The sequence below is a fragment of the Doryrhamphus excisus genome, linkage group LG2 (genome assembly GCF_037039965.1).
Source record: "Doryrhamphus excisus strain RoL-2023G ecotype Guam linkage group LG2, RoL_Dexc_Guam_v1.1, whole genome shotgun sequence".
NCBI classification, from domain to species: domain Eukaryota; kingdom Metazoa; phylum Chordata; class Actinopteri; order Syngnathiformes; family Syngnathidae; genus Doryrhamphus; species Doryrhamphus excisus.
Genome location: NC_136358.1, coordinates 5,209,869 through 5,261,280, shown reverse-complemented (window position 1 = coordinate 5,261,280; position 51,412 = coordinate 5,209,869). Strand labels below are relative to the sequence as shown.

The window sequence follows — 51,412 nt, the reverse complement described above, 5'->3', positions numbered from 1 at the left end:
AACTCTATGAGATTGAAAATCAAGAATATGTAAATATGTCCCTCCTTGTTTATCAAAAAGTTTTCAAAACACAGCACAAAAAAAGACAAAAACAAAGTACTAAAAATTCACTTTGTCGCAGAACAACATCTTTCCCTCTCCGTCACACAGGCTGGTGCTGTTCCATAAACTAACCCCCACTCTGCTTTGTACGATTACTGGAATGACCTATACTATGACGGTTGTATGACGGTTCAACTCCAGCTGACATTTGCCCATGTCTCTTCTCGAAGCATCTAAGCATCAGTGGAACGTCTGTTTGATAGGTTTCCCCATCCAGTGGGAAATAAACACTCCCAAGTTCTTTCCTATGAGTGCGACACTGCCAGTGAGTCATGCATGAACATGCGGATGTTCTCAGACGCTGATTCTCTGCCCACATGATGATGAAGCACTCAAAGTGGCTGAAGAGGACTTGCCCTGTAGTTCACCACTCTTCCGCTTCTTATTGGTACATTCCTCCCCCAGTGTCGCTAACATATGCTCACTGTGGCTGGGCAGGAAATGTCTTTTTTTTTTTTTAATGATAAACCCTAATCAGCCCACCTGGAGGCTGTGTGAGGCCCAGATGGTCGTATGCAGGATGGAATATTCTGTAGCAATGGAATCTGGGTGCTTATTGTAGTTGTTCTTCATCTTAGCTAATTATATTGGACAACTTTATGCTTACGACTTGGTGGGAACACTTTGGATCTTTTGCCTGCTTGGATGAGAAGAAACCCATCGAAAGAAATAGACGTAGGAGATGACAAGCCAGCAGGCACTATCTCGGGTCCGACGTCAGTGACCTCCCAAATGGAGAAAGACACAATCCCAACAACACTAATATCAGTGCATCAAAGGGTCAGAAAACAGAAGAAAGCCCACCAGGAGATGTGGTGATGATGATGATGATGATGATGAGAGCAGACAATGAGGAAAAGTCACATGATTCACAAGGCGTCTGAGGCTGTGCAACAAATCTCACACTTAAATATGTACACTGTATACTTAGTAACGCTTTCTCAAACAATATCTTGAAGCACTTGAAGAGTCTGAGGCGGAGTGTCGAATTTGGGAGAAAACTTTTGATTTTTCTTGCAAACATTAACTTGCACTCTTTGCTACGTAAAGACATGAAAAACATGAAAGCCCTCGTCTCTCAACCACAACAGGAAACGGAAAACCCCCGTCCCTTGCGCCCACAACTCCGGGTGGCAACCCCTCTGACTATCGATCGTTCTGGGGTAACCTACCACTACAATCTTCTTTTCGTAACCACTCAACTTCATCGGTCTCATTCATTCATTCATTTTCTACCGCTTTTCCTCACGAGGGTTGCGGGGTGCTGGAGCCTATCCCAGCTGTCTTTGGGTCGCCAGCCAATCACAGGGCACATATAAACAAACAACCATTCACACTCACATTCATACCTATGGATAATTTGGAGTCACCAATTAACCTAGCATGTTTTTGGAATGTGGGAGGAAACCGGAGTACCCGGAGAAAACCCACGCATGCACAAGGAGAACATGCAAACTCCACACAGAGATAGCCGAGGGTGGAATTAAACCCTGGTCTCCTAGCTGTGAGGTCTGCGCGCTAACCACTCGACCGCCATGCCGTCCCTTTTTCTCAACAAAATACTACCTAAAAAATTTCATTCATTCATTCATTTTCTACCGCGTTTCCTCACGAGGGTCGCGGGGGTGCTGGAGCCTATCCCAGCTGTCTTCGGGCGAGAGGTGGGGTACACACTAGACTGGTCGCCAGCCAATCACAGGGCACATATAGACAAACAACCATTCACACTCACATTCATACCTATGGACAATTTGGAGTCGCCAATTAACCTAGCATGTTTTTGGAATGTGGGAGGAAACCGGAGTACCCGGAGAAAACCCACGCATGCACAAGGAGAACATGCAAACTCCACACAGAGATAGCCGAGGGTGGAATTAAACCCTGGTCTCCTAGCTGTGAGGTCTGCGCGCTAACCACTCGACCGCCATGCCGTCCCTTTTTCTCAACAAAATACTACCTAAAAAATTTCATTCATTCATTCATTTTCTACCGCGTTTCCTCACGAGGGTCGCGGGGGTGCTGGAGCCTATCCCAGCTGTCTTCGGGCGAGAGGTGGGGTACACACTAGACTGGTCGCCAGCCAATCACAGGGCACATATAGACAAACAACCATTCACACTCACATTCATACCTATGGACAATTTGGAGTCACCAATTAACCTAGCATGTTTTTGGAATGTGGGAGGAAACCGGAGTACCCGGAAAAAACCCACGCATGCACGGGGAGAACATGCACACTCCACACAGAGATAGCCGAGGGTGGAATTGAACCCTGGTCTCCTAGCTGTGAGGTCTGCGCGCTAACCACTCGACCGCCGTGCCACCCACTCCTTCCTCCAAAATGGCAACCGTTGAGGCTGGTTAGGCACCATTGCTGCACACTAACTCCATATTTGTGCTGTGTTAAGTACAACCTGCATTTTGCCATACTTGTCACCGCCCAAGTGTGTGATTTGGAACAAAGCCCTTGTGTGAGGTATGCAAGTGAGCAATCCTGCCATCTGAATACCGCATTAGTAGATTAATCAGTTTTGCAAAATATTAGAAACAGCTCTAAGCATGACACGCGGTGCACTGCAACACCCCTGAATTGAAGTACAATAAAAAAAAAAACATATTTTCTTCTTTTATCGGAGACGAGGGTGCGGCAGGAGTGTTGCTAGCAGTGATATGAGGTGTTGCTAGACACTGTCCACAGTCACACTATAGCAATACAGTCATATCCATACATGGCTTCAACCATAAACAAAAAGTGAAGCAGAGCAGATGCAACATAAGACATGCTGTCATAAAATATGTCCTTATAAACGTGAAGCTCTTCGTTGCCAATTTTCCTAAGAGACACATGAGGACGGAAATGGAGAAAAAGCAGCCGGGGTTGTATTTCACTTGTAATGGCTACTCCATATGGACATGGGATATTGTTAAAACTAGCAAAATGTACTTTTCTGGTTTCATGAAAGATGTCTTACAATTATGGATACAGTAGTGGCAGAATCCCATTTGAACAGATTAACCAGCTTTTTGGTGCATCACAATGCTGAATGCTGAAGTCTAATTATAGATATGATATGAGCTGGTGATCCTCACCGCCGCCATCTGGAAACTCACGTTTTTTTTATTCGATGTATTTATTTATTTCCATGATATCTTTTATGCTATGGACTCCTTATCGCTGCTTTTCATCTGTGCACTGGCCTCAGTGATCCCAGAGCATCAGACTGGCTCTTATTCCTCCCACATTCCCTTTATCACCAGCTGTCTCTCCAAGGTCGGCATTCAGACACATTCTAAGGAGCCGACAATCACAAAAGGGCATCCCATAATGTACGAATGCATGTCTGTGTTAGATCAACACTATTCGTAATAGAAACAAAAAATGCAAAGACTCGTGAAAATGATGGAAAAGTGACAGCTCACCCACCCCCGACATTTGTGTAATCAAGACAAGTGACAAGTTTAATTCATACGATTGCTACTCTTGCATGTAAGTAAAGACATGGTAAATATGCCTAATGTGAAAGCAGAGCATTGGGGGGGGGGCAGTACAAATGGCTTAGTGTGAGTATACCCTTAGGACTTCATGGACTATTTATGGTCATATTTGAGTTGCCGTGATTATTTATGTTGTATAAGCTGTCATTAATTCCTAAAAGCAAACTGACCATTGCTATTCTCTCGCTCTTAAATTGTGTAGTAAGAATATTGCAGATTCCACAGCATATATTTTATGGAAAAATAAAGAGAAAAACAAATAAAATATTATGGTTCATTTTCAGACTCCTATAGAGCAGCGACACGCGATAACATGCACAGAAAGCTTTCTAGATCTACCAGAATCTGCACCTATTCTAGCTGTATTTCCTTGCATTTCCAAAACGGTCTGTTTTAATGTATTAGACCTACAGCTTTCTAGATCTTATAGATTCTGCACCTCTTCCTGCTTCCACTTTGAAGCATTCTTTAATTCATTCCACCCACAGCCCACCTCTAGGCATGCCCACTGAGTTTACTGAGTGCTGGCCATCTGCAGCCTGTATAAGGAAGTCTGGATTGCATTGACATCACAAAACTCTGTTTTAGAAAAAAAAAAAACATCCCTAACTTCTTTTAGGGTTCACTTCCAAATGTGCAAACCTCATTATTTGACACTTTGGCATCATTTAACAGGAGAATCCAAAATTCTAACAACATTTATGGGTCAAAAAAGTGGAAAAAGCATATCAGATCCCCTTTAAAAACTTCACCATTCATTGATTGACTGTTCAGCCAATAAAGGCTTACACTACTGCATATTGACCGCTACAAACCAGGTGGGGCCCAATGACCAAATTCATTCATTTATTTTCTACCGCTTATCCTCACAAGGGTCGCGGGGATGCTGGAGCCTATCCCAGCTGTCTTCGGCCGAGAGGTGGGGTACAGCCCAGACAACCATTGACACTCACATTCATACCTATGGACAATTTGGAGTCGCCAATTAACCTAGCATGTTTTTGGAATGTGGGAGGAAACCGGAGTACCCGGATAAAAACCCACGCACACATTGGGAGAACATGCAAATTCCATGCCTGAGGAGGGAATCGAACCCAGGTCTCCTAACTGTGTGGCCTGCGCCCAATCACAGAATTAAGAATAAGTACTTTATTTCAATCTTTGTAGAATGCTATATTTGAAAGTCATATAAAATAAAAGCATTCAAAATGTGATTTCTCTTGTCAAGAGAGCATAACAGGACAAAAATCATTATGTACTTGAGTAGCCCTGCCGTGAATTATGATATTTCCATCGCCGAGGCTACACTCTCACAAAGAAACAAGCCACACCACAAATAAGAGTTTCCAATCCACAAGAGCGGGTGTTAAGTGTGTTTATAACAAGTCTCCAGGGAGAGAAACTATAAGGCGAGACTACGGGGCCACAATGTGACTTATGATGAACCATAAAACCTGACATTAAAGATGAAGAAAAGGCAGCATAAACATAAGTTTTGTTGTTCTTTTCCCAGCAACTTTCAACATAAAGTCCAATGGTTCTAAAAGCAGGTGTAAGCAATAACTGCATCTTTTCAGTCTCCGCAGCTTCCCTTATAAGTAATTTCAGGCCAGCAACGTCAATGAAAATGGATGTTTTGATATCTATCGCCGGGGCATTAGTATCGTTAGTATCTTTAATCTGTTCCAGAAGGTCCGGCTCAAACCAAAATGTACTCTAACCAAAGCAAATTGTACTATAGAAAAAATAAAATAAATCCAATGAATCAATTTAATACACCCAGAAATTTTAACACAGACAATAATTATTGTGGGCGGCACGGCGGTCTAGTGGTCTAGTGGTTAGTGCGCAGACCTCACAGCTAGGAAACCAGGGTTCAATTCCACCCTCGGCCATCTCTGTGTGGAGTTTGCATGTTCTCCCTGTGCATGCGTGGGTTTTCTCCGGGTACTCCGGTTTCCTCCCACATTCCAAAAACATGCTAGGTTAATTGGCGACTCCAAATTGTCCATAGGTATGAATGTGAGTGTGAATGGTTGTTTGTCTATATGTGCCCTGTGATTGGCTGGCGACCAGTCCAGGGCGTATCCCATCACCATTTGTAACTATGTCTTTTTACCGTATTTTATTGAAAGAAAGTGTACTTACATGCAACAAATTGTATGCCAGGGCGGCACGGTGGTTGAGTGGTTAGCGCGCAGACCTCACAGCTAGGAAACCAGGGTTCAATTCCACCCTCGGCCATCTCTGTGTGGAGTTTGCACGTTCTCCCCGTGCATGCGTGGGTTTTCTCCGGGTACTCCGGTTTCCTCCCACATTCCAAAAACATGCTAGGTTAATTAGCGACTCCAAATTGTCCATAGGTATGAATGTGAGTGTGAATGGTTGTTTGTCTATATGTGCCCTGTGATTGGCCGGCGACCAGTCCGGGGTGTACCCCGCCTCTCGCCTGAAGACAGCTGGGATAGGCTCCATCGCCAAGCCAGACTCTTTGCTGTGGTGAGGGGATTGTTTTAATGACGTATACTGTCAGTCAGTCCACACACAGACAAGGTCAAAGGTCAAGAAATGAGATTCAACACTGTATTATTTTTTTCTCTTTATGTGCCTCGTTGGCTGGTATTTGGCCTTTAGTCGTAAAGCGGACACCCTATTAAAGGTACAGCCACCATTTTTAGGAAACAAAGTACGCCAAGCTTTGTTAAGCCAAATTTATTACCAACAGTCTTGGGATCATTCCTAAGCTACGCTGCTTCCTAATGACTATCCACAGTGATAAAAAGTCATAAAAATTAATGTTTGAGAAGAACTTCCAGAGTCATAAAATCCGGACCACTTAGTATGTGTCCTCAAGAAAGATTGTCCTAAAGAGTATGAATGTGGAATGTTTGCTGATGAGTGGGAGCAAGCGGGTTAACCGAGTGGACTAACGCTGAGTGCAGTACAGCGGACACGGTGTGATAAGTAAATAGTGAGCCTCGCAGACTTGTTTTTTGTACTGGCTACTTTGGGACGTCAAGGCAAGCGGCTGCGGCAGACTTCCATTAGCAGAGCAATCAACCAGATTAAGGCCTGATAAAAAAAAGAGGTTTTTATTTACTGTTGGAGCAGGATAGGCTGCAATTATATGAGTGCTATGGTAAATAGCTTTAAATCAAGTGGAAAGGGAAAGTGAAGGTCACGGTCAGAGGGATGTAAATCCCAGTAAGAGGGAGGGCCACATCATTAGGTACACCACTATCTGTAACTCTTGAGTGTGCCTAATGTATGTGACTCATGTATGGCAGTATATCAGGAGGACCATCAAAGCGTTAACTAATTAATGACATCATGACATTTTTTTAGCGAAAGATTAAAGCATGTGCATCATGGGAAGCCATGCCTCTGTTATGACAACAAACAGCATCACAGAGTCTGACACTCATTCATTCATTTTCTACGAGAGGGCGAGAGGCGGGGTACACCCCGGACTGGTCACCAGCCAATCACAAGGCACATATATACAAACAACCATTCACACTCACATTCATACCTATGTATAATTAGGAGTCGACAATTAACCTAGCATGTTTTTGGAATGTGGGAGTAAACCGGAGTACCCGGAGAGAACCCACGCATGCACGGGGAGAACACGCAAACTCATACACACAGAGATGGCCAAGGGTGGAATTGAACCCTGGTCTCCTAGCTGGAGTCTGACACTCTTATTAGTTTATTCTGACCTGAAAACATGAACAGCAGTGCAATACTGTATGTATCGGCAGCTAACCAACAATTATCTCATGCATTCAGCCTTGGAATGACACGTCCTTATTGTCGCTAGACAACCGCGAGAGGCATGACAACAGGGTGTTTATTATGTGGGTTTGTATGGTATGAATAAAGAGAAAGACAAAGAAAACAATAAGTGGATTTTCTTATGACTTACTTTCTAACTCTTCATTCATTCATTTTCTACAGCTTTTCCTCACGAGGGTCGCGGGGGTGCTGGGGCCTATCCCAGCTGTCTTTGGGCGAGAGGCGGGGTACACCCTGGACTGGTCGCCAGCCAATCACAGGACACATATAGACAAACAACCATTCACACTAACATTCATACCTATGGATAATTTGGAGTCGCCAATTAACCTAGCATGTTTTTGGAATGTGGGAGGAAACCGGAGTACCCGGAAAAAACCCACGCATGCACAAGGAGAACATGCAAACTCCACACAGATGGCCGAGGGTGGAATTGAACCCTAGCTGTGAGGTCTGCGCGTTAACCACTCAACCACCGTGTCGCCCTGGTGTACAATTTGCTGCATGTAAGTACACGTTCTTTCAATAAAATACGGTAAAAAGACATAGTTACAAATGGTGATGGGGTACACCCTGGACTGGTCGCCAGCCAATCACAGGGCACATATAGACAAACAACCATTCACACTCACATTCATACCTATGGACAATTTGGAGTCGCCAATTAACCTAGCATGTTTTTGGAATGTGGGAGGAAACCGGAGTACCCGGATAAAAACCCACGCATGCACGGGGAGAACATGCAAACTCCACACAGATGGCCGAGGGTGGAATTGAACCCTGGTCTCCTAGCTGTGATGTCTGTGCGCTAACCACTTTCCACTGTGCCGCCCTGTCGTACAATTTGCTGCATGTAAGTATACTTTCTTTCAATAAAATACGGTAAAAAGACATATTACAAATGGTGATGGGATACGCCCCGGACTGATCGCCAGCCAATCACAGGGCACATATAGACAAACAACCATTCACACTAACATTCATACCTATGGACAATTTGGAGATGAATTTATTATAATGAGACGGCACTAGTGCTTGTCAACAATACAAAAGCTAAGATGTGGATGTTCTTAAATCAGGCATCCTTTGATCCTACTGTGGGCGGCCTTCGATGGAGAACATATTGTTAAGCATGTTCCACATAAACGAAAGCATCCCCATCCTTTTAAACAAACACACACATACATTTCTGTCTCTGATCAGTCCCGTTATGGCAGCAAACACATTACATCAGATGTAACGTACCGCAGCTTACAGGACAAACGACATGGATGCTTGTCTCTGTCAGTTGCTGTTGGCACATCATAATGAGAAAGCCAGTGAATAAATAAAGCCACTGATAATGATTAAACACATTTACCATGAGATTATTGATGGCGACAAGCTAGAAAGTTCTCACTCATTCATATCTGTCGCATCACATGCAGCACTGAAATATTTTCCTAGTCGTTACGCTTTACACCCCCCCCCCCCTCATGGGAGCCACAAGAGGCCACGGAAGCAGCTTGGTCACATCCGATTAACAAACCACATGGTGTTGTCAGCCTAGATGATGCTCGAAATATTCAATTGACAGTCATCTTTAGATTAGAACCAATAAATGACAGTGATGATAAAGGGGACAAACTTACGTATCTAATTACGAGATCTCTCGTGATTAAAACATGACGAGATTTCTCTTTGGGGGGGAAAGCTCTCTCACCAGAACAGCACAGCCGGATCAACAACAAAGAATTTGAACTATGAATAATATGAATGTGGCAATGTGCTAGCCATTATTGGAACCACTCATTAAGTGCTTTTCACACACTTTAAACCAGGGGTCTCAAACTCAATTTACTTGGGGGCCACTGGAGCTCGGGTCTGGGTGAGACTGGGCCGCATCAGGTTTTCCAAAAAAAAAAAAAAAGCATTTATAAAAAAAACATAAAGAAATAAAAAAACTGTGCTTTGGTTCCAATTTTCTACAAAAAAAGCTCTGATAAAACATTCCACTGTTCTCAAATATCTTACTTTTTATTTTTCTACACAAAATAAGATGAAAAATAAATAAACAAATCAAGAATAAAGAAAATCAATCAGTAATAAATAAATATAATAATAATAATAAAACGGCAAATAATAAAAACTTAAGAAACCACATATAGTTGGTGGGTAGACAAATTATTTTTTTCAGATTAAAATGAACAAAGCATTATTAGAGCCCTGTAGACATGACAAAACACGACTATAGTCACATTTATACTCTTTTTATTTACAACATATTGCAACTGCAGGGTCTTGAGACACATGCTAACTCGCAAACTAGAGAGCTAGCGACCTAAACGGTAGCCTTCAAGTTATTTCCTTTAAACTTAAATAGCCAAAAACTTACCACTTCCACACAGATAGGGAGGATAACTACTAACAGTTATTTAACCTTTAACATGAACATTAATCAAATGTAATAATTTTTTCTGGGTACATGATACCATACAGCATCCATATCAAACTTGCGCGGGCCGCACTAACATTAAACTTTCATATCAAGGCGGGGGCCTCAAACTAGTGTCCTGCGGGCCACATTTGGCCCGCGGGCCGCATGTTTGAGACCCCTGGTCTAAGCCATTTGCTTCCTCGTATTTTGACTGCATGTTGCTCGCACTCCTACGGCTCCCCAGCTGGCGGCCATGGCGCCTTCCAAACAAATAATGCTTCCCAGAAAGCGTCTGGAGGGAAACTGCCGTTGTGGTTTGGTAGCTAGCGCACCCCCCCTTCCCTCATCCACCTCTTTGGCCGGTTTGATGTTGCTTTGTAAGACCCAGTCTCCCTGGGGGGTTAGCATGGTAAACCTCTCCCAGAGTTCTCCCACAGCCAAAGCTGGCTTGTTTCCAGTCCTCCCCCAGCCCACGTAGACGCCCAACGTTACCTCGCATCCCCTCACTTCCTCCTCCTGCTTTGTTTCTTTTTCTTCTGCTCACATGAATAATGGCGGTCGTGTTCCGCGGGTGACTTTAGCTTCCACTTCCACAATTTAAAAAACCCACTTCACAGGTAGTGACTGCACCACACCATGAATCACATCAATACACTGAAAACAGGGGCAGCCGAAGGATAGCCCGGGGGGCATTTTCAGCGCTGCAGCTCGTTTTTTTTCATTCTAAAAATAACAAATGTCTTTATAATAATAATAATAATAATAATAATAACGTGTCACTTGTCAGGAAACACCCGACTCACAAGACTCTTTAAGTTGCGGGATTGGCATTTGTCACACGTAGAGTTTTTTCTCACAGGCAATTTGTACTATTAGTCAAAACTTGAAATGCTGGCTTCTAACATTATACACATTTTTAAAGACAAATATTTGCTTTTTTGTTATAGTTAGTGGTTAGTTAGATATGTTATGTAAAGGTCAAATAACTGTTAATAGTTATCCTCCCTATACGTGTGGAAGTGGTAAGTTTTTGGCTATTTAAGTTTAAAGGAAATAACTTGAAGGCTACTGTTTAGGTCGCTAGCTCTCTAGTTTGCGAGTTAGCATGTGTCTCAAGACCCTGCAGTTGCGCAATATGTTGTAAATAAAAAGAGTATAAATGTGACTATAGTCGTGTTTTGTCATGTCTACAGGGCTCTAATAATGCTTTGTTCATTTTAATCTGAAAAAAATAATTTGTCTACCCACCAACTATATGTGGTTTCTTAAGTTTTTATTATTTGCCGTTTTATTATTATTATTATTATTATATTTATTTATTACTGAGTGATTGATTTTCTTTATTCTTGATTTGTTTATTTAATTTTCATCTTATTTTGTGTAGAAAAATAAAAAATAATATATTTGAGAACAGTGGAATGTTTTATCAGAGCTTTTATTGTAGAAAATCAGAACCAAAGCACTGAAAAAGTTTGTATATTTTTCTGTTTTTAATAAATGTGTTTTTTTTTTTTTGAAAACCTGATGCAGCGCAGCCTTGCCCAGACCCTAGCTCCAGTGGCCCCCAGGTAAATTGAGTTTGAGACCCCTGTGTTAGACCCTTTCCCTTCAAAGCTGTCAATATAATGATTTTGCATCCTCATAAGGCACTTTAGTGGGGAATAGCCTCATGAAATTTAAAATAAATCCACAGATAAGTCATGGACATGCCTCATGGTCCACAAAGGTTGGCTAGGTTTAGTGTGGAATAAAGCGGCTTCAAATCTGATGAGCTCTGAGCTCACCTACAATCCCTCCTGCTACCACTAAAACACTGATAACTCATTCACTTCCTGTCCAAATACATTTGTCGACAGTTGCTTCAAATACCACTGCTTGCCCCCCAAAACATTCTCACGCTCTAAATGGGCCTTTCCCCAAAATGCAACAGGAAGTGGGGGTGGTCAAGGAGGAGTGGGGTCAAGCAAAGCGGGTGGGGTGAGGGGGGGGGGGTGCAGAATGTTTGCTCGATTACTAAGAACGATAGCAGTGATAGTTCCATATATGTCTGCATGTCTATGTTCTCAGCAAGGTTGTATTTATAGCAGCAGACCACAGACCCCCCATCCCCCCCCCCCCCCCCACCACCACCGGTTCCAGCCGATTTGGGGCCACAAGTCCCTAAAATACCATTAAAAAAAAAATGTCACCCAAGCCGAAGTTTACTCCTGATCCCCTGAGAGGTTTTATGCAGTAGCGTAATAAAGCCCATAAAAACAAACAAGCCTGTCCTCTTGTAAAAGTGTGAAGCCTAAAATGTAGTCATTTATGTTTTATACCTCTAATTTGGTGTACCATGAACACATCCCAACAAATGACTGACGATGCTACTTTTGGAAATTTATCTTGCTGGAATAAGAACTCTGGAAAATAAGCATTTGATCCCCTGCTGATTGTGTATGTTTACCCTTATTACACTATCAAAAGTTTAATAGAAAGTATGAATGTAAAAAAAAAAGCACAAATTCTGACTCCGATAGACTGTTATGTGTCCATGAACCACAGAAATTAGTCCAAAAGTACAAAAACCTCTCCACCATCATAAGCAAGACCAAAGATAAAAAATACCAAATATGTATAATTTCTTATTTCCAAACAATTTTAGGTATGTTTTATCCTAGAGGTAAAAATTATAAAATATCAATGTAATAAAAACCTAAACTTGTCTAAAAATAAGAAATTAAACAGATTGTAGAACTGCACAAAACTGGAACTAAAAAGACTACTATTGGTGCAATAAATGGAATAAACATAGATTAACAGTCAATGGTCCTAATTCTGGACGGTGATGTCAAGGGAGTTGGAACCACAGTCACCAAGAAAAGGACTATTAACACACTTTTTTGTAATGAATTGAGATCCTGCAGTGCCTGCAAGGTCATGACCTGGCCTTACCTACGTTTACCTACGAACACGCTTAAATGACTCAGGCTTCGGCTTCGGAGAATATGATGTGGTCACATGAGACCAGAATAGAATTCTTTGGCATCAAGTTGACTGTGTTCGGAGGCAGAGAAATGACGGATATGAACTCAACCCAAGTGTCAAACATTCTGCTTTGGGGATGTTTCTCTGCCCAAAATCCCTCCCGGGACTACAAGAAACATTTGAACATTACTGAACGTAACAGTCTGACTCTTGGTGTCATCTCTAAAAGAACAGTAAAATCATCACACAGCAACTTAACACTCAAAAACTAGGTAATATAACTTGATAGAATAGAATTTCACACTGTCCACCAAAGGAGCCCAGAACCCAGAGGGAGGCTGACATCATTGCAGCGCCATGGCAGCAGCAATTCAAATGCATTATGGGATTAAGTTAAAATATACTGACAATACGCACTTTTGAGATAGAAATATGTGCATTTTTCGACTTGACGGAGGATTGTAATTGAGATAATGATGAGTTGTCATGGTTCAATGCAAATGGGTTGGTCTTGGTGCAAAAGTGGAACAAATACTCTTTGTATTGTATTGTATACTCTCTGTGTCTGCATAATTTGAGGATTGGTTTTAGGTGTATATAAAGCCAGAAAAAGGCCAGGATTGATAGTCAAGTGAACGGCATCATTGAACAAAATCTCCGGGCACTGGGTATGACAAAGGCAGCGATATAGCCAACCCGCAGTCAGAAACCTGCATGAACCGACATCACGACAGGCTGACAAGCGAGCGTGTGCTGGGGGAGTAAACCCCCACTGATGTACTACACCACTGATGGAGATCTCGCACAAGTTTGTGTCAAAAATGCTGATCTATCACTTTAAATGTATTCATTTATGTGTTCTATCATTTATTTATTTGGGCCTGAGGTCTAATGAATGACTATTTGAAACGATACAAGATCGTTATCATTACAGACCGTGAAATGTGCCACGTTATTGTGCACTGACATCGAACAGCTGTCATCCGCTCGCTGGCTTGCTCAACCAGGCAGGAGCAGACAGGCAGAGACAAGCTGCAAATAAAAGGTGCTTGTTTTCTGAATGTCCTTCACTGGTGAGGCAGGACGAGTGATAGACACATAAATGATGATGATTGACTAAAGGTAGAGTACAATTGCTGCCACCCCCCAACCACCTTGTGGATGGATGCACCTGCATGCTCGGCGCACCTCCAAGCAGCGCTGTTTGTTTGTGTTGAGAGGCTGAAAATGGCAGAGAGAGGAGAGCAAAGCAAATCAACTTGGCTCAGCAAACTTCACTGCTCTGTCCGCAGCAGCTGATGGCGGTGTCTGCAAGCGACACCGCCATCACAGACACCGCCATCAGCTGCTGCAGAGGAAATTACAATACTCCATCTTCAATAAAACTACAATAATGGTAATGGTTGTATTTCATTTGAACATGCATCAGATTACAATTGAATGCATCCCATAATCAGTTTACAGTTCCACATGTCCAAAAGGAGTAGGAAGAAGCAAAGCTTATTAAATCCTACCCCTCCATTTGGTACTTTTACAATCAGTAACTGGTACATTTGTTCACTTCCTGCTTTCCATAATAGCAAAAAAAAACAAAAAAGTTTTTTTTTTTTTTTTTAAATAATCGTTGTGCATTGTTTGAGTTCCTTACTCAATCCATTCCATAGTTTGATTCAAATGCTATGTTACAATTAAATTTGCATATTAGTGCTGGAAACTATGATTACAATTGCTTATTACTGTATATGTATTTTCTAGTGTACTATCCTAAATATAACATAGTCCTAGAATATAAGTGTTTCGGTGCAATACTTTGTTTTTTACCATCAGTATAGTTACTCAAGACTCTACTCACTGTGCAATATTAAGGGCTCTAAATGCAATATACTAAGTTCTATGTGAAGTATTTCCATAATATCTCATATTAACTCACTAGCAAGATCTCAGTGTATAGACTGGTCATATATCTCATCTCGTTTCATATTATCTACATACTGTATTGTATATAACTCGGGGAAAAACTGTTGATTTTGTTAATACTTGGGTTGTTTATATTGTTTATTTTTCTATATTGTGTATTTTTGTACTGCTTAACTGATTTCTGTACTCTTGTTAATATATGTGCAATGCAAATTTCCCCACTGAGGGACGAATAAAGGCATATCTTAATCTTAATTTTTAAATTTAGTTCTTCCCTGAGATCATATTTCTCCTCTCTTGTACTGTGAAATGTGCTCAACAATTCAACTACAATACATGACAGTGCCACCGAGTACTGTGTACCGTATGGCCATCAGCTTGCATACAACTTGGTCTGCGTGGGGGGTTGGGGGGGGGGTGTTTAATCAACACTGCTTTCTGCTTTTTGTTTGCAGACCACAAATTGGAACTTTTACAATTAAATCTGCATATTAATGCTGGAAACTATGATTACAAATGCTTATTATTGTATTTGTATTTTTCTAGTGTACTACCCTAAATTTTTTGTGTTGTTGATCAAATCAAATGCATTGACTGTATTAAAGACGAGCGTGCGCCACGGCCTCGTAGCCACGGTCTCGTTTGCAGCTCACACGGGACTCCATGCAAAGCCTAAAAATACAATGATAATTCATGATAATGGGATGCCTGAAATGGAGGGAAGAGAGTACAAACAAAAACAAGAGCAATGCCGAGCTCCCAAGAGGTGAGAAGCTGCTGTGGTCGGAGTCTCTGTGCTACATGTCTGATGGTGGTGGTGATGATGATGATGATGAAGGAGAGGGTATTCGTAAAAAAAAAAAAACAGTACAGGAAAGACAAAGTAGTCCTCCTAAAGCCACTTTATCAAACTGGTCCTAAGCAGCCATGTTTGTTTCTATATATATCTACCAATACTCCAGCTGAGTGGGAATGAGCTGCACTTGCAACCCCCTCCAGAAGAACATTCCATGACGACAAGCAGAATGACATTGTGAGACTTTTAAACTATACAAGACACATTTCATATGGACTGGATCAAGCCACGGCCATCTTTGTGTGTGTGTGTGTGTGTGTGTAGTGCTGTTGCTATGCAAAAAGCTACTCAAAACACTTGACAATATTGCCTCATTAATACACAAGCACACACAACGTGCTCAATAGTCCAATGTTTAACTCAACACAAGACATGCCATGAACATACATACATACATGTCAAGATGGCAATCTGAACTTTGACCTTGTACACATGCACACGGACCGGCCACAACATTAGGAAAATGTACAATCACCTGTTGTTACAGTTGTACGTCATACTGAGGTAGAGGTGTTCCTAATATTTTGGAAATTATTTTTTTTTTGTCCCCTTAAAAAAAATATGTTGATGGTTATGTGCACTTTGAATTATTCATATGCACCATATATAATAATTCCATCAGTAGTCCTGGGTTTTTTTTTTTAACATGTACTACTGTAGATGTACAGATGTACCTAATAAAGTGGCCATTCATACAGTTATTGAATGTGTGCCATTGCTGATGAGCAGCAATGTGTTTCATTAGTCACTCCCGTGGATTCTATCCCAGGGTGTCGTGCTCTGTTGATGCGTGACAACAGTGATGAAATTGCCAGACCCAAACAAATCCCATAATCCTTTGCAATCTGACCTTAGGCTCACACCGGATCCGCCGGTCGCTCCGGAAGCATTCCGTACGGCAAAGCAGAAAGAAGAACACCGGAGCACTTTAATTTAATAATAATAAACATGAAGGCTGCACGGCGGATGAGTGGTTAGCACGCAGACCTCACAGCTAGGAGACCAGGGTTCAATTCCACCCTCGGCCATCTCTCTGTGTGGAGTTTGCATGTTCTCCCCGTGCATGCGTGGGTTTTCTCCGGGTACTCCGGTTTCCTCCCACATTCCAAAAACATGCTAGGTTAATTGGTGACTCCAAATTGTCCATAGGTATGAATGTGAGTGTGAATGGTTGTTTGTATATATGTGCCCTGTGATTGGCTGGCTGTATTTGATTGATAAAATAATACTTGATCATGATTTAGTACTTGGTGGAGAAACGCTTGTTGTCAAGACTAATTGTTCTTAAAATTTAAATCAGGAGTGTACATGTATTTGTTAAATATTAATATTTGTTTTTGTTGATTGTGTAAGGTTACCCCATTATTATTATTATTATTATTATTATTGCATTATTTAAAAAAACAACCTTAAACTGTATTATGGAAAGCAGGAAGTGAACAAATGCAACAGTTACTGATTGTAAAAGTACCAGATGGAGGGGTAGGATTTAATAAGCTTTGCTTCTTCCTACTCCTTTTGGATATGTGGAACTGTGAACTGATTATGTGATGCATTCAATTGTAATCTGATGCATGTTCAAATGAAATACAACCATTACCATTGTCAAATAGTATTGTTCCAATATTTCTAGAGGTCGTTGTACGTGACAGGGTGGTGATACTGTGGTATATTTTGACTGTGAAGCTGCTTATGCTTCAAGTACACTGTGTACTGTGTACAAAGTCACTATTATTATTCACGACATTTGTTGCACTCTTTCTTTTTTTTTTTGCAACCAGTGCCCTTTTTTGTGCCTTGAGCGCCTGCCCCCTGAAATATCTGTGCACATGTCTGATAAAGATCATATTATAACATCTCCAGACGGCCATTCACATTCAGTCAGAATCACAAAGTTTACTGTTTATTTTAGTTCTTGTATTCAGTCTTTAAGAGAGAGCAGGTGAATATTGTGGACGTCACCCTCAAAGAGCGGCAACATTTAAAGCACGAAAGCGTACCATTATGTCTCTTCAGCCTATCCACCCTTGTCAGACACCTCGACGTGACATTTGAGTCCACTTTTAAGCGTGACAAGTGGGTTAATTCAGCCATAAAAGCTATTCTTTACAGCGTATTGCCACAATAAAGCCAATCCTGTATTTCAAAGCGTTCTCTCTCCTCGTGGGACTACTCCAGCGCCCTTCACACTGAGATTAGTCTGTCATCCGTCAAAGAGGAATGCGGAGGAGGAAGACCGTGAGCTCCAGTCTGCCCCCCCCCCCCACTCACTGTCAGTACAGTTCACAATTGAAAGTTTGTTGATAAAAGTCCTCCTCGCTGCACCTCTGCAACCCCCAGAGGGGGGCCTCTCATGTGTCCCCTCCATTTCAACCTGGGCGCACATTGTGGAAAAACCTTTCCACCATCCTCATCTTACATATCCAAGCTCAAAATATACTTTCGTTCACGCCAAGGTTTGTTATTAATGCAAACAACTTGAAGCCACAGCACAGAGGAGGAGAAAATTCAGCTCATGGTGGCGCTATTGCAAAGTCACTTACAGAAACGGCTAATTTGACGAAGGTCATAAAAAATAAACAAAAATAAAAGCTTTGACCTGATAGCAATACTAGATGGAATGTTGGAGGCCAGTACTAGCCAACTTGAACTGGCTCCCAGTTGGTCTAAGATGCAACTTTAAGGTTCTGTTACATTCATTCATTTTCTACCGCTTTTCCTCACGAGGGTCGATGCTGGAGTCTATCCCAGCTGTCTTTGGGCGAGAGGCAGGGTACACCCTGGACTGGTCTACCTAAAAAAATATGCCATTTATTGCTGTTATATTGCATTTTTTTGGTAATATTTTTAGATATACTATGCGTACAAATTATATACGTATAAATTATATATAGACATGCTAATACGTACTATTAACATATTACAGTAACATTGTCATTCACGGGGGGGTGCTGGAGCCTATCCCAGCTGTCTTCAGGCGTGAGGCGGGGTACACCCTGGAATGGTCGCCAGCCAATCACAGGGCACATATAGACAAACAACCATTCACACTCACATTCATACCTTTGGATAATTTGGAGTCGCCAATTAACCTAGCATGTTTTTGGAATGTGGGAGGAAACCGGAGTACCCGGAGAAAACCCACATATGCACGGGGAGAACATGCAAACATCCACACAGAGATGGCCGAGGGTGGAATTGAACCCTGGTCTCCTAGCTGTGAGGTCTGCGCGCTAACCACTAGACCGCCATGTTACATGTCTTCAAAATATTACACCTTGATAAAAGTGAATAAACAACCCATATAATCATCATATGGCAGTCATGTGATTACTGAGGGTAGCTTGGTGTAAACAAACTTCCCAAATTAGAGTTCCCCTTCGTTCACGCCACGACGGTCTTTTGACAATCCCGAGAGGCACAAAGAAGTATGTGGGCTCTGGAACTTTTTCTATTTGGGCTCCAACACTGCTACCTCAGAGCTGCTACCTCAGTAGAAATGTTCAAGTCCTGACTTGAAACATATTTTTACACTTTAGCATTTATTTAATATTATTCCTGGCCGAGTATTCCTTGACTGTCTTTGGCTGATGATCATGCTAAGTCTCTACTGATGGCCATACATCTATGAACTGGACTATTATGCTATTTGAATTTAATTTGTAGGCTGCACGGTGGAAAAGTGGTTAGCGCGTCATCTCTCTGTGTGGAGTTTGCATGTTCTCCCCGTGCGTGGCTGGGTTTTCCCCGGGTATTCCGGTTTCCTCCCATATTCCAAAAACATGCTAGGTTAATTAGTGACTCCAAATTGTCCATAGGTATGAATGTGAGTGTGAATGGTTGTTTGTCTATATGTGCCCTGTGATTGGCTGGCTGTATTTGATTGATAAAAATAATACTTGATCATGATTTAGTACTTAGTGGAGAAACGCTTGTTGTCAAGACATTTGTAATTGCTCTTAAAATTTAAATCAGGAGTGTACATGTATTTGTTAAATATTAATATTTGTTCTTGTTGATTGTGTAAGGTTACTGCATTAAAAACGTATGAACAGTCCACAACCTTTATTGTTGATTTATGTGTTGTTTTTTTGTGGGCCATTCTAAGCCCTCCCAGCCGCTATCAGTCCGTAAACATGAATCACGTTGTATCTTTCCTATGAGAAGACACATTCAAGGTTTAACTGATTCCTAATCTCACATCTGCAGAGTTCCAACCGGGATGAGGCGCAGGCAGCTCTATCACACAGACACTTGGTGTTAAGATTGTTTTTGTCCCGAGTAAGAAAGATGGCAGCCAGTGTAGGCAAACCAAGTTACCCCGAGCCGAGGCTGCCCAGTTTATTTGCTGAAGCAGCAGACGGGTTTGATGCCATGCCAGAGAGGCATATAAATATATAAATGTGTGCAGGATGGGGGGCGCTGGAGATAACATGGGGGGAGGACAGCTGGGGTGTTTCATTACAGAGGAAGCCCAGCGGAACATAAAACAACACTTTCTAGTCGCTTTGATTTTAAGCTATTGTACACACACTGCAGGACAACCTGTCTTTCATAAAAGTATTCGTTACTCATGTTATGTGTTGCAAAGACAACACTGGTGTAAACTTACAAAAATTACATTTTTCAATGTGACATTACAACTAGTCACATTGAAAAATTATTACTCACAAGTTGTTTGGCTAGACAACTATAAAGATATCAAAAAATGGCAAAAAAAGGCAACAAATGGTGTATAAAATTGCATGATTTATTCACAAAACAGATTATCGTGTAAAAGATTGTCGTACGAAAAGTTTACAGCCGTGACTCGTGAGCATAAAATCCATGCACAAATCTCTACGCGGTCACCAAAATAGATAGTGATTAGAAAAAATAGTTGCTGATAGGAAAAGAGGAGCCGACTCGTTGCCTGAAATGTGGCGTATTACAACAACAGAGCTGTGCAAAAATAGACTGCAGTCTCTGTCAGCACTGCTTGACGCTTATTTAGCTGGAGGGTGGGGGTGGGGGGCGGGGTAGTCGGCTGAGTGTGTTTTGTTTGACGACAGCGTTCTTCTTCTACAGTGGTAAAATAGTGTTTGCAACAAAAAAAAAAAAAGTGGGGAAATTACAACTCAGTGGCAGGTGAGGACCAAGAGGAAAAAGTGTAGGAATCGATAACGGTCAGCGTAAATAACATTGGGCTGGCTTGGTTGGAAGGGCAGAGGGGGGGGGCATGATGGGGCATTAGCAGTGACAGGTGCCTCTTAAGGCAGCTTTGAGTAATTGAATTGGCTAAAGGAACTGTCTCTTCAGACTGTAAGATAAATCTTCCTTGTTGTTGTGGGAGTGGCTGAGCCTTGCTGTTGTTAAAACATATCGATTAGTACAGTGGTGTAACTCTTAATATATAAACACACACACACAGTGGACGAAATGTGTATTTGAACTGCTAATTTTGAAAGTCAAAAAGGATTCCTTAGAGGTAAATAGCCGCTGATCTCAGAATGGCATCGATTCAGGGAGGAGAATTTGCAACTCAGCTCAGTGAAAGAGCAAACGACTGAACATTGAAACATTCACCTGTGACGGTGTGACCCAAAAGCCAAATATGCCTAACTTTTAATTAGTGTAGGTATACATATATATATATATATACATAAATATATATAACTAGTGTAGTTGAGCACTCCTGTGGGGAGCAATAAATCAGTGATACCACAAGCACTTGGGCTAGTTCATCAACGGTCTCCCCATTTTACTGCCCTAATACGCTTATTGCAGTAATACACCTGCTGCCGCATCGTCCATTATTTTAATGAATTTATTTGAAAAAGAACATACTGTGTGGATCAAAACTGCCTTGATTTCAGTTCACGTTTAGGCATATTATTTGGGTTGAGGTTGCAGTGCACTACTGCTGAGTAAAAAATGGCAACTCCCAACAGTAGCAGTAACACGGCTCTCTGGCGACCTCTAGTGTGTAGAAACATTAACCCCCCCAAGGACACGTCACTCATTTGTTTAAAAATAAATCGATATTGCTGAAGCGGTTAACATTTTCTTCACAGTTCCAGTTTAGCTTATAGAGTGTTTTTTGCATTTTTAAAGTTCTTGCTGCTGCCTATTTTATTGTGCAAGTAAACGATTTAGCGGCCTGTATATAAAGATGTACTATGTCTAATCGGTAAAGTATAACAGCATCAAAGAATTGATTGAAAAGGATCAAAACGACTCACTAATGATTTGAATTGTACTGGAATGGTCCAAGTTGACAACTGTAGCAAACACTGCACCAAAATCAGGATGAAATAACTGCTCCGGGAATAAATATGTCCTTCTGCAACATGAGCCTCCAAGCACTACACTCATCAGTAGACCACCCGACACCCTGACGACCATGATCAAGCACCACGGGCCCAAAACTGACCCGAGCTCTCAAAACGTCAACCACTGCGAGCGCTCGTCAGCAGAAAATGAAAGACGCAAAAGAAAGGAGAGGGAGTAAAGGGTGGTGGGGGGGCCGGGGATCAGGGGACGCACAGGGTGCTAGAAGAAACAGCCAGGGCGCACACCGGTGTGGGTATGCCGTAGTAGGAGGGGTCGGTGAGAGGGAAGAGGAGAAGGAGGAAGAGGATGACCCCCAGCAGGTAACAGAAGAGGACAGTGAGGCGGTGCGGGTGATCCAGGGCCGAACTGATGGCCGGGAAACCCATGTAGTTACAGAAGGAGTGGCAGAGCACTGGGCCCACCAGGTGACCTGAAAAACAAAGGAGGAAAGACGCACAACTGGATGAATGTTTACGGCAACAAGCTGAGCTCAAACTATGGTTTAACGCGCATACGGGACTGCTAAAATGCATTTGCATTTACAAGTAAGTGGACATTAGATACAAAAAAATGCCTATTTTAGATACTGTAAACTCTATTATTTGCCTCTCAGTTATTACCCACATTCAGTTTTACACATTTTTGGACTCCTAAACACAATAACCCACACAAGAAAGCTTTCTAGATCTTCCACATTCTGCACCTCTTTCTGCTCCCAAACCCAAAACGACTGTTTAATTTACTCCACCCCCGGCCCCTCCGGTAGTCCGACTCCTCAATGATTGGTCACACTCACAAGCACTCCCAAGGACTTCCGAAAAGTTCTTCCAGGCCTCACTTCCAAATGCGCAAACCTCATTATCTGATGCTAACGCATCGTTTGACATGAGTATACAACATTTATAGGTCAGAAAAATGCAAAAAGGCATAGTAGGTCCCCTTTACGAAACAATTACTGGCTGTATTGTACTTAGAAATCATGCCAATGTTGCAATACAACATCAGGTCTTGTCAAAATATCTTCCTGCTATATTATGTTGAGTGACTTGCTGGGTGGCAAATGTCCTATTGCAGTGAATGAAATGAATTAAGTAAATGAAAGAATGACCGTTCATGTGGGGGGAAATGCTTCCCCAGCAGACCACTCCATCATGGCGCCATTTCCTCCAAAACACGAACCAACACCCTCCCAAACTAAACATGTTGAAGCAGCCACTTGAAACACCAGATGAAAAAAATCCTCAAAGTGGATCCTCGAAAAAGCCCGAGTGGAAGCTGACTGTGTCGGCTAAGTTTAGCAAAGCATGCTGGTGCCGCTTTGTGTGTTCCAATTCAGGCTGTATAAGTGTGTTTATACCAATATACCAATTACGGTTTGTTGAGGATTTTGTAGCAGTGCGTGTAGAAGCTGACATCCTATTCAAGAGGTGAATGAAGCTAGATGCATTTCAAATTTTCCAGTGATGTATTACATCAATAAAGATGCATTTTATTCACTGACACAAAAACAACATGCTCGATTTTGGGAGGAAAAAACAGAATCGGCGACCAAATTCTAATTAATTGTGCAGCCCTGATGTATTTTTTTAAGGTACAGTTACTAGATTCTGAAAGCCAATAGTTTTAGCCACTAAGAGTAATTCGCTTCATGTATAGTTTAGTTTCTTCAGTACATACACTACTTTGTTGCATTTGCAGGACAATCACAAAACCCAACATGAGCCTGTATGGAAGCCTCCTTACCTGTTCTCACAAAAATGAAGGCTGCGTAGGCGCCAAACATGGCCGCGTAGGAGAACTGGAACGCTGTGACAGGGATTAAAAAAAATAAATAAATAAATACAGTTCCCCATTAGCATCATCCCTTGCCTCCATTGCGACTATGAAGACGACTACATACCAGCCGAGAGGAAGATCCCTGACAATGACCCCCGTCTGAAGCGCAGCGACTCAATCACGTGGTGGAAGTGAGCTACGAGATGACATGTTCCAAATTTGATGATCGTTCAAAGTCCATGCGTGTTCGTCTGAACTCACCCATGCCAAAAAAGAGTGGGCAGGTGAAGATGGCGGTGGCGGGGCCGGCGCAGGGCACCAACATGGGGAGCATACAGGCTCTGAATACCAGCTCTTCCGTCAATGGCGCCACCACCTGGTTCCTCAACCAGCGCATGTCGTTGAAACACAACGTCCAGAACCACGGGTCTGCAAGCGGAATTGTACAAACATGAAGTCGTCAACGTTAATTGGATAATTGGCTCGAGACCAAACTGCAATAATGACCTTCTAAAAACATAGTTTTACCATTACTGCATTCCTCAAAAGTATTTATTTCTGGTTACTTTCCCATTCATAAATGTAATTGGTTAAGGGAAATTACAAATTATGTTGTGTTTAATATTGATATTCGGAATTCAGCTGTTTGTGAACACAACTCATGTAAGCGTGATTAATGGAGGAGAACCATGTAAGTGAAATGGTACATCCTGCCCTAGTCGTGTCTTTTAAAATCTGTTGTGAAAACAAAGGTTGGCGACAAGCACAGACAATATCAGGAAAAATCGAAGATGGATTATTTTTTTGTTGAGCACAGGCGCATCCCGATGTGTCTACGATGGAGAGAAACTTGCTGTGCAAGAGGAACAAAGCATCAGATGTCAGTAATCAAGTCAACCTGCTGAGGAGTATGAAAAATAACATTGAGATGAGAGTAGGGAACAGATCACCAATCTTAAAACATGTCTGCTTCAGCAACAAGATTTTTTTTTAAGAAAGCCAGCAAAGCGAGGAGACGCGGCAGTCAAAGCACGCCACATAATGAGTGAGATGATTCCCAAGGCCGGAAAGCCATTCAAAGGTGACTTCATGAAAAGGTGCATGTTATAGGCTTGTTGCACATTGTGCTTCCAATGCATGCCGCCATCTGTGTGATGACATTATGGATGCCGGTTTTACATGGCAGAGTGGGGCTGGAACTACAACTGATGGAGGACCATCAATGACCGGGAGGAGAAAGAAAAGAGGGCGTGGAGGCCATTTAATCTGCATTGCATTATGCATCAGCAGGCCTTGTGCAGCCAATGCCCTCTATTTTCATGTCTGTTATTGTAAAATGCATTCATTGATCCAGCAGCTTAAAGCACCAGCAGTGCCACACATATTTTAGGAAACAAAACCATATGCTCTACTTCACTGAGGTACGTTGGTTCAGCAGGAGAGAGGTCTTGAAGGCATGGGATAGCCGGTCTTATACTAAGTGATCCCAAATGGCTCATGGATTTAGCTTTTCTTGTTGACATCACACAGGAGCTGGAGGTATTGAACATGGTGTTACAAGGCTAAGGGCAGCTTCCCAGTGATGCTTATGACAATGTCAGAGCTGTCCCCACAAAACATGTGCTTTGGAAACAAAATGGGTGCATAATACAACATTCAGTGTTTAGAAATACAGACACCATTATAATACTAAAGAAGGAATTTAGATTTGAAAGAAGGAGTTTGCGGCCACCTTCTCCTTTGTTGTGCAAGATGCTCCTCTTGTGCTTCAAATTTAGGTTCAAGGACCTGCAGTGCAATTCTGAACTTCAGGGATGTGAATGGAAAAGTTGACAAGCTTGGACAATTTCTGAGAGAATTGCCCGCACCTTCCCTGAGCTTCCCAGGATGTTTAGATGAACCACGTGCCTTTTCGGGGAGCACATGACTGTGTGGAAAAACTCTTCTCCGCCATGACCTTTAATAAGTCAAAGCACAGGTCCCAAACTTACTGATGAGCATCTTCAAGCCATGCTGAGGGTCTCAACTGCTTCCTCCTTTAAGCTAAATGTGGCTCCATTGGGCAAAGAGGAAGCACTGCCAGGTCTCTGACAGCAAGGAGTACTCAAAAGAAGCTTTTTTGAAAAATGTTCATGTTAAGAAGCATTCTTGTTGAAGACTAGAATATCTCCAGCAGCCCCTAAGTAAGTTGAGTTTGAGATCCCGACTGTAAACATGGGTTTGAAACAGACAGGAAGAAGGCCAAATAATGTCCCACTGACACATGGAATAATAGGCCATAGTCAAATTCGAAACAACAATCATTTATAAATTGTTATTTTGAAAAAATAGAATGAGGGATAGATATTCGAACCACGATGTGGCGAGGTCCAACTGTATTTGAATAGCTAAAACACACATGAACCAACTCACCAAATGCTAACCGGATACCTTCCATAAAGGTCCAGGGACAATCCATTCTCAACTGTGTCAGGGGGCCCAGAAACAGGATCTACAGCACGACACATACACACACACATTACAGAGTTGTGGAACAAGCGTCATTTATTGTGCATGCATCATTGTTTACCATGGTGAGCACCAGAGGCAGGACAATGGCAGGGATGAGGCCTTCAAAGCGAATCCCCATGACCGCCAGCAGTGGAGACAACATCTGACACACAAAAAAAACACAATTTGTTCAATCCAGAGCCATGCTGACCTCCATTCATCTGTGACATGAACTCACCCGGACACCTGACAATTCCTTCCATATCCACACAAAGAGAGGCGACACACCGGATATGATTAACACGCTGGTGAAGCGTCGTTTGATTACAGCGGGGTGATCCCTAACAGCCAAGCAGAAGAAAATACAAAAGACTTGTGGTATGAAGTGAATGGAGGTATGTTTAGGTCACAGGGTGGTGGTAGAACTCCTGCTGGCCAACCGAACTCTAAAGTAGAGGTGGGCGATGCTACGGAATATAATAATGATACCAGGTAAATACAGCGCCAATATTGGCAATACAGACAAGTTTTACTTCATATGGACACTTTTAACCCATATGATACAATGTAACGACAGCAACAAAATACAATATTTCATTTGTAAAATTATTTCAGATGAATAAAGTCAAGAATAAAGTCAGTAAATATGTAAATATACACTGCTGATCAAAATTTTAAGACATTTTGACATTTACATTTTTACTGTTGGTTTTTAAGAAGGTTCTAAATGCTTAAAAATGCAAAAAGAAGAAATAAGATAAAGACAAAAAGTATTTTAAGTCATTTATTGCAAGCAAGCACTAAAGTGAAATGATCAAAAGTTTAATACTACAGCCTTTAAAAGCCAAAATCAACAGCCTATTTCAGCTCAACAGTTTGCAATAAATTGCTTACTCATTTTTTGTCTCACTCTCATTTCTTCTTTTTCAAGCTCTACTTATTACCCCCTTATAACATGTAAATTCTTGCAATTGGCCAGGAAAGGACACAATGCATACATTACATTTGAACTCAAACATCTTTGTGAAACCTATGGAGCCCATCACTCCATCTACCAGAGACCCATACTTTCGTGGTATCATTACTAAAGATAGCTTACTCGATCAGCAAACCTCCACGCTCAGGCTAATTAATTGTTATGAATAAAGGTAATTAGTGAAAGAGTTGAAAATCAAAGTCAGGCCTACCTTGGCAGGTCACTCCTCCACACGTACAAACTCCCAACGTAGGAACAAGCGAGTAGCAGACAGAACAGGATCGACAGCCCGCACACTGGAGGCACAGCATCGCCATTGCTAAGCTCCCCTGCCAGAAGGCTCGGCACTAATTCCTCCTCGTCTGCCATAGCGTTGGTGTCAAATGGCTAAAGCAGAAGACTAAGCACAACATGGAGGGGAACTGGGCCATCTAACGTAGTCAAAAAAACAGCAGAGAGGACTGTTATAGTCCCCATTGACGTAAGCTAACGTTGCTAGGACAGAGCAGTGTGACCACTTCACATGGTTATTGTGACCGAGGTTATTGTTCAAATTTGCAAAACATATGCACGCACTTCGACAGTCGTCTTCTTTGTAAGCGTATAAACGTATTCTTATGTTTGTTGTAACAAACAATACACGTTACCAAACAAGTGGACAGTCGCACACTAGCTAAACCAAACGAAGCATAGTCTGGATTGACCCGAAGTAGTCCACTTTCTGACACCTCAAAATGTTCTTCTCTCTTCCTGTAGACTCTTGTGGTTTCATTATTATAGTCTACACATTTGAATAAACAAAACTTTTAACGTATTTTGTTGCGTGTGCGATTTGGTTATCAACATACTGCACTCTTCTAAGCCGTCATGCACTAGCTAATTAGCCATATTAGTCGGCGCACGTTGATTACGTCATAAAAGTGTCTTCTTCTTTTAGTTTAAATGGCGGGTTGCAACCATGATAAAAGTCTTCTTCGTAGTCTTGTAATTAACAGAAATGGCGCCTCCTGTTGACCATGTTTACGCAATTGCATCAACAGAAAGCGATTATATTCAGTGAAATGATCCAACACACGCATATATACATACAGGATATATCTTATTATATTCTTACAACTATCGGTAAATCAAGTAAATGCAGGAACAGCATTGTCGATACCGATGCTTTTTGCTTGAAAATACTCATTGAATGATTGTGTCTATAATATGTGCTCTTATTCAAATGATTTTTTCCCTCAAAGCCCTCAGTCCTAAATCTCTGAAAAGTGAGGGCGAGGCTTAAGTATTTTTTTCTGGAAACAACATAACATATACATATAACAATATGAACAACATAACAACCAAATACAGATATTTTTTCACAAAATGAGAACTGAAAAGTCGTACATTCATGAGAAAAAGAGTCGTAACATCGTAATATTCCAACCAAAGCCTTTTAGGCCATAATTAAATTTGTAGCCGTCTCAGGAAATGCCTGTTACGACGTAGTATTAAAATAATTTGAGATTTCGAGAATAATGTCTTAAATTTCCGAATTTATCCCCGTAATATTACATGTTTTTCTCGAAAATTTACAACGTCATTCTCGTAGATTTATGACTTATTGCGAGAAAAAAATTGGAACTTTGTTACAGGCACTGCCTTGAGACAGCTATTGTATTTCAGATTTTTTTTGGTGTGTTTATTGGTAATTTTAACATGTCAACTTGGGGCTGTCAGACTTTGAACTTTTTACCCAAATTACCATTCATACAATATTTTTGTTTGGTGGTGTTTTTCTCTTTAAATGTGTTAAAGGAGTGCTTGAATAGCTTTTGGAAGCACAGATTTCCGAGGATTCACGAAGGCAGCAGCACTTACCTTGGTTGAGGAGGCGAGAGAGAGAGAGAGAGGAAGGGAGAAGGCGAGCATCACTACACTGCCTCCTCCATCCTCACTCTGGACCTTCGATTTTAACCTTCCCGAGGCGGGACTGACGTGGACTGTCAGGATCCTCCCACCCACCAAAAATACACGCACGGATCCACAGTGACACACGCGCACCAAAGGAGGAATTACACAGCGGTTTCCGAGCTCCGTTGGCAAAACATCAGCGGGTAGGCGCTTGTTTATGTGCTCATCAGCTGTGTGCCTCCATGAAAGCAAATGGCAGCTGATGTCTAATCTGTTTGAAACCATCTTTTGTCATTGGAGTGGGGCGAACGTGGGGTGTGTGGGGGGGATTAATATCCCATTTTTGCTTTGTTAAAATATGGTTGTCATCCTCTGTCTCCATGATTGTCGCTGAGGAGGGTGTGTGTGTGATGATGATGATGATGTTTTTCTGGTAATGGAATCCCCACGGGTACGAATCCAGCTGTATGAAAGCCAACATAAATTAGATTCTAAACGTTCATTTATGGCGTATTGGTGTTCTTACTACATCATCACGCATATAGCCCTGCAAACCCCACTGCAATGTGCCTAGACTGAGCAGTAATAATAGAGACTCCTTAAAGGGTGGGAGGAAGGGAGGAAGAGGACATGTTCAATTCAATCTGGTATAATCGAATGAAAATATCTCAGTTATGGTTTTGTCATGATCCGGAAATATTTGTACACTTTGCTGAGTAATGACTCATGCTGGCCTGCTGACGAACATATACTGGATGTTGTCAGCCATACTGCACCGTATTACTGTATATGCACTGTACAGTTGCGGGAATAAGTATTTGATCCCCTGCTGATTCCTTTCACCCCCCTTTGCAAAGATGTCAACAGTCTACAATTATGTTACAGAAACATGAAATAATGAGTATAATATTATACATAGTATCTGACTGAGGAATTAGTCAATAGTGATTGGACACAGGGCGGCACGGCGGTCGAGTGGTTAGCGCAGCTAGGAGACCCGAGTTCAATTCCACCCTCGGCCATCTCTGTGTGGAGTTTGCATGTTCTCCCCGTGCATGCGTGGGTTTTCTCCGGGTACTCCGGTTTCCTCCCACATTCCAAAAACATGTTAGGTTAATTGGCGACTCCAAATTGTCCATAGGTATGAATGTGAGTGTGAATGGTTGTTTGTCTATATGTGCCCTGTGATTGGCTGGCGACCAGTCCAGGGTATACCCCGCCTCTCGCCTGAAAACAGCTGGGATAGGCTCCAGCACCCACCGTGACCCTCGTGAGGAAAAAGCGGTAGAAAATGAATGAACGAATGAATGATTGGACACAGGGCGGCACGGCGGTCGAGTGGTTAGCGCGCAGACCTCACAGCTAGGAAGGTATGCATGTGAGTGTGAATGGTTGTTTGTCTATATGTGCCCTGTGATTGGCTGGCGACCAGTCCAGGGCGTACCCCGCCTCTCGCCCGAAGACAGCTGGGATAGGCTCCAGCACCCACCGTGACCCTCATGAGGAAAAGCGGTAGAAAATGAATGAATGAATTTTAGTCAGAGAAACAGCTCCAAAGCAGAATGTCTCAGCCTCCATGTTTAACAGCAGGGATGGAGATGTTGGGTTCCGACCAAGTTGAGTCAATTTAACACCAAAGAGCCCAATACTAGTCACATCTAGACCACATCACATTCTCCCAAAGTTATGTTTATCTTAGTGACAGATAAACATTCCCTCACCTCTCTGATAATCTTGAATTTCTTGCGGAAATTCTGTGATTTATTGCACCAACAGTGGTCTCCTTCTCACCATCTTGTCGTCCAATTCCAGTCTCGTGCAGGTTGACAATCTTGTCCCTGAGATTCTTTGGCAACTCTTTGGTTTTGCCCATACTGGTGAGAAGGTTTGAATTGAAGAGACAGACGCTGTCTTCTGTATGGCGTGCTCTTCTCCAGCAGGTATCTGCGAGTTGTGTGTCGGACGGATGGCACATCTCCACTTCTCTCCCACTCAAGCTTGACAGTTGCCCGGAAACATGGCATGCACCTCGTGGCAGCGTAGCTAGCAAATAGCGTGGACAAGAATGTGAGATGCATTCACAGAAATTGGGTCATTACTTCATTCATTCATTTTCTACCGCTTTTCTTCACGAGGGTCGCAGGGGGCGCTGGAGCCTATCCCAGCTGTCTTCGGGCGAGAGGCGGGGTACACCCTGGACTGGTCGGCAGCCAATCACAGGACACATATAGACAAACAACCATTCACACTCACATTCATACCTATAGACAATTTGGAGTCGCCAATTAACCTAGCATGTTTTTTTTTTTGGAATGTGGGAGGAAACCGGAGTACCCGGAGAAAACCAACACAAACTCCACACAGAGATGGCCGAGGGTGGAAGTGAACCCTGGTCTCCTAGCTGTGAGGTCTGCGCGCTAACCACTAGACCGCCGTGCCACCCGGGTCATTACTTATTATTTTTATTTTCCCAGCAACCAACTGAAAACGACTACTTTTGGGTCCTGACCCACCAGTTGAGAACCACCGCGACCCAACAAAGCTGTTTTATATGAAATTAACACCCAAAGCCTGTATGTTCTTGTTACGATTGAGGCAATACTCAAAAGTATTTAGACTTCAATCAACTAATACAACCTGTCAATCTAGGGGTTGTTGCCCTGACACTTTCCTTCTAACAATCAAGAGTAGCAATCAAGAGGTGATTGCATGGGTCTGCAGGTCTACAGTCGCCACCTTTGGGGCCATTGGATCAGGTGCTGGGATAACACATGAACTGTTGTTGTAGATAAATCTTTGCCTGCTTTTTTATCCCGTGACAGAGCAAAGCTAAGGAACGCTGACTCATGTGTGGCGATCACAGTGATCTACGAGGTCCCAAAATTTATTTCAAGGTGTCAAACTCAATCACACAGGGGCCTAAAACTTTAGGCTGTGGGCCGAACTGGCCGAATCTTTATTATTAATTATGCTGAAATTTTCAGGACATGCCCCAATAATCCAGGGTAAAAGAAATATGTAAAATGTGAACATACATTTTTTCTTCACTTTTTTTTGTGTCCGTTCATTCCCGCCTGAAATTTCTACTTTCCAATGTTTTTTCGCCTTGGTTGTTTTGTTTCAATAAAGATCAACCACCTCTTCGTCATTCTCTCAATGTCCAGGCAAAAGCTACAGTATTTTATATCAACATAAAAACACCTGAGATGTGAAACCCAGGGCATACTTTTACTCCATTAAAGATGCTAAAACCAATCCAGGGCGGCACGGCGGTCTAGTGGTTAGCGCGCAGACCTCACAGCTAGGAGACCAGGGTTCAATTCCAAACTCGGCCATCTCTGTGTGGAGTTTGCATGTTCTCCCCGTGCATGCGTGGGTTTTCTCCGGGTACTCCGGTTTCCCACATTCCAAAAACATGCTAGGTTAATTGGCGACTCCAAATTGTCCATAGGTATGAATGTGAGTGTGAATGGTTGTTTGTCTATATGTGCCCTGTGATTGGCTGGCGACCAGTCCAGGGTGTACCCCGACTCTCGCCTGAAGGCAGCTGGGATAGGCTCCAGCACCCCCGAAAATGAATGAATGAATGAATGAAAACCAATCAAATATATGGTAAGCTAAGAAAATTTGACAATTTGAAGTGTCATATTTAATAATGTATCACAATAATGATTTCATTTTCCAAATATGCAGAAGGCCCCTAGGCTACACACAGGAAAACGTCTATGAGTTTAAACTTTGCAATGTAGCGGGAGCCCGCAGATATTAGCCCCCTAATATTATTGGTAGATCAACAAGGGCCACATTTTATGTTTTTAGAACAGACTAAATTAGCATCTGCTTCTTCCTATTTCTTTTTTTTTTTTTTTTTTACTGGAGCCTGAGGGTGCTTTGATTCACCAAAGTCCATAGGGGTTACATTACAGTATGTTTGTCTGTACCATCAAGCAACACCTAAGTGAAGTCAAAGCACAGTCGGAGAGGGAAGGGGGGGGGGGGGGGGTAGGGTAAGACAAGTGTTCATAATAGCGTTGTGAAGGATTTGCACAGCATAATGTGTTACATAATGTCAAGCGCACACGCACACACGTGCTTTCAAACGTGAAGCGAGATGTTTGTGATGTGACTCACTGACTTAATGACAACAAATATAAAAAGTAGAGTTTAAAAACAGGTGGAGAAATTTTTGTCACAGAGTTGCTTTGTCACGCTCTCAGTTTCTTTCTCGTCCTTTGCGTGTCTCCATCTTTCTCCCACACAATCACCCTTCCCCGCTTGTGGGCGGCCAGAGAGCAGGAGCACTTGTTCGCCAGGAAAGGAGAACTTCCGGCGTCCAAGAGAATCAGGGTGTGGGTCGGAAGCCAAACTATTTCTTATGATGGGAGCATCGATTTTGATAGCATTCTGATAATATTGATCAGACTGATTCTGATGATAGCATAATTCTGTAAAAACGACTCATTGCATGATGACCTTTGACCCAAAAGAGCCCACCGCCATTTGTGCCTCAAGGAAAATGATGCGACACAGTCGTCCCACGCTGCGATTGTTCGAACATTGCTCCCTCAATCTATCACGGTTTTAAAAAAATTATTAAAAAATTATTAAAAAATTATATAAAAAAAAAAATTATTAATAAATGACCGCTGTACTCCGGTTTCCTCCCACATTCCAAAAACATGCTAGGTTAATTAGCGACTCCAAATTGTCCATAGGTATGAATGTGAGTGTGAATGGTTGTTTGTCTATATGTGCCCTGTGATTGGCTGGCGACCAGTCCAGGGTGTACCCCGCCTCTCGCCCGAAGACAGCTGGGATAGGCTCCAGCACCCCCCGCGACCCTCGTGAGGAAAAAGCGGTAGAAAATGAATGAATGAATAAATAACTAAATAATTAAAAAAATAAAAATAACAAAATAATAACAAAATAATAAAACCTGACACCATCTGTTTATATGAAAAAAGACCATCAATCAATCAGACCAGTCCAGGGTGTACCCCGCCTCTCGCCCAAAGACAGCTGGGATAGGCTCCAGCACCCCCGCGACCCTCGTGAGGAAAAGCGGTACAAAATGAATGAATGAATACAAAAATAAAAATAACAAAATAATAAAACCTGACACCATCTGTTTATATGAAAAAAGACCATCAATCAATCAGACCAGTCCAGGGTGTACCCCGCCTCTCGCCCAAAGACAGCTGGGATAGGCTCCAGCACCCCCGTGACCCTCGCAGGGAAAAAGCGGTAGAAAAATAAATGAATCAATCAATCAATCAAAGGCCGTTTGCTATAGCAGAGGGAATCTGACCCTGGACTCCCATGGCGTAATTTGAACGTATGAAGGAATATGATCGGCAGCCTCTCTGGCTCACATATGCTTTAAAAGCTACATAATGTTATATAATAATAATAATAATAATAATAATAATAATAATAAGTAATTTCCTGGAATATGAGCTAAAAATAACTGAATGTAAACATGATACAATTACATGCATCAATTTCATGTTGTGTTATTTGCAATGCAGCCCTTTGCAGCCAGTGTTGTGCCTTTATCCGTTTGGCTCCATTATACTGTCCTCTTCCTTTGTCTTCTTTCTTTTGTTACCCCTCCCCTTCTCTGCCTCCACCCACAGGATGTGACTGTGGCTTGATTAGAAAAAGCGTGGCAATCCATCACCCTGCCAGTGTGTGGTGCTTTTACGCATGCGCGTACACACATGTAACCCCCCCGCAACCCTCTTCACTACAGTCACCCTGTTCCTCACTCCTCTCCTCTACTTCATGACCTCCTACAGCGACATGCTAGCTTCTGTGATTTGTTTTTGTTCTACCGGGGAGACGTGCCCTCCATCCACCATCGTCAACCCCCCCCCCATCCATCCATCCACCCCTTGCTAGGCTCGCAGAGAAGCCTAAATGACACCATGTCAGCTGTCCTTCTTTTGCTTCCGCTCATCCCCGCCTCCCGAGAGTCCACTTTGGCAGAGAGTCTGCTGCCGCTCAATATCCAGGCAGGCTAATGAAATGTCCACCGACTGCTTGATGCAAGCTCAGGTCATCTGTCATGTGACGATGAGCTGCTCTTTTCCTCTTCATCATCATCATCACTTCTGTGACTGATGTCTGTTTTAGGATGTGTAGCAAAGCCTGTTTTATGTTACTATACATGTTGATACATTGAATGGAGGCAACAGGACTCCAAAAGTTTACATTTTTAGGTGTGTGTGTCCCTGCTGGGTGTTTCCCATGGGGGTGGTCGCCACCGGTTGTTTGGCTCATGAACGAGCCCTCGTTAGTGGCCACGGTTCCCAGAGAACCGTGAAGAGACCAGTTGCCTCTATTAAAAGTTATGCGGATTACTATGACCGGGATAATTAACAATCTACACAGATATACAATAAATTGACAACCATCGTCACAACGAATCCTTCAATTCAGCGAGCGTCAGAGATATTAAACTTGGCTAGATTGTGCACAGTTGGAACCTCTAATGTCAAATTAGTCACAATAGGGGTGGTAGCAAGAATGTAAAAAAAAAAACAGACCAGTCAATGACCGCTACAAATAAATGTAGGACTTTTTTCCACGTCAAAGAAAAAGGCTAAAAGACTCAGATAAACAAAGATGGTAGGAGTGCAATAACAGTACCTTCATTTCCATAGTGTCCTCCACCCTTCTTGGTCTTGCTTGTCTGTCCAGTGTTAGCTTCAGCTTATCTCCTTTTCCTCTACGCCTTCCTCCCCTTTTGTTTACATTGTCGATGCCACTTATCGGCACTTCCGCCCAAGTTGGGTGGTGTGTTTAGACTCCGGTCCTCCTCAGCTGATCTCAGGGACTGGTCCATGATCAGTGATTAAAAAAACAAAACAAAAAATTAGTCCTGTGAAATTCAATATCCAAATACTCTTGCCTGGTGTAATATGTGAGCAAAATAATACCTACAAAACTGCAAATCTGGAAAAAATGCTTCACAACGCTGTTTTCGTGCCGCCATCTTGCAGAAGTACAGGTCTTCTGTTAAAAACACACACAAATTAGGTTGAATTAGCATCAAAATAGACTATTTATTACCAAAACAAAGACATTCTATGTAATTCTATGACCCATATCGTCATAATGGTGGAAGGACAAACCTCCTTTCACATGTATGTGTATGGCGCCTCTCAAACATGGAATGAGGGAAATGATTGTTTATGTTTTTCATGCTCATCAATAGGTGCTGTGGACACATTACTGTTCTTCTTCTTTTTACAGTAAAGTCTTGTTATATCAATATCGGTTAAAACGAATTACTGCTTATTACGATACTATTTTCATTTCCCGGCAAATTTCTAGTCTTTTATGATATACGTAATTAGTTCCGTTAGTACGATACCCGGTTATTATGATAATCCGGTTACTACGATGCCCTTTTCATCTCCCGCCAGCCAATTTGGTCTGCTTATATCGATACAAAAGCAGCTTAAATCAATCTTTGCTTAAGATTGATAAGCAAAGATTGATTTAAGCTGCATTATTGATTTAAGCTGCATTATTGCCCACTTTTAATGCAGTTCGGCGCAGGATCGGATATATCGACAGTCCGATTATATCGACATTTTTTCCGACTCCTGACAATATCGATATAACAAGACTTTACTGTATTTGGGCTTTTTTCCTTCTGGGGCAGCCATAGCAATCCAATCCTGTCTTTTGCATCTGTCTCTTTCCCACCAACTTCACTACATCCATAAACCTCCTCTTTGGTCTTCTTCTACGCCTCCTACCAGGCAGCGCTAAACGCAGCATCCCAACCATCTCAGTCTTTCCTCTCTGACTTTATGCCCAAAGTCGCTAACATATAATTTCCCTCTGATGTACCCGTTCCTGATCCTATCTATCCTGGTCACTCCCAATGAGAGCCTCAGCATCCTCATCTCTGCTACCTCCAGTTCTGCTTCCCGTCTTTTCCTTAGATTAGATTTTATTGTTATTGCTCATGTGACTGGTACAGGGCAACAAAATGCAGTTAGCATCCAACCAGAAGTGCAAATTTATAAATACCTTATTAGTAAGTTAATGAAGGAATATACGTAATAAGAGCTGTAAATGGACATATATATGTACAAACTATAACAGGCTATGACTATGATACAGTGTGGATATACTATACAGGGATATAAATGACTATAGTATGGCTATTGCAGATTATACAGATTATAAACATTATGAAATATGAATGTGACAAGATATAATAATATTATGTCTCTGAGGTGTTATTTTGTACAAATGTTGTAATAGTTAAAGTGCTGGCTCTTTTAGTTGTGCCCAAAGTCGCTAACATATAATTTCTCTGATGTACTACTCGTTCCTGATCCTATCTATCCTGGTCACTCCCAATGAGAGCCTCAGCATCCTCATCTCTGCTACCTCCAGTTCTGCGTCCCGTCTTTTCCTTTTCCTCAGTGGCACTGTCTCTAGACAAAACAACATGGCTGGTTTTGATACTTTTTTTTTTATAATAAAAAGGGGCATTTAACAGTATTACTATATTTTAAATACCTTTAAAAGGGATGCTGTCATCCATATTGGCTTGTACTGTTGCTTTAAAGCTGCAAACTTTTCCAGCATCATCACACTCACCTTCCCATGGTGATTATCTAATGCGCTTGCAGGGAGGATGAAGCTTATCTGGTTCTGTCATGCTTTCGTTCCACAGAGCGTAGGCGGTCTCGCCCACTTTTCCGATTAATAATAGGTTTGAACCTGCATGCGTATAGATGGCCACTCATCAGGACTGTAAACAGAGTATCAAAATATCCACTGCGAGCCCACTCTTCTGCTGAAATATTATATTATAATATCTACATGGAAGTCATTGATGGTGTGATTTAACAGTCTAGCTCTGCAGGCATTAGAAATTGCAAGTCACAATTGCAGCTGGCTGACTACTGACTAATCCTCCTCTCCAAACAGCAAGCCCCAGTGGTGGCCAGTGGGCATGGTTTTGGAGGGTAGCTCCGAGGCGCTGTGTCCCCCCCCATCTCTGGAGCTGCGCCCATCGTGCAACAAGAGCCAGCCCTCGCCTCCTCTGGGCTCAAGCTCTCAGCTTCCAGACGGAGTCTTTCCTGAAGACAGAGAGCCCATCAAGTACGGCGAGCTCATCGTCTTAGGGTGAGATGCTTAAATCACTTTTTTTTTCCTCCACATTTTTATGAGTCCACGGTGGACCAATGGGCTAATCAATCAGCGTGCGGAGTTGCAGACACACCATCATCTTGATTAGAGTAACATTGAAAGGTCAGGGGGTCCTTGAAAGTCTTAAAGCTGCAAATGACTTCATTATTACATTACTGACGTAGCAAACATTATTAGCCTCACTCCGTTGATGCAGTTAGCTTGTTGACCAAGTCATTTCAATCAGGGGCGTCCAAACTTTTTCCACCAAGGTCTGTATACAAAAAAAAAAATTAAGTCTTCAGGTGGAGTTTTTGAATATGATATATAAGTTTTACTGGGCGGCACGGCGGTCAAGTGGTTAGCACGCAGACCTCACAGCTAGGAGACCAGGGTTCAATTCCACCCTCGGCCATCTCTGTGTGGAGTTTGCATGTTCTCCCTGTGCATGCGTGGGTTTTCTCCGGTTTCCTCCCACAATCCAAAAACATGCTAGGTTAATTGGCGACTCCAAATTGAGGTATGAATGTGAGTGTGAATGGTTGTTTGTCTATATGTGCCCTGTGATTGGACAGCTGGGATAGGCTCCAGCACCCCCCGCAACCCTCGTGAGGAAAAGCGGTAGAAAATGAATGAATGAATGAAAGTTTTACTGGACTACAATTTAAAAATGTTGCCTTCACATACCGTACAGTCATCCCTAATTTATCATAGTTAATTGGTTCCAGACCTGACCTCAATAAGTACATTTCCACCAAGTAGGATTCTGTATGAATAAATTCATATTTTCATAGTTACTATGGATGTTCCCATCCGATCTTCATGGTTTGTTACCACCACACAGAAGAAAACGCACCACATTGTTTATACTAGGGACCGTCAATAAATTACTATTGCGTTGAAGAGAGTCATATAAATGGACCTATAACCATGTCCAAATGATTAGTACTACCCTAAAATACTTTGCATGCCCATAGTGTTCCAATTACCAATTTCGAAGCCATCAGATTGGATGCCAAATGTGGATTGGGACAAAAAAAAATATTTCTATCTTCTAAATAGTTTTTTAACATTATTAGGGTCCCCCCAGATATGAAATAATACCCGTATAGTCAACTTTACATTTGTATTACCTAATATAGTAGATATAATCGGTTCTCACACTGTCTTGATTATTGTACTTTGGCTATTGTACGATTGTACTTGGCTCACACACCCAACACCAAATCTCTAGTAATGCTACAATGCTACAGTATCATCCATCCATCCATCTGTTTTCTATGCCACTTATCCTTACAAGGGTTGCAGGTATGCCGGAGCGTTGAAGATGTAGAGAAGTTGCTGTTGGTATGGATCCACCAGCTGTGTTTTTATGTCATGTCTCAAAACATTTGACTATATGGTCGATGCCGCAAATGGACTAGTTTGTGTAACATTCTCATTTGAGTTTGCCAAAACGAATGAGCCTCAGAGAACATGGTAGTATGATGTAAACTATGTTTTATATACTTTTATATACTTTACTATATTATGTAAAGTATTAGAAGATTTGGTGTTTCATCCAAGATGGCTGAATAAACAAGCTATGATGGAAGTTGTCGACATCCTTTGAAATGCCACAAGTCAAAGTCTGTTTGTACTTTAACCAAGACACCGTGCCAGAAACAAGGCAAACTTTTGGCAAAATTTTTTTGACAAAAACAAAAAAAAACAAAAACAAGGTTTGAATGTGCTGATATATGATATATGATGTTAAGATTATTACATAAGTGTGAGACTGCCCGTAACGCCCCTTTTTGTAGCATCCATCCAATCACTGCCTCTTGTGTTCCCTCACTGAAGCATCACATTAGGTGTCCATGGCAACACAAGAAGATCATCTATTTTATGTTTTTTCATGTCTTGCTTTGAAGGCACAATGGCTCGCTGGCCAATGGCGACAAAGGTCGCAGAAGGAGTCGCCTGGCCCTCTACAAGAGAACAAAAGCTAACGGGGTCAAACCTGATGTCATCCACAATGTCTCCACTCCTCTCGTGTCCAAGGTGAGATATGACAACTGTTGTATATACTGTGTGTGTGTGTGTGTGTGTGTGTGTGTGTGTGTGTGTGTGTGTGTGTGTGTGAGAGCGACATGTCTCTATGTGGTTGTTTGTTTTGGCAGGCACTCAGCAACAAAAGCCAGCACAGCATCTCGTACACTTTGTCACGGAGTCACTCAGTCATTGTGGAGTACACGCATGACACAAACACGGACATGTTTCAGGTAAGTGCATCATCAGATGAAGCCGTGTACACTATATATATATATATGCTATATATTTGTCACGCTTCTATCAGATCGGCCGCTCCACAGAGAGCATGATCGACTTCGTGGTAACAGACACGTCAGGCAGTGGCGGAGGTCAGAGCGGGGGCGCAGCCGGGGAGGGCGGCGGCGGCGGAGGTCAGTCGGCGCAGAGCACCATCTCCCGCTACGCCTGCCGCATCATGTGCGAGAGGAGTGCCCCTTACACGGCCCGCATCTACGCTGCGGGCTTCGACTCTTCCAAGAACATCTTCCTGGGGGTGAGTGTTCAAAGCCTGCTCATGCCGTTTAACCCTGGGAGCAGGATGCCATGGCAACCAGGTTCCCTACAGGGACTGTTATGTCACTCTGTGGTGACATCATTGTCGGGAAACATGAGCAAGACTTTTGAGAGTCACGAGATGACCTCAGAAGATGCAGATGCCAAATTAAGTGTACTTTATATATATGCATGTATGTCAGTGGTGTCCAAAGCGCGGCCAGTGTCCCACCAGTGGCACATTCTTAAAATTACAAAACTGAAAAAAAAGTCTTGTTCATGTCTTACGTGACTAATTTATCTAATAAATTGTGTGATGGGCGGCACGGCGGTCTAGTGGTTAGCGCGCAGACCTCACAGCTAGGAGACCAGGGTTCAATTCCACCCTCGACCATCTCTGTGTGGAGTTTGCATGTTCTCCCCGTGCATGCGTGGGTTTTCTCCGGGTACTCCGGTTTCCTCCCACATTCCAAAAACAAATAGGTATGAATGTGAGTGTGAATGGTTGTTTGTCTATATGTGCCCTGTGATTGGCTGGCGACCAGTCCAGGGTGTACCCCGCCTCTCGCCTGAAGACAGCTGGGATAGGCTCCAGCACCCCCTGTGACCCTCGTGAGAAAAAAGCGGTAGAAAATGAATGAATTGTGTGATATGAGTGTAAGGACTAATATAGGGTTGTTATTCCATGTCTATAGGGTTCAAATAATGTCATAAACAGGTTTTATATGCTCTACGAAAATATTCCATTTATTAAAATGGAGTCTTACTTGGCTGAAATTGTCGTCCTGTAAAACACAAACACAAACAGCCTTGGATTTTTCAGTATAAAGTTTGGACACCCCTGTTATACATGGTGTGGGGCAGTCCAAAACGTGACATGTGAGGTGCGCAAAGCTAAACGCAGAACTAAGAATAGACGGCATGACTTCATCTCATGCAAAATTCATCAGAACCGCTGGCAACAAAGACACACACACATACACACACCTCTGAGCTTGCCATGTGTGTGTGTAATTTTATACATTAACGATCACCTCATCACCTAGCGAGCTAATAAGTCTTTTCCTCAGGAATAAGTTTATTCTTAGGCGTGGGTGAACTCCCCAGGATTAGTCAATACAGTGCAGGATTAAATATAGCAGCAGCAAAGTGCAACGTCGGTTTTTTTTTACCCCCGACACCCACCTACACCATCATCATCATCATCATCTCTCAGGACGTGATTCCCTCTCACCTTTACTTCCGCTTCCTCTGCCGTCCCAGGAACGCGCTGCCAAGTGGAGGACGTCGGACGGCCTGATGGACGGACTGACGACCAACGGCGTGCTGGTGATGCATCCGGCGGGCGAGTTTGTGTCCGAACCTGCTCCGGGCGTCTGGAGGGAGATCTCGGTGTGCGGCAATGTCTTCGCCCTGAGGGAGACGCGATCGGCCCAACAGAGAGGAAAGCTGGTAAGATGACCCTGATGAGACAATCATGAATTAGCACAGGGGCGCCCATTACATCAATATGTTCACTTATAGCAGCGAGTTATGTACAAAAAATGACTTCATCATGAACTCCACTTTAGTCTACTATTGAGGAATTATGTGCAATTGTCATTATTGCAATATTGATATATTGAATTTTGTGAATGGTATCCACTACTCATATTCATACCTATGGACAATTTTGAGTCTCCAATTAACCTAACATGCATATTTTTGGAATGTGGGAGGAAACCACACTACCCAGAGAAAACTTGGCCCTTCTTGGTAATTATTATAGTTATTCTCCATAATGAATGGTTTAAATTTATTTTTTTACATTTTTATATAATATGTTGACAAATTCTTATTTTTATTTTTAATGACGACATGCCACCCTCGGCCATTTCTGTGAGCCAAAGTATTTGTTATGAAGGGAGAATCGATTTTGATAGCATATAATTCTGTAAAAACGACTCATTGCATGATGACCTTTGACCCCAAAAAAATAATTAATAAATGGCCGCTGTTTCGTGGTTGACTACGGCCTATTATTAGTCCGAAAAATATTGAAAGACAAGCTTAGTTATGGCGGCACGGCAAACCTCACAGCTAGGAGACCAGGGTTCAATTCCAGTTTGCATGTTCTCCCCGTGCATGCGTGGGTTTTCTCCGGGTATTCTGGTTTCCTCCCACATTCCAAAAACATGCTAGGTTAATTGACTCCAAATTATACATCGGTATGAATATGAGTGTGAATGGTTGTTTGTCTATATGTGCACTGTGATTGGCTGGCGACCGGTACAGGGTGTACCCCGCCTCTCGCCCGAAGACAGCTGGGATAGGCTCAGTAGAAAAGCGGTAGAAAATGAATGAATGAATGCCCACACATCACTGCTAAAGTGGTGGAGCAGATCGGGCCTTCATTTTTTGTCACCTTGCTGCTGGTCAATGGTTGACTCCGTAAGTGCAATGGCCCTAGAGAGAAGAGTCACATGGCTAAGCTGTCCCCCTCTCGTCTTGTTCGATTAAGGTGGACAATGAGTCCAACACCCTCCAGGACGGCTCGCTGATTGACCTGTGCGGGGCAACCCTGCTGTGGCGGACCCCGGCTGGCCTGCGCTACACACCCACCCTCAAACAGCTAGAGTCCCTTCGGCAGGAGCTGAACGCTGCCCGGCCCCAGTGCCCCGTGGGCTTCAACACCCTGGCCTTTCCGAGCCTGGCGCAGCGTGAGATCGTGGACAAGAAGCAGCCATGGGTTTATGTCAACTGCGGCCATGTGCACGGTTACCATAACTGGGGCTACCGCAAGGACAAGGTCCCTGCCGGTCCGGGCGGCACAGTCCCGGCCAACACCGGGGAGAGAGAGTGCCCCATGTGCAGGCGAGTGGGCCCCTATGTCCCGCTATGGCTGGGCTGTGAGGGGGGCTTGTATCTGGATGCGGGACCTCCCACTCATGCCTTCTGTCCCTGTGGTCACGTGTGCTCTGAAAAGACAGTGGCAGGTTGGAGCCAGATCCCACTACCCCACGGTACCCACGCCTTCCACGCCGCATGCCCCTTCTGTGGCACCTGGTTGACAGGGGAGCAGGGCCACATTAAACTTATCTTCCAGGGCCCTGTCGATTGAAGCCACACCTGGAAGTCATGCTGAAGGGAAAAATTTTTGAACTCTCATGCAACAGCTGATGCAAAGGCTTCAAGTGTAATTTCATGTGTATGGACACTTTGTAAATAAATGTGTTGACACGATCGGCTACTTTGTTCACTACATGAATACAGCACATTTTCTCGGAGGTGTAGCCTGCGCCACATCTCTGATGCTAAAAATAACTCAAGGTCACCAGCAGTCTCATCATTAGGACAGAAGGAGGTGCAGAAGAACCACTCTGTCATTACATAATAGAATATATTATGTGCTTTAAATTCTATAGCTTGGATTGGATTCTAAATAAGTGCGGTCCTACCTTGGCTCTGCAAGTGATGTAAAAGGATACAAATGTGGGGGGGAGTGGAGCAGCCATGATGATCATAGGTAGCCAGCAGAGGACAGAACCAATGGTCTGCATGACCTTGAAATGAAAATATTTTGAGCATATGCGATGAATAGGTAAGTCAAGTCAATGCACCTTTTTAACCTTTGTACCAATTATTCAAAAATGTAGACCAACAGTCTCTAAAAGTATACGATGCCGTGTTACCATGGTAACAACAGAGATGCTCACCCGTTGACAGCACAGCGCCGCGACAGCCAAACTTACCTGCAAGTCATCCTTTGGTAGAAGAAAGAACACAATCATTTCAACAGTGATTTTTTTTTCCCCATGATTTTATTATATAGATATTTATAATATGTACAGACAAACAACAGCACCAAAGTGAACAAGCAAAACTCAAAAAGACAGAAAGTGACTTAACAGGTGCCCAGTGTGCATGTGTGTAGATCTTCATTCACTGCTAGTGCTTTTTTTTTTTTCTCGTAAATAAGCCAAAAAGAAGAAAGTCATCTCCCTCAAGCCACGTGTGTGAAGGAGGAAAATGTTTTTATCTACACCCCACACAGTGGACTACACGACACAGTATTTCATTCAAGACATTAAAAATCAGTAGAATAGCAAGGTTAAATTAGAAATTCATCAGTCAAAGCACAAACATCCAGTATATATATATTGTGTGTGTGTGTGTGTGTTTGTATATATACACACAAGTAAAGTTTGGCCTTCATCTGCTCGAGATGTGTCCAAATCCATGAGGAATGTTGCACTCCTGGTTCTGCTCCACTCAACAACAAAAAACACACACTAAACCCCACCTCCAGTGATAAAGGCCGTCCGTCCATCAACAAGATGTTTTCTACTAAATAACAGCTCGGGAGTTCATACCCGGTCTGGAAACCAAAGACCAGTCAGTCCCTCAAACCACCACATGGTCCAAACAGTCCTGGAGATAAGATCACTTAAGAAAGGAATAAAGCAAAAAAAGGTGAGGTCCTAAACCCGCATTAGCAAGCTAAGATGATCGGGAGCTAAACAAGAGAACAATGAAACCGCTTCAGGTGAGACGCTACCTCTCACCCTGACCAAGACTCCAAAAAGGTGAGAAACATGAGATATCAATACAATCCTAATTATTGTCCCCACCGGTAGACATAAAGCCATAACAATAAAACACAAGGCTTGCTGTCTGTTAGAGTAAGCAGTCATGTCACAGCTCTTGAAGAATTTAACCGTTTGTAGGAAGGGGGAAAAAAAAAAAACATGAGCCCCGCCTCCTTCCAAGTGGAAATAAACCACATGCCAGCAAGAAAGAAGTTATTGGCCAAAGACAACCTCTATAGATATTTACCTGGCCACCTCCTGCAGTCACCAGGCACTTCTGAAATCTGGGCAGCATCATTTCAATGCAAGTACAGTGTCGACTTTGCAGCACGAGTCAGCTTAGAGCTAAGCTTTGAAGCACGTTTTACTTGTAAGAAAGTGCTTCTTTAAACCAACAACAAGATGATGGCTAAGGAGAGTGAAAGTTGAGGGTTGTATTAAATTGCAGGGCTTTAAAATTTCAAGACAGGCATTAAAAAACCTTTTAAGCTATATCACAAGACTTTGTGTGTGTGTGTGTGTGTGTGTGTGTGTGTGTGCATGCAAACATGAGCTCCTGACAAACCTGTTGAGATTCAAATGAATGAAAACATCTGCATGCGTTCCTCTCTTGATGCCTTCACTGACCTCCTGTCTGACTTTGACTCTGATGCAGGCTGCTGGTAGGAGCGCTATGGAGGGACTGTGTGGCGTGGGAGTGAAAAGAAAGGGAGAGGGGGGGTCTCAGGGGAAGCGGTGTGAAGGTGGTTGAGAAGGTGACGGGTGGGTGGGTGGAGCCGCTTTAACAGCAGCTGCCTCCAGACTGCCTGACGGGGGTGCTCTCGATTTTTAAATTGGGCTTGTCGCCGCCAGCGGTGGCCCCAGGGCCCGTGCGCTTTTTTATCTCGGCGGCCATGGTCATGAAGGCCTGTTCCACGTTGGTGGCATTCTTGGCGCTTGTCTCCAGAAAGGGGATGGACAAAGAGTCAGCAAACTCCTGCCAAAAAGAAACAAACTTTTTTTGTAGCGCCTGGCTGAAGACAACCACAATATACTCGTACCTTTGCTGTGGTGTAATCCACTACTTTCTTGGTGGTCAGATCGCACTTGTTGCCCACCAGAAGCTTGTTGACATTCTCACTGGCGTAGCGGTCTATTTCCTGGAGCCACTGCTTGACGTTGCTGTAGGACTCCTGAAGCACGAGCAGAAAAATATCATGGCGGGGCTCCAAGAGCATAAGATGTCCAAGAAATGAGTTTCAATTGCTGCTTGGCCTACCTGGTCAGTCACGTCATATACGACAATGATGCCATGGGCACCACGGTAGTAGCTGGAAGTGATGGTACGAAACCGCTCCTGGCCCGCAGTGTCCCACTAATGAAGATGCAAACACATGAGTTACATCTCACATACTCCTCTCTAGTAGGCGTGAAGTATACAGCTTTAACACTGAATTACGCTCCTGCGCCATAGCGCCAGCGCTAAGGAACGCCAGCTGGCTCTACTCTACCCAAACCCTACAGCAAGAGCTTGACGTGCACCTCAAAACAATCCTAACCCCACATCAATGGCGACACGGACTGCAGAGGTGCTATTGGTCGACTTATCATACATTCATACATTATTTCCGATTTATATGATGACTATATGGCGGCACGGTGGTCTAGTGGTTAGCGTGCAGACCTCACAGCTAGGAGACAAGGGTTCAATTCCACCCTCGGCCATCTCTGTGTGGAGTTTGCATGTTCTCCCCGTGCATGGATGGGTTTTCTCTGGGTACTCCGGTTTCCTCCCACATTCCAAAAACATGCTATGTGAGTGTGAATGGTTGTTTGTCTATATGTGCCCTGTGATTGGCTGGCCACCAGTCCAGGGTGTACCCCGCCTCTCGCCCGAAGACAGCTGGGATAGGTTCCAGCACCCCCGCGACCCTTGTGAGGGAAAAAGTGGTAGAAAATGAATGAATGAATGATGAATATAATAAATGATTCAAGATGCCCTCAGAAAGGCTAGGGTAGTAAAGTAACTGTAGTATAATTCAGCCTTTAGTGGGGGCACAAACATACACATACATGCACGTAGCCGACTTAGGTCCATGACAGCTAAAGTCATGAACCTGGAAGGCCGCAGCAGAATATAAAACATTTGCATTGTGGGCTTACTGGAGTCCATAGAAACTGAGCCACACACAGCTTACTTCGCCGACCTGCCGAGCGATGTCTTTGGAAAAAGAAGACCCTTCCATCTCCACCCAAGATCAAGAGAGCCCATTCTCGCTAAAGCAGCTAAACCGGTTTCAAAACAGAGGCCTTTCCCATTATTCTCCATCTGCTCTGCCATGCAGTCAAAGATCTAATGGACATCTGAAGAAGATTGGACGTAACAGGAAGCCAAGTACCATGCCATTGAGCAGTGTAGAGGAAGTCACAGCGCTAAAACCAAGGCCTCAAACAATCGCTCCAGAATTGCTACATCTGCATGTGAGGGAAACATCATTGCCTTTGCAACTAATTTCACTTCTTCTTTGCCTTTTTTAAGACTCTGCAATTACAATTTTTCTACGAAACTTTACAGGAATCTTGTTGGACACCATCACTATAATTGGTCCCCGGGTGTGTGAGTGCAATTTGATATTTAAATAAGAAGATGAAGTTATTGCTAGAGACAGGAAGATTTTTATTAGCGATCAGTAATAGTCGTCTTGAAGAGCTCGCTGCTATGCTTTTTGGCGGGATGGGTTTTCCTATGAGGGTACGGGGGCTATTATTCTATGGCAAGGGTTTCCGCTACAAGTAACTACTCTTAATAAATTACTTCTTTGTTTTACTTGAAAAAAAACAATGTTAAGTAACATATTGTATGAATTAATAGATATGCTATATAGATTACAGCCCGACCGATATAGATGCGGGACTATAAATCAGGCTGATTATGCCATACCACCAATTAATCAATATCTGTGAGGATGTAGCGGATATGTACAAACTTTTTAGTTTTTTGCTGCACAGAGACTCAGTTGCTCCCACCCTGTATCTGTCTGTCTGTCTGTCTGTCTGTCTGTCTGCTCCCTGTACCTGGCACTGCCCTGCCCGTCTCACTCACTCAATGAAACACAAAAAGAAACTGCACTTTTTTACACTATGGTTAGCTGTGGTTTAGGGATCGTACAGCTCATTAAAGTCCCAAACATAGATGGCAATTGTTAAAAAAAACTTTCTTTTCCATCGATTTCACTTCATACTTCCATGCAAGATTTCCTAGGTTCGATTCACAAGTTCATGACTTCATGCAAATCATTTTGACAATACTCCAAGTAATATTTTTATTTGTCAATTCATATATGTGCTTTCATGGGACTGGAAAACACAATGGGGACATAGCTTGACCCCTTAACGAATCCCTTGTCTAATCTGACAATGACATGGTGTACTCACAATCTGCAGTTTAATGGTCTTGCCATCCAGTTCAATAGTTCGGATCTTAAAGTCCACTCCGATGGTGCTGATGTAGCTCTCAGTGTAGGTGTCATCCTGCCAGGAGGCAGTCGGAGAAATAAAGATTTAGAATAAAGCCGTAAGCTTAGCTTTGGATAATCAAACATGTTTGGACTTACGGCAAAGCGGAGCAAGAGACAGGATTTGCCTACTCCAGAGTCGCCAATCAGGAGCAGCTTGAACAGGTAGTCACTGCAAATGAAAACAAGCCAAGAATGTCATTCATTGGTATACAAGTGACAATAGAGTCATGCGTCAGTCATTGAGTCCTTAAAGGGACCGTATGCGGCGGGTTCCTTCAGCTGCCTAGAAGGGGCCCGACATTCAAATGTATTGCTAGCATTATATCCCACCTTTTCCTGCTTTGAGTACGCCGACGTGACACATACATGCACACCAATTGGTTTGTTTTCACGTAATGATAGCGATTTGGCAAAGTTTAGCTACTAATGTTACCTATCATTGAAAATAGAACCTCAACAGCAAATTGTTGATCTGAGACTGTAACAGCAGGTGGCTGGTGGTCTCTTTCCGCCCCATAGCAGACCAAATAATGATGGTTGGACAGTCTATGTTACATACTCATGCATCAAAACATTCATGACAGCTTTCAAGTCACAGATTCTATACCAACTGAGAACTAACGAAGAGTATAATAATTACATAAACATCAAAAAGGTTCCTGAAGAAACTGTAATTATATTTAAAATTCTGGACTTACATTTAACCTTTATTTTTTAATGATTATCACTCAGATTACTGCTAGGCAGTGTTCAGGCCGGGTCATGGTTTTGTCATTTTGCAGGCAATCTCTGTCCACCTTTTGGTTCTGTATGAACCATACTAACAGAGTGAATGGACTCTAGTACATTGGAACTGGACTAAAGTGTGAATGCCCTGTATGCCAATCTTACATTGTATTTTATTATGCTGGCAAATAAGGTAAATAACAACACTGAAGTCACAAAATAAACCCACTGATTTTTAACTAGCCCCTTCAAATAACCTAAAAGCAGTTACAACAAAGTTACAACAGAACAACCACGTTAGAGGTAAACAAGTCAACCTGATGCTGTGGAGAATTGCATAAATTCTGAGCTATTCTTGTGCCAGTGGAAATTTGAGACCCTCCATGTGTACACCACAGCTACTATTGCACAACAGAAGTATCCACCATGTTTACACTGCCTGCGCCAGTTAACAATACACTCCATGGTGTGAAATTATGTTCACATTCATGGGGTAATTGTATGGAAATGCAGTGGTGATGACAGCTGAGTTGTTTCAGTAAGAAACTAGAGAAGGCCTTCAATCAACTGTGACATTTTGCACACCCACAGAGGGATTGGGTGTCCTCATCATCAAACATCTGCTACCTGTGGGATCAGCTGACCACCAGGCTGCTCACCTTCCACCTTTCTCAGAACCACCAAAGGGACAGAAACATGTTGAGGAAAACAGTCAACAACTTGATAAATTGTATACATTATTAATATATCAGGTGTGAGATGGCGCATGCTAATACAACTAAGCTATGCGTACTAATACGGCAGACAGGCCAAATTTTGCCATGTTTTGTGGTTATTCCTGTGGCCTAAAGCACGCACAGGCAGTCAGCTGACACTTCCGGATATAACACCTTCCAGAAAAGTGTCCTCGCCCTGTTCACCAACCAGGATGTCGACGTGACATTGGTGTGGTTTAAATTCTAAATACACCCGAAACGTCGCAAATTTAACACCACCGGAGGCGAAAACTTACTATTCGGGATTCATGATCTCAGTCGGGATGTTTTTCTGTCCGTGACTCGACTCTTCCTTCCTTTACACTCAGGCAAACGGCTAGTAGGTCGGGGTTCAAATGTTGCTTGTTTCGCCCCGTCGTCGCCGCACACTTGTTGTTCATATATTCGCCAACACAACGGACATATTTTCTTCTCCTCTGACGACGAATACTTTGATATTTTACTCCCTTTTATGTGTCTTCTGCGACCGTTGCTCGGAAAGAAGATATCTTATTGCGCATGTGCGGAAATGACGTTTGTTGACGTGTCGCTACGGGAAAAATCGACATAAGGATTCGTTCATTTCATTGTCTTTTAAATCAGTTATTTCACAGAACGAATGCCATTTATATCACGTAAACAGCAAAATATTGGACAAAACGACGTTACTTTAATCTTAAATAGTTAATCCTGGTGAAGTAATGTGGCGTTCTAGTGTACTGGGAAATCTGAAAATCTCCAATAAAATTAGTTGAACTCTGATTTCCGATGAGCCTGAAGATGCTTCAAGATGGCTACTATTTTTTTACAGTATCGTCCAATCATGCATATATACAGAAATTATTACCGTTTCTCAATTTCACATTTAATGTCTGTATTATTAACTCGATGCTCAAAAAAGTCATCACCTAAATTAGAAATAGAAGGAAAATGTGTGTTTAGTCTACACCCCATCATTACAATATCAAAAAAGGTATTTTATAATGTTTGAAAATGTATACTCGCAGCTTTCTTTATCAATACATCTTTGGCAGCAATTGCAGCCTAAAGTCTTGAATATGATGCCACAAGTTTGACATACCTGTCTTTAGGGTGTTTTGTCCATTCTTATTTGCGGCCTTCTGAAGCTCCCATCAGGTTGGAC

At 42.7% G+C, this 51,412-nt stretch overlaps 3 protein-coding genes and 1 long non-coding RNA gene across 5 annotated transcripts; 1 reads left to right on the top strand and 3 right to left on the bottom strand.

The window, feature by feature from the left end:
- Positions 1-21,760: 21,760 nt before the first annotated feature.
- rce1a (Ras converting CAAX endopeptidase 1a) lies at positions 21,761-29,048 on the bottom strand. 2 transcript variants are annotated; one of them, XM_078796263.1, is made up of 9 exons: positions 28,966-29,048; positions 27,317-27,536; positions 26,368-26,470; positions 26,209-26,292; positions 26,052-26,130; positions 23,901-24,068; positions 23,764-23,835; positions 23,607-23,669; positions 21,761-22,293 (listed from the first exon to the last, which is right to left on the bottom strand). In XM_078796263.1, exons 2-9 carry the CDS (start codon positions 27,472-27,474, stop codon positions 22,064-22,066), a joined length of 957 nt encoding a protein of 318 aa, XP_078652389.1. In that variant the 5' UTR covers positions 27,475-27,536; positions 28,966-29,048; the 3' UTR covers positions 21,761-22,063. The 2 variants fall into 2 exon arrangements, with proteins under 2 accessions (XP_078652389.1, XP_057924040.1); XM_058068057.2 differs by lacking the exon at positions 28,966-29,048 and having other exon boundaries at positions 27,317-28,042.
- On the top strand, positions 28,965-43,993 carry peli3 (pellino E3 ubiquitin protein ligase family member 3). Its single transcript, XM_058068011.2, has 7 exons — positions 28,965-29,201; positions 37,957-38,154; positions 40,071-40,200; positions 40,320-40,421; positions 40,496-40,723; positions 41,986-42,174; positions 43,223-43,993. Exons 2-7 carry the CDS (start codon positions 37,982-37,984, stop codon positions 43,820-43,822), a joined length of 1,422 nt encoding a protein of 473 aa, XP_057923994.1. The 5' UTR covers positions 28,965-29,201; positions 37,957-37,981; the 3' UTR covers positions 43,823-43,993.
- LOC144901709 (uncharacterized) lies at positions 30,645-36,133 on the bottom strand. The gene is made up of 3 exons (XR_013629773.1): positions 35,944-36,133; positions 35,650-35,823; positions 30,645-31,041 (listed from the first exon to the last, which is right to left on the bottom strand). It is a non-coding gene; the product is annotated as an uncharacterized LOC144901709 (long non-coding RNA).
- Positions 43,994-44,503: 510 nt separating the features above from the next.
- rab1ba (zRAB1B, member RAS oncogene family a) lies at positions 44,504-50,806 on the bottom strand. The gene is made up of 6 exons (XM_058068079.2): positions 50,526-50,806; positions 48,884-48,956; positions 48,705-48,800; positions 46,549-46,644; positions 46,331-46,462; positions 44,504-46,266 (listed from the first exon to the last, which is right to left on the bottom strand). The coding sequence occupies exons 1-6, from the start codon at positions 50,537-50,539 to the stop codon at positions 46,072-46,074; spliced, it is 606 nt and encodes a 201-aa protein (XP_057924062.1). The 5' UTR covers positions 50,540-50,806; the 3' UTR covers positions 44,504-46,071.
- Between the last annotated feature and the right edge of the window lie 606 nt (positions 50,807-51,412).

Coding starts and splice junctions, on each gene's coding strand:
- peli3 (XM_058068011.2), top strand. CDS start 37,982: ATGGTTTTGGAGGGTAGCTCCGAGGCGCTGTGTCCCCCCCCATCTCTG. Junction 38,155..40,070: donor GGCGAGCTCATCGTCTTAGG/GTGAGATGCTTA, acceptor CTTGCTTTGAAG/GCACAATGGCTCGCTGGCCA. Junction 42,175..43,222: donor CCCAACAGAGAGGAAAGCTG/GTAAGATGACCC, acceptor TGTTCGATTAAG/GTGGACAATGAGTCCAACAC.
- rce1a (XM_078796263.1), bottom strand. CDS start 27,474: ATGGCAGACGAGGAGGAATTAGTGCCGAGCCTTCTGGCAGGGGAGCTT. Junction 23,670..23,763: donor AGGGATCTTCCTCTCGGCTG/GTATGTAGTCGT, acceptor TCCCTGTCACAG/CGTTCCAGTTCTCCTACGCG. Junction 22,294..23,606: donor CTTCATTTTTGTGAGAACAG/GTAAGGAGGCTT, acceptor TTTGTTTTTCAG/GTCACCTGGTGGGCCCAGTG.
- rab1ba (XM_058068079.2), bottom strand. Junction 46,645..48,704: donor AGACCATTAAACTGCAGATT/GTGAGTACACCA, acceptor CATCTTCATTAG/TGGGACACTGCGGGCCAGGA. Junction 46,267..46,330: donor TGGATTACACCACAGCAAAG/GTACGAGTATAT, acceptor TCTTTTTGGCAG/GAGTTTGCTGACTCTTTGTC.